General features: G+C 29.8%; 8 protein-coding genes across 9 annotated transcripts; 4 read left to right on the forward strand and 4 right to left on the reverse strand.

The window, feature by feature from the left end:
* The first annotated feature begins 3676 nt into the window (after positions 1 to 3676).
* On the forward strand, positions 3677 to 7030 carry LOC105792760 (chaperone protein dnaJ 72). Its single transcript, XM_012621528.2, has 3 exons — positions 3677 to 4199; positions 4757 to 4826; positions 6599 to 7030. The coding sequence occupies exons 1-3, from the start codon at positions 3784 to 3786 to the stop codon at positions 6656 to 6658; spliced, it is 546 nt and encodes a 181-aa protein (XP_012476982.1). The 5' UTR covers positions 3677 to 3783; the 3' UTR covers positions 6659 to 7030.
* A 2451-nt stretch (positions 7031 to 9481) lies between these two features.
* Positions 9482 to 10751, reverse strand: LOC105792759 (uncharacterized). The gene has a single exon (XM_012621525.2). It carries the CDS (start codon positions 10321 to 10323, stop codon positions 9631 to 9633), a length of 693 nt encoding a protein of 230 aa, XP_012476979.1. The 5' UTR covers positions 10324 to 10751; the 3' UTR covers positions 9482 to 9630.
* A 3826-nt stretch (positions 10752 to 14577) lies between these two features.
* LOC105792761 (uncharacterized) lies at positions 14578 to 15294 on the reverse strand. The gene has a single exon (XM_052634593.1). The coding sequence runs from the start codon at positions 15292 to 15294 to the stop codon at positions 14875 to 14877; it is 420 nt and encodes a 139-aa protein (XP_052490553.1). The 3' UTR covers positions 14578 to 14874.
* A 2577-nt stretch (positions 15295 to 17871) lies between these two features.
* LOC105792762 (uncharacterized) lies at positions 17872 to 19164 on the reverse strand. 2 transcript variants are annotated; one of them, XM_012621530.2, is made up of 2 exons: positions 19015 to 19164; positions 17872 to 18550 (listed from the first exon to the last, which is right to left on the reverse strand). In XM_012621530.2, the coding sequence occupies exon 2, from the start codon at positions 18547 to 18549 to the stop codon at positions 18190 to 18192; it is 360 nt and encodes a 119-aa protein (XP_012476984.1). In that variant the 5' UTR covers position 18550; positions 19015 to 19164; the 3' UTR covers positions 17872 to 18189. The 2 variants fall into 2 exon arrangements, with proteins under 2 accessions (XP_012476984.1, XP_052490554.1); XM_052634594.1 differs by having other exon boundaries at positions 17872 to 18589; positions 19015 to 19151.
* Positions 19165 to 22192: 3028 nt separating this feature from the next.
* On the forward strand, positions 22193 to 24815 carry LOC105792763 (uncharacterized). Its single transcript, XM_012621532.2, has 4 exons — positions 22193 to 22367; positions 22482 to 22535; positions 22641 to 22692; positions 24256 to 24815. Exons 1-4 carry the CDS (start codon positions 22303 to 22305, stop codon positions 24379 to 24381), a joined length of 297 nt encoding a protein of 98 aa, XP_012476986.1. The 5' UTR covers positions 22193 to 22302; the 3' UTR covers positions 24382 to 24815.
* A 1136-nt stretch (positions 24816 to 25951) lies between these two features.
* Positions 25952 to 37670, reverse strand: LOC105792764 (bifunctional aspartokinase/homoserine dehydrogenase 2, chloroplastic). Its single transcript, XM_012621533.2, has 18 exons — positions 37322 to 37670; positions 36282 to 36349; positions 35047 to 35421; positions 34688 to 34776; positions 34311 to 34614; positions 33626 to 33678; positions 33329 to 33540; positions 33139 to 33226; positions 32951 to 33064; positions 31779 to 31877; positions 31473 to 31667; positions 30773 to 30855; positions 29474 to 29699; positions 29003 to 29148; positions 28786 to 28921; positions 27534 to 27617; positions 27347 to 27439; positions 25952 to 26541 (listed from the first exon to the last, which is right to left on the reverse strand). Exons 1-18 carry the CDS (start codon positions 37450 to 37452, stop codon positions 26296 to 26298), a joined length of 2742 nt encoding a protein of 913 aa, XP_012476987.1. The 5' UTR covers positions 37453 to 37670; the 3' UTR covers positions 25952 to 26295.
* Positions 37671 to 49874: 12204 nt separating this feature from the next.
* LOC105793741 (protein BEARSKIN2) lies at positions 49875 to 54285 on the forward strand. The gene is made up of 3 exons (XM_012622587.2): positions 49875 to 50102; positions 52339 to 52616; positions 53477 to 54285. Exons 1-3 carry the CDS (start codon positions 49940 to 49942, stop codon positions 54203 to 54205), a joined length of 1170 nt encoding a protein of 389 aa, XP_012478041.1. The 5' UTR covers positions 49875 to 49939; the 3' UTR covers positions 54206 to 54285.
* A 5830-nt stretch (positions 54286 to 60115) lies between these two features.
* LOC105792765 (SUN domain-containing protein 3) lies at positions 60116 to 65906 on the forward strand. The gene is made up of 5 exons (XM_012621534.2): positions 60116 to 60303; positions 60934 to 61120; positions 62537 to 63810; positions 63900 to 63985; positions 65623 to 65906. Exons 2-5 carry the CDS (start codon positions 60961 to 60963, stop codon positions 65870 to 65872), a joined length of 1770 nt encoding a protein of 589 aa, XP_012476988.1. The 5' UTR covers positions 60116 to 60303; positions 60934 to 60960; the 3' UTR covers positions 65873 to 65906.
* Positions 65907 to 72089: the final 6183 nt, after the last annotated feature.

Genomic DNA, 72089 nt, shown 5'->3' on the forward strand with positions numbered 1-72089 from the left:
ATTTTTTAGAATTAAAACCAAATTGTTTGAATATGAAAATATTGAGAGATTAATTTATTTTATATCAATTAAAATTATGTATAATTAATCAAAATATTAACGATTAACTGAATTTCGAAATTTACAAAATTAAATTACTTCCGTTTCTAGTGGGAAGGACTAAGAATTTTAGAGGAAGCAATTAAAACTATCATAATGCAATCTTCAACAACGAATGTGGTGAGGTGATGAATGACAATGCTGGAATTATAGCATTTGCTAAACCAGTCACTATGGCAACAAAAAGAGAAATCAACAAAGTGAACCGGGAAGTTCTCGTATTTGTTGGTCTCAATCGGCCAGGGATTGGAGCAAATTGAACACGGATAGTTGAATGCATTTGATGACAGGCTGTGCCTCAGCTGGAGGTTTGTTTCGAGACCACTAAAGTATGTGGAGTACATGTTATAGTCGGAATATAGGTGTGTGTTTGGTTCTTGATGCGGAACTTTTAGCAATTATAGATGGTTGGACATAGCCTGAAGAGAGGCATTAAGTAGCTGTTGGTGGAAAGTGATTGCTTGGTTGTTATCAATATGTGGCTCTCTTGTCTCATTATATGTTGCAAATGGAAATTTAGTCTTTGTTTTTTTTTCTAATTTGATTTAAAAATATAAGTCCAAATTCTTAATATTATTAAAATTCTTCCATTAAATTTAAGTTCATTGTTTTGTTTTTTATACATAAATATTAAGTATGTTGAAATCGACCCAATTAAGCAATAAGTAAAAAAAAATAGCGGAATAAATTGAGAAATTGAATACACAAATTTAACGTGGAAAAATCCCTCCAAAGAGGATAAAAAAATCATGGGCAAAGATAATTTTATTATAATGGCAAAAGAACGAAGAGTACAAAAGATGGAGATAAAAACTAAACCCCAAAAACCCGAAAATAAAGAACCCTCAAAACGTAAACACAAAATTCTCTAAATGTATTATGATTTCTAATATCTAATGAGTGTATTTTTTTAAGATTATAAAAGAGTCTATTTATAGGCTAAATTCATAGGTCAAATAATAATAAAATAATCTAGATTAATCAAAGTTTGATTGAAACAAATAAACAGAGTTTAACTAAAAAATTATTTCTCAAATTTGACTGAAATAGTAGTCATACTCAACAAATCTTCACATTGACTCATATTTCCACAATGTCATCTTTGCCAAAGCCTACCATAGGCCTATCTTGAACTATGCAGAGAATTAATTGAGTCGAATTTGTGCTTAGAAACTGGAAAACTTCTAGCATTCGACTTGTACACTGCCGAATTAAAATTAACCTGAGTCTGATTTTCACGAACACAGTATCCTAACTTTTCAAAACCTGCATCCAAAAAAGAACATGTCTTCAACGAAACGGTCATATCTTTTTCCCTCCTATGACCAAGTTGCCTCCGCTCCAAATGAGTTGAATTCGACTCCGTAACGGACGAGGGACGTCCGATTTCATCGGTCACTGTAGAACCTTCCAGAATATAAAGATTGTCTGTTCTTTTACCTTTTAACAAAACAAGAGCTCTACGAGATATTTTAATGTCACTCGACTCGATGTTTTCAAGTCTAAAATACTCAAGGAAATGAGATTCTTTCGTAAATCAGGTACATACCTGACATTTGAGAGTGTTCTAATCGTCCCATCGAGTATTCTAATTTTAACAGTACCAATACCAATTACCTTACTAGATGAATCGTTTCTCATGCGCACAACTCTACCTTCAACCGAACTGTATGTGGAGAATCATTCTATTGGGACACATGTGGAAAGAACATCCCGAATCTAGGATCCACTCGGACGTGAGCTTGGAGCTATTGCTTGTTGACACTAATAAGAAATCATCACCGCTTTCATCGGCCAAAATAGCACCAACTACAACTTTATCGTTACTCTCAACAGCTCTTTTATTTCGCAATTTATAACAATCTGCTTTGACGTGACATAACTTTTTACAATAGCGACATATTTTGTCTCGTTTCTTTGATGCTACCAAAAGGGAAACTTGCCTATTTGTCTAGCTATCCAAACCAAACTCATTATCGAGTTTGTCTCTACTCAACAAATGACCATTCACATCTTCGAATAAGAGTTTCTCTCTGCCATAAATCAGGGTCTCCCTGAAAGACTTGTATGAATGGGGTAAAGAACACAATAATAGCATAGCCTGATCTTCATTGTCAATATGAACCTCAACGTTCTTTAAATCATTTAAAATAGTAATGAATTGACTGATATGATCTCTAAGAAGCTCATCTTCATTCATGCAAAACGTAAATAGACATTGTTTCAACACTAAACGGTTAGCCAAAGACTTAGTCGCATAAAGAGTTTCTAACCTTTTCCACAAGGCGAATGATGTCTTCTCCATCAATACCTCTTGCAATACCGTATTCGTGAGGCACAACTAGATTGCAGACAAGGTCTTTTCATCAAGCTCTTCCCATTCTGTTTGATTTAGATTCTCAAGCTTTTTCCCGGTGACAACCTTTTTCAAGTTGGTTTAAACTAGAATTGTCATAATCCGAACTTGCCACAAATTGAAACTTGTCTCACCATCGAACTTCTCAATTTCAAACCTTGTTGCTACCATCTCTGAATGGGTTGATTTATGGAAATTAAATCAGCTCTGATACCACTTGTTGAAATCGATCCGATTAAGCAACAAGTAAAAAAATAGCGGAATAAATTGAGAAATTGAACACACAAATTTAACGTAGAAAAACTCCTCCAAAGAAGATAAAAAAACCACGGGCAAAGATAATTTTATTATAATGACAAAAGAATAAAGAGTACAAAAGATGGATATAAAAACTAAACCCGAAAAACTCAAAAATAAAAAAACCCTCAAAACGTAAACACAAAATTCTCTAAATGTGTTATGAGTTCTAATATCTAATGAGGGTATTTTCTAAGGTTGTAAAAGAGCCTATTTATAGGCTAAATTCATAGGTCAAATAATAATAAAATAATCTAGATTAATCAAAGTTTGATTGAAACAAATAAACAAAGTTTAACGAAAGATTATTTCTCAAATTTGATGAAATAGAGTATACTCAACAAAGTGAATTTTTTTATTTCAAAATGTTAGACTAGCAAATTTGATAATATTAATAATTGGACTAAAATTTTGAAATTTGAAAAGAAGAGAGACTAAATGAGTAAATTCCTAAAATACAAGGGTTAAAGTACTTGAGAAGTCTCTATATTATAGGGATTGTATCAAATTAATCATGTTATTAAATGAATCAATTTAGTTCCTATACTATTAAAAAAATCAAATAAGTTCAACTTATAACAAAGTTAACATTTATTGTATAAAAAATATCTTGAAAATTATTTATTTTCAATTGCGTTCAATTCCAAATAAAATATTTCATTTACAAAATCATAAAAATTTTAAAAATATTAACTCGGTTAAACAATAAATACTATTTGGTCTTATTTGATTTTTTAATAGTAGAAGAATTAAATTAATCTATTTAATAGTAGAGGACTAATTTGATTAAGTACTTAATTATAGAGGGATCTCAGGTTCATTCACCAAAATAAAAGTAAAAGAACTAAATTCCAAGTACACGAAGAATATAGGGACTAAGACCATATTTTAACCAAAAATAAATGAAAGTTTTAAGAGGAAATCAAAGAAAGGACAGGGACGAGCCACGAAGGCGATGATGGCTTCGAACTTGGTAAAGACAATACACGAAACTGATAGAGAGGAAGGTGCAAATCGAAACCTAAGGAAAAATGGATCTGTACAAGGTACTGGGCGTGAATCGGAGCGCCACCAAAGATGAAATCAAGGAAGCGTTTCGGAAACTGGCAGTGAAATACCATCCCGATAAGCACTCCCATTCGGCGAAACCCGTTCGAGATTCCGCCACCCTCCGATTCAAGCAAGTATCCGAGGCTTACGAGGTCCTCAGCGACGATCGGAAACGCGCTCACTACAATCTTACTTCTTCCTCTTCCTCGGCTTCTTCTTCTTGTAATTATTATCAGCGATACGCAAACGCCAGCCGCCGCAGTGGCGGTGGCGGTTATGGTTTTTCTTCGGCCAATTCTTATAAAAATAATCGTCAAAATTACGCGAGTAATTTCTGGCATGTTTCGCTACGATTCTTCACTACGCGCGCCTTCCTTCTCAATCTTGCCTTTGCTGGGTAATCAATCTGTCTCTCCTTGCTTCTTTTCGTTGTGTCTCTTTAAAATTGATCTAATTATGGTTTTAGTCCCTCTATTATGCTGAAATTTTAGATTTAGTCCATCTAATTTAACATAATTTGATCCTTGTTTGCCCAAATTGATTACTGATTACATTGTTAACAGTTTCCGATAAAATAACGATGATGTAGCTTTTACTGTAGAAAAGTTATCCAGGCTACTGGGACTGACGAACCGCCCTTTTTTTTTATCAGCACTGTAAGAAGGTTATTAAAGCCAATCACGCCACTATTTCAGTGGCAAACTTTTGCGGGTTTGAAGTTGATTGCATGAGTTTCAGGGTTGGATTCATGTGTTTGTGAACCCATTCTCCCTTCCCCAACTGTAATTGCGTACTTGTATAAAGAAAAGTTATTAACAAAAAATTCGCAACAGCTAACAATGTTATCAACTTGTAGAGGGATTAAATCTTAGATTTCAGCATGGTGGAGGTATTAAAACCAATTTGATTAGGGATATTTAGCAGTGAATGACTTGTTTATGTCCTTCACTACAGTGCTTTGTATGGTGGAATCGTTGTAATTGATAACAGCAGAGAAGCACTGTGGAAAATGCATAATCCTGGGGTATGTATATATTTTGCTCTATCCTTTCTCTTTTACACTGCTGCTCATTTGAGTCTCTTCATTTCAGTTGTGGCTAAGGGTGCAATCAGGCCGAGCCGTGCCCAAATACTGGCAAGCTCGAGCTCGATACTCAGCTCAAGTTCAATCCAACATCTATTTTTAAACTTGAGCTCGGCTCAAGATATAATCAAGCTCGATTAAGCTCGGAAGTATTCAAGCTTGAGCTCAAGTTTAGGGTTACTAATATATATTAAGGACAATATCGTAATTTAATAATTGAAAAATATTTAACATATATATTAAAAATGAAAAGCTCGATAAGTGTTGTGAGCCATTCGAGCCAAGTATTACTAAGCATGAATTCAGCTCAATCAATAGCTTGAGCTGCTCAAGCTCTAGCTCGGCTCAATAATTACCAAATTGAGTTCGAATTTTTTTGAGTCAAACTTGAGTAGCTTGCAAGTACCAATATTTCATTTACATCTTTATTTGTGACAACTTTTGTCTTCCCGGGTTATTCACTATAATCTCTAATACTAGCTAGCTTCCTTTATCATTTTGTTTAAAACTAGAAACTTCTGGGCTGTTCTATACTATAGGGAGAAACTAGGCAAGCATTCTTTACTAAATACTGACGTAGGAAAGCTAGCCTAGGAGGGTAATTTTCATGGCATGTTTGTGATATGAATTCTTGAGGATTGAGGAACATAGGAAAATGTTATTGAGGTAAGAAAAGATAGCATAAAGCTTCTCGCCTAGAGTACCTTACGAGTTAACTTTAATCATATCAGGCAACTGCAAGTGTATCGATGATGAAAATGCATTGATAATATTCTATATCTCAATAGAGAGAGAACATTGAATTTTTAGATACAAGAAATTTTCTTCTCAATATGATCCTAACATATATGGCTAGACTTCGAACAGAGAACTGCAATCTTAAAACAAATCCCGTTTACATGAGCTAAATCTGAATTTAGATTCTAAACACAAAGTTTGGAACTTCCAGCAAACCAGAAAGGAAAATATTCTTTGACACTTGAAGCTCAAGAAAAAATAAATAAATAGGAACTTAGCTTTTCCTTGAAGAAATATAAACCTAAGACTCGAAAGCAATTTGATGAAGCCTATAAAATACATCAAAAGAAGAAAATTATAAGTAATTTCTTGCATTCACACATTACTTCCAATGTGTGTATAAAGTGAAACCATTTTTTTTAATAGTAGATGCTAGATCATTTTGCTTAAGCATTCTTAGTTCCTCATAAGAAAGTCTATATACTTTCTTTGTTGAATTTTATCCTTTTTGGCATCTTTGTCTTTTTATTTAAGTATGGTCAAGGCATTAGATTTCTTATTTTCTTTGACCCTACTCTTCTGAATGAGGGGATTATGCACCAATCACTGAAGCAAATGCTCAGGTGCTCTAAGGCGTAGACTTGTGTTAGATTGTAGAATTTCAAGTCTTTGGAACTATATTCATCCCTCTCCATTCCCATTTCTTATCTTTCTATTGGTTTATTTATTGAACTAGTTATAAATGATATATGTGCCGAAATTTCTAATATATTCTCTCTAATATTATCTATGTTTATGACATTGTCTTGCATGATAAAGCCTTGCCTTCGCATAAAAATACTTCATAAATCCAAAGTAACAAGAAATTACAGTTTGATTGATTCGACCTCTAATGTTGTGCTGGATTGAACTTTTAGTTAGATTAGATACTAGAGGATATTTACTCAATTAAGACTTGCTTCATATTTACTCAGAAATCATTTGAAGAAGCCATGGAGTCAATTGAGAAAGCCAAAGCACGTAGAGATAAATAAGAAGACTATTGCTCAAACTCTATTCGGTCTCTGCTAGTTTGATCAATGGTGCCTTTTTCCTCAGCTTTGGGGATCAAGAGTATTGCTGTATAGTTTCTCACTTCCTCTTATTTTTTGTTGATATTTTATTTTAAGGTTCTATAGTTATTTTATATTATAGTTCTCAGTCTGTGATAGTTATAGTTATTGTATTACAAGGTCTATTTGTCAAACCTGTAAACTTGTGGTTGTATATGTTAAAGCCACAACCATGCCTATGTTCTCTGTTCTAGAGAACAAGCTACTAGCATTTTTATTCTTGTGGAGATGAATAGTAGAAATAGAATAATTGGAGTTGGGATCGAACTTGAATTGAACCGATATTTTGCTGCATTTCTTCTTGTAGAATTTTGTGAAATGGCATAGCAAGCATATTTTTGTAGATTTTGCCAACTAGTTTTATGTGATTGTTTTGTTGGAACTTGACATTTTATCTATAGCTAATATAGTTGATTATAAATGTTGGAACCCCAGCATTGGACCCATTGGCGCAGAGTGTAATGTCATGAGATCAAATCGCAGGAATTGCCTGCTAATGGTGTTGGGGGGTAATGATTCAAGTTGTACCAATATATTTATACACTTGATAAGAAATGCTTTTCCTCTTCATCTTCTAAAAAGAAAATGGAGGTTATTGAGAATCAGTTTACCAAGCAGAGGTTTTTATTTTTACCTTAATCAAGATGATCGTATATGATATTTTGCTCTGTTAAGGCTACTATATACACACTAAATAGGCCCCCAGTGTGGTGGTTTCATTAACTTTAATTCCAGCTGCAGCTTTGGGAAATTGGCATTTGTAGTAAAGAAGTCAATTTTGTAAGGGTACCACCCCCTTTGCTCATTTCTCTTGAGGTATACTTGGTAAAAAAAAAAAAATTAATTTTCAATTTTGAAATCTATTTCATCTAATTTTATTATTGGTAAATTCAAAATGGTATATGTATTAATAAAAAGTAGTATGGGATGTCGGGTTCAAGAAATATAATTCTACTTTTAGTAATAATATTATAGGGTGATATATTGGACATGTATTAAATTATCTTTGTTATGATGTTTTTAATTAAAGTTTTCATAAAATTATGGCAATTTACGATAATTCTTTTTATTATAAATAATTATAATATATATAAAAGCATGGAGTTAGAGAAACTTTTAAACCAACTAATATACCATTTTATTATTCTTTTGTAATTTTATATATATTATTTATTATTATAAAGATTATTATATTTATAAATAAGAACTATAATTTTATTAAAATATTTCTTATATGGATTATGATGGTAAAAGTACAATAGAGACTTTTGTGCTAAGAGTCAAATAGTATTGTTCTTTTTATTCAAAATAGATAAGTTAATCTTATACGTAAATTAAATAGTAAATTAATCATTTTGTTAAAAATTTAATCTGTTTTTACCGATAAAATAATCAAATAGTAACATGTGGCATACCATGTATACCTTATTCGATGTACATAGATTATTTTTTACAATAAAGATGAATAAATCTTTAACAAAACGATCAATTTATTATTGATTTAACGTATACGAACTAATATTTCTATTATTTAAGTAAAATATATAAAACACAATTACTTTCAATACAAAAATTTCTATGACATGTTAACGTTAAATAAACTTATTTCATAACATTTTAAAGAGTTAACTTCTATAATACAAAATTTTATTTATATAATAATTTTATTTTTCATATGTATCTCAATAAAAATAATACAATAAATATTATATAATATAATTGTGATAAATTGTTAATTGTTAGAAAATAGATTGTACTAATTTAAGCTCTAATAATGATTAGAAATTATTTAAATATTGTACTAATTGTTTTAAATAATATTATTTTAATTAAAATTTTAAAGTAAACTACCTAATAGAATCTACATATTATTAGAAGAGAATAAATTAAATTAAGATCCCTAAAAGTATAGTTTTAAGTACTAATAAAATAGAGTCACGTAAAATATTATTATACTCATCTATATCGAATGTCTTATGGGAATAGTTTATATTAGGATTATCCTAAAATTAAGATTTTTAGACACCAATAAAATTTTCCCACATCATCAAATTTTAAAGACAATAAATTATTATTATACACTCATTCATAGATAAATTATTTTATGGACCCTTCCCACTACATTTGTCGTTGTCCCTTTTCAATTATTTAATTACATTCCATTTTTTCATACCCCTAACACATAAATTTGGTAAAATAAATTTACAGTGAACTTTGAATCTAGAATCTTGAACCCTAAAACCAAAACCCAAACCTTGATCCCGAACTCTTAACCCTGAACCCTAGACTCTGAACAACTTGAATATTGAACCCTGAACTCAAACACAAACCTTAAACCCTAAATCCCAAACCTAAACCTTAGGATTCAGAATTCAATGTTTAAGGTTTAAGGTTCGAGTTAAAAGTTTAGGGTTTTGAGTAAAATAATTACCAAAATTATATGTCAATGACATGGAAAATTACACATTTTTTTTAAATTGATTACACAAAAACAAAAAATATTAACTCAAATGATTAAAATTTATATAAAAAAAGAAAATATGTTTGTTTATAATTTTAAAAAATATTTTAAATAATTTAATTAAAGTTAAATTAAGTTGGAGAAGATATTAGATATAAATAAATGTATAATATATAATATTTTGTTATCTTTAAAATTTTAAAGACATGACACTATTTTATTGGTGCCTAAAACTAATATAATTTATTCTCCACAAGTTTAGTTATAAAACTTAAATACATAAATTTAGAAAAAATTATAAATCCTAAATTAAAAATTTGGAATACAATTACAGTTCGAAAATACTAACATATAATACAAACACAGAAAGAAGTGATTTTTTACGTAGACCACCTTCCAATACAGAAAAAAAAACTGATATATTTACATAAAATCAATTATGGAAGGTGACGAGAAACCTATTTCGTCTCTTAAACCTACATCCCAAAATTCGAGTCATCTCAGTTCCTTCACCAATAGGCAAAGTCACAGCTTCCACTCTCTTTTTCCTCAAAAGTTGACCAAATATCGACCCATCTTTTTTATGATGAACATTATGAACTATCACAGTCGACCCTGTTTTAATACCATCCTCCTCCTCCACCATTGTTTTAAACATTAATTTCAAGTACTCATCGTCAAACTTACAATCGATCACTGCAAAATCCACGTTCTTCAACCGCATTTTTATCTGTTTTATGATTGTCTCGCGTGGGCTAGTGTTGGTGGGTTCAGCGTGAACCAAATTTATGTATTGTTGAAGATGATCGGCGGTGTGGTGGTGGTGGTGGTGGTGGGATGGGAGGATGCAAGTGAGTTGACCGCCGGTGTGTTTTGCTGCGACAGCAAGTGCGATGGTTAATGGGGTAATGCCTTGGGTTGTGATTTCGACGATGTGTTTGGCTCCTTTGCCGGCTGCCATGGCTGATATCAGTTCCATGCAGTTGGGTTCTATTAGTCCTTGCTTGTCATCTTCTTCAACTGGGCTCTTTGCAGTTGGGTTCCATGCGGTAGGAAAAGATGAACTTACAAGATGAAGTGTGTCCAAATAAGCTTTCATGGCATCTTGAGGAGACCATTCCTTCATTTTTTTTGTTATAGAAATTATTGGATGGGAATAAGATGATGAAAAAACTTAGGGTTTATGACCAAATTTATAGCACTTTCTATGTCAGAACCTTGAAGATAATAAAACAAATACGTTGTTGGCCAATTATGGGTACAACCACATTAGATACTAGCTAGGTTGACAAGTGGCATACATATGGCTGTCAAATAAGGTGACGCGTGTATTTAAGAATGTTCAAAAACAAAAAAAGGTGCACCTAATTTTCATGCAATTTTATAAGTGGTGGCAAAATTTGAGGCATCCCATGTGATAAATTTGCTGACGTAACCAAAATAATTCAAGATAAAACATGTTGGTTTCTGACTATTGTCACATGGATGAACGTGGCGGTCATTTGGATAAGACACGTGGACATTAATAGTTACTCGAAAACGACCTGCTTACACCTATCACCTGTGCTAAGTGCATTGAATCTGTCGTTTTGATCGTTCTTCACTTTTGTTTGCGCATTATTTCTGAGATAAAAGGGTAAAACTAGCATGAAGTCCCTGAATTAGGAGTTAGATTTTATTTTTTTATTTAAAAAATAGGTAAAATATTTATCATATGTTAGACCAAAGAGTAAATTAATCTTTTTTATTAAAAATTTCAAAATCAGAATGTTAAATTATAAAATTGTGTGGATGAGTGGTTACTCACCTAGGCCCTTAATTATATGGCCAGGAGTTCAATCCTCGATTATAAGAATGGAACATATTTCATAGCCTATCATTTTAATTAATTATTTTAATTTTAAATACTTTTATTTAATTAAAAATAATGCAAGTTATAATTTCATTCGTTTAGAGGTTTTTTAATCAAAATTAAAATTAATATCTAAAGTAATAACGAAATAAAACTTTAAGTACTTAAATGAAAATTTTGCATAATTTGAATAATTATTTAATTCAAATGATGGACTTTTTGAATTTAACATAATTTAATTTTTACTTTTACGATGATATTAATTAATTCAAATAATTACCGTCTTTAATTATGATTAAAATGATTATGCGAATTTAAAAAAACACATTTATAAACATAAAAAAAAATCTAATTCGGCATCATCAATTGGAATATATATTTTAAGAAAATCTTTGTCTTCAATATTTTAATGGAAACAAGAGTATTATCTATTTGGAATATATATATTTAAAAAATATTTGACCTCGTTATTTTAACTGAAACATTTAAGAGTATTATTTATTTGGACTAATTAATAATATTATAAAATACAAAAATCAAAGATTGTCATATTAAAATACATCCCAAAGTTAAACATAGAAAAGATTCTTAATCATAATTTGACCTAAAGCCGTCTATGCTTAACGCAATCTTTTGACATTTGATTTAATAAAAATTCAATATTATTTTTAAAGAATATCATTTTTATTAAACTAATTCAAGTATTTATTTATTTACCCCAAATAAAGCAAGGATCAAGGGCAGAGTCGTGGGTGGTAGGACCTCGATCTCTCCTAAAATGAAAATTTTTTCATTTAGGTCTCTTTATGATTTATAAAATTTTAAATTAATAATAGTAAAATTACATTTTGATCCCAAAAATGATAAAAGAATATTTTAATTTAATTCTTTAAAAATATAAAGATATAGACTATTAAAATTGTAACACCCCTTACCCGTATTCGACGCTGGATTAGGGTACGAGGCATTACTGAAACATACACTTGTAAACATTTTAAATCGATTAATAAAATTTCATTAATTATTAAAAACTTTCAAATTATTAACATGCTTTTATAGTTCTTCACAATATAAATAATGCAACATTTCCTACCAACACAATCGAGATTCCGATAATCATTTCAATACATCTAATAATTGTCATATTACCAATAATAATTCAATTACAATAATAAATCACATATCTATATAATATTCATTACCAAATAGCATTCTCTCCAATTAAAATTATACAAAATATAGTTCATACGAACTTACTAAAGCTAAATTGTAGAAATACCAAAATTTAGGGACATTTTGGTAATTTTCTATTTTCTCGAATTTCCACCCAATCTTGATCTAAATTAATATTTCATTCAATTTACTAATTTAAATAATAAAATAATTCATGAACAATTTGGTCACTTTGACATTTTTACAAATTTACCCTTAAAGTTTCACATTTGTTCAATTTAGTCCTTGAGCCCAAATCATGCAAATTAACCATTTGAAATGCAAATCCATGCTAACATAATATTCATACATTTATTTTCCTCCTCCTCCTCTCCATTCCACATCCTTAATTTACATAACATGCTATAAATAACATTATCTATAATTTCACTATTTTCTTGTAAATTTATTCAAAGCTGTCCATTTGAGTCATAGTCACTAAATCATTTATATCTTGAGCTACAGAAATCCAAATTAAGATCCGTTAATTTTTCCTGAAACTAGACTCACATATCTTCTTGCCATAAAATTTTCATAATTTTTGGTTTAGCGAATAAATACAGTTTATTCTTTAAAGTCATCCCTGTTCTGCTGTCTGACAGTTCCGACCCTTCTTCACTAACAATTAATTATCTCTTTGTACAGAATTCGAATGATGTTACCGTTTGTTTCTATTGAAAATAGACTCATTAAGGATTTAAAAATATAAATTTAAGCCTCTAATTATTTTTCTCCAATTTTTTGATGATTTTCCAAATTCAGTACAGGGGAACCCGAAATCATTCTGACCTTAACTCACAAAACCTATAATATCTCATGATTTAAAATTCTATTGCTTCCACCGTTTCTTCTATGAGAAACTAGACTCAATAAGATTTAATTTCATAATTTATTCATCTTCTAATTCAATTCCCACAATTTTTGGTGATTTTTCAAAGTTGACCTTCTGCTGCTGTCCAAACTATTTTAGTGCAAAATATTGATTACTAAGTTTATAACACTCTTATTTTCTTTCTCTACACTATTTCTCATCACTTTCTCTTATTTTCTCTTCACTAACATACCAAGAACATAAAACCTTATATAATAAAACTCTACATTAACATCAATTTCATACCTTTTCAATAATATCAAACTCAAAAATATTTTGAAATCTTGATGTTCTTACCTTGCTCAATTGATTTCAATCTTTAACTTGATTTTCTCTCCTCCAGCTTCTATTTCTTGAATCTAACTTGATATTCTATCTCCCATAGTCTCCTTGTTATCTTTCTCTCTTGATGGCTATAGAAATTCTTTTGATTTCTAGGTGGAAATGGTAGATTTTTGGTGGAAGGACCAAATTGTAAAGAAAAGAAAGTTTCTTTCTTTTCTTCTCTTCATACGTTGGAATGCATGGGGAAGTTGATGATTCTTCATCTTTCCTTCCATATATATATATACTAAATAGAATAATACTAAAATAATAAAATATCATTTAAAAATTAAATTAAAATACTAATAAACTAATATTTATTTAATTAATATAAAATATCTCCAACATCATTATCTTCTAGATTTCTCTCTCTTCTAATTGACCATTTTGCCCTTCATGATCTTTTAAAATTCCATCCTTGAGTCATCACTTAATTTGGTAAAATTGCAATTTAGTCCCTCAAAATTCTTCACCTTTTTCAATTTGGTCCTAATCCATCCATTTTCCTTAGTTTCTAGATCATTCCACCCTTAAAATATTTACACCATTGGTCCTTCAACTTTTTCATATTTATACTTTAGCCCCTTAATTTTTGAGTATTTACTCTTAGGCAACAAAACTTTTCTCACTTTTACAATTTAATCCTTTCTTGAATTAATATGTCATAATATAATTTCCAATGTTGACATAACTCAATTACTCTTTTTATCACTTTATTTCCTTAATTTACCATATCAGGGATATTATCTTACTTTCTTACTATAGAAATTTTCGGGATATTACAATTTCATAGCTAGTTAACCCTTCTAGCTTCTAGAATTCAAATTCTACATTTTATACAAATAGGTCATTTCCTTAATTAATCACTAATTCGATAAAATTTTCATATCAATATTTTCATGCAACCTTCTTATCATAATGCAACCCATGTCATAATTTTAAAATAAAATTTCCTCGTCGGATTTGTGGTCCCGAACCACTGTTCCACCTAGACCCAAAATCGGGCTGTTACAAAAATGGTGAAATAATATTTTATTATCGTAAAAATATACAATTGAATTTCGACCCGCAACAAAAAAAAAAATCTGACTTCGCCCTGAAAAGGATAGAAAATTAGTATATATAAAGTAAAGCATAACATAGGGTTTATTCATAGCAAACTCCAATTACATCCAAACTTTTCATGGCTACAAACTTGGGAACAAAAGTTAGAAATTACATATATATGTATATATACATACACACATAGAGACACACAGGTACCATATATATAGCATCCAGTTCCATGATACCTCAATGCACAAGCAGTTTTAGACTATAACCTAATAAACTGCATTTCGAAAAGATAATCAAATTAATGCAATACTCTCTTGAGAGGAGCCATTGATAACCCCACCAGAGTTGGGGTATACTCCCAGCTACTGAGCGGAATGGATTTTGGATTGTAAAGCAATGCCGCTCCGATGGAAGAAGTCCTCCCAATTCTTGCCATCAGCATGCCGAATCTCGACATGGGAAAGTGTCCCAGGGTCTAAACACGCGAGTGTCACAGCAATGCCATCGGGGTTTGACCGTGGTGTATAGAATGAAGTTATTCCACAAACCTTACAGAATGTATGTTTTGCGGTGTGAGTTCCAAAAGTGTATGTAGTAATGAACTGATCCGAATCACCCAAAAGCTCGAACCTTTGACGCGGGACAACAAAGTGAACGTTCCCTCTCATGGAGCAGTCAGAACAGTTGCATTTCCAAGCAATAACACTAGCAGGTGCTTGGACTTTCCATCTTACATTCTTACAGTGGCAACCGCCATTGTGCAGTACTAACTCGGATTCCATGCCAACAACAACCAGGGGAAGTGAAAGTTTATTCTAAAGCTGATTCCGTAGTAGATAACTCAGCTCAAATGCAATAGGATATCCTAACAATGACCATGCAATGAAACCATTAATCCCACATCTTAATAACTCAGTTCAAATGCAACAGCAGTACCATATAGAAATAAAACCATTAATCCCAAATCTTTATAAATCAGCTCATAACTAAGCTCAAATGCAATAGCATCTAAGTACCATCATGCAATAAAACATCTTCATGACTCAGTTCAAATGCAATAGCTTCCTAAGAACCATCACTCAATAAACTATTTCCACTCCTCTTTTGACCCCACGATATGCATATATAAGCAATAAAAACTAAACATGGTACTCCTAATATTAGAACCTCCATGCTACTTTTACCAACTTAACACAGCACCACCCTCAATCTGCATCTTTAAGAAAAAAATCCCAAAAGCCAACAGCTTATAGCACATAAAAATATCAAATCAGAAACCTGTTTCATTTGAGGAAATTTTTTGTCCTAAAATTGGGAAATAAACTGGTGATGGACATACTAATTAGCATAAGCAAAATCAAAACAATAAGCAGGCTATAAGTTTTAGAAAATTAATTAAACCTTTATCAGTCTAAAATTTGTTAATTTCTAAATATCTAAAATGGACAACAAACAATGGAGCGAGTTTTAATTTCATCCAACCAAAGCGACGTAAGAATCTCACGTGGAAAGGAACTCTGTTAGCACCTCATACTATGAACCGGTCAAAGCAATCTATCTATGTTCGTAGGTGTCCCCGGTACCAATAAGTGGCTGCGAGAAATGACAGTGGGTTTCTTCCTCGAGCATTTGAACTGAGTTAGAATCCTAAAGCATTTGAATTGAATTTGAATCTTAAAACCATCAATGTTCGTCTCATGGTTATACAAGAAAATAAAAAGGAAAGTAAGTGCCCACCCATATATATGCTGGGTAAATCATAACCTGGAGTTTATCCATAGAAAACTCCAATTACAGCCAAACGTTTCATTGCAACCAACTTGGGAACAAAAGTTAGAAATCACATATACATTCATACAGTCACACAGGTACCATATACATATAGCATCCGGTTCCACGAAGCCCCAATATACAGCCACTGATAAACCTGAAGTGAGAGCTACAAGGTGGAATGAATTTTAGATTGTAAAGCAATGCCACTCTGATCATAGAAGTTTTACAAATTCTTGCCATCGAAATGCCGAATCTTAACATGGGAAAGTGTTCCAGAGTCTAACATGCAAGTGTTGCAGCAATGCCATTGGGATTCAACCGTTGGGTATAGAATGAAGTTATTCCACAAACCTTACAAAACGTATGCTTTGCAGTGTGAGTTCCGAAAGTGTAGGTAGTAATGAACACCTCCGAATCACCCAAAAGCTCGAACCTTTGACGTGGGACAACGAAGTGAATGGTTCCTCTCATGGAGCAGTTGGAACAGTTGCATTTCCAAGCAACAACACTAGTAGGTGCTTGGACATGCCATCTTACATTCTTACAGTGGCAACCGCCATAGTGCAGTACTAACTCAGAGTCTATGCCAACAACAACGATGGTGAGCACAAGTTTATCCTAAACTGATTCCGTAATCTGAAACTCAGTTCAAAGGCATTAGCAGCCTGACAACCATCATGCAATGAAACCATTAATCCCAGAACTCCATTACTCGGTTCATAACTCAGTTCAAATGCAATAGCATCTTAAGTACCATCACGATTCATGAAATGAAACCATTAATCCCAAATCTTCATAACTCAGTTCAAATGTAATAGCATCCTAACAACAATCAAGCAATGAACCATTTCCACTTCTCTTTTAACCCCACAAAACGCATAAATATAATCAATGAAAACTGAACACAACACCCTTAATCTTCATCTTAAGAAAAAAAAAGAAGGAAAACAATTGTCAACACCTTACATGGAAAGAAGAAAAAAAAATCCCAAAAATCAACAGCTTATAGAACAAAAGATAAAATCAAAAACCTGTTTATCTTCATCACAAAATGGGGAAATGAACTAGAGATGAACATACTAACTAGAATAAGCAAAATCAAAACAGTCAGCAGGCTAGAAGCTTTAGAAAATTAATTGAAACGCACACAAAATTTTCAATGTTATATATTAGTTCAGTTAATAAGAGGAGCTTTTGTTTTTATTGATTAAATTTTTATCAGTCTGAAAAATATTAATTTCTAAATATTTAAAATGAACAACAAACACTGGAGCGGCTAGCTTAACAACGTAAGAATCTCACATGGAAAGGAGCAACGTTAGCACTTCACACTATGAACCGGCTAAAGCAATATATCTATGCTTGTAAGTGTCTACCCATACCAACAAGTGCTTAGAGGAAGTGACAGTGGACTGCTTTCTTGGGCATTTGGACTGAGTTTGAATCCTAAAGTCGTAATTGTTGGGAGGACCTTACCTGAATACCACTCCCGACCTGAACAGGGTTCGTCTCATACCATAAAACGGATGAGGACAGCTCTGGTTATAGAAAAAAGAAGAAAGGGTCCACCCATATATATATATATATTGCGTAAATCATAACATAGAGTTTATTCATAGCAAACTCCAATTACAGCAAAACTTTTATGGCTACCAACAAGAGAACAAAAGTTAGAACACATATACATACAGACATACAGACAGACACACACACAAGTACCATACATATAGCATCCAGTTCCATGAAGCCCCAATACACATCGGATGTAAAGTAGAAGCTAAACGACTGCATTTTTAAAAGACAATCAAATTAAGGGTAATCCTCTTTGTGAAAGCCATTGATAAACCTGAAATGAGAGCTACTTGGTGGAATGAGTTTTGGATTGTAAAGCAATGCCACTCTGATCATTCCCAATTCTTGCCATCGAAATTCCGAATCTCAACATGGGAAAGCGTTCCAGGGTCTAAACATGCAAGTGTCACAGCAATGCCATCGGGGTTCGACCGTTGGGTATAAGTTATTCCACAAACCTTACAAAACGTATGCTTTGCAGTGTGAGTTCCGAAAGTGTAGGTAGTAATGAACTCCTCTGAATCACCCAAAAGCTCGAACCTTTGACGTGGGACAACGAAGTGAATGGTTCCTCTCATGGAGCAGTTGGAACAGTTGCATTTCCAAGCAACAACACTAGTAGGTGCTTGGACTTGCCATCTTACTTTCTTACAGTGGCAACCACCATTGTGCAGTACTAACTCGGATTCCATGCTGACAATAACCAGGACAAGTGCAAAGTTTATCCAAAAGCTGATTTGTAGTTAGTAATTCAGTTCAAATGCAATAGCATCCTAACAACCATCATGCAATGAAACCATTAATCCCAAATCTTCATAACTCAGTTCAAATGCAATAGCATCTTAAGAACCATCACACAATGAACCGTTTCCACTTTTCTTTTAACCCCACAAAAATGAATAAATATGAACCAACGAAAAAGTGAACACAACAACACCATCAATCTTTCATCTTTAATGGAAAAAAACAATTATCAAAACACCTTACATGGAAAGGAAAAAACCCAAAAATCAACAGCTTATAGCATTTAAAAGATAAAATCAAAAACCTGTTTCATTTGAGGAAAATCTTGATCCCAAAATAGGGAAATAAACTCGTGATTCGACATACTAATTAGCATAAGCAAAAATCAAAACAATCATCAGTTTTAGGGTTACCTGTGTTGCACAAGGTCCTTTGAAAATTACTTGCTTTCGGTTCAGGAAATCTGAATCAGTACTGAGAGATCGATTAGCAATTCTATGATCTGGTGTTTTTCAATTGAGTGGATTTTTCTGCTTGCTGAAAATTTTGCCCCAAATTGTGAAATTTCTATATCATTATCCAATGCCCTAAAGTTGCGTCTCCTAATTGCCCTGTTAGACGGCTGCCAAAGTAGAATCTAATTTTTTAAAGTCTAAGCATCATTTGACTTTTTATTTTTAATTGAATCCTTTGAATTTCTGAACTTGAATTTCTTTTAAGATGTAATTGAAGAGAACCGGTGGACTCTCTCACTTCTCTTAAGGTCCAAAAGGAGCTTTCCTTTGATTATTACTCATCTACCATCCAATCGTCATGAGTCTTCGATCAAACATTTCTATTGTCTATTCGATGAGTTTGACCATTTGGATCTCCAGTAGAAGATCTTGAACAGTGAAGTTGGGCAAAAAGCCTAGAGATTTTGGAAGTGATCATGGTGACTAGCTTTACGATCGTTGAACAATCGATTGCCATCCTCGATATCCTTGGTCATGTCCCTAATGCCAAACTCCAGCCATTTTCTTTTGTTGGAATAATAATTCTTGATCCATGAGTTGGACCGTGTTTTGGCTTCACATGGTGGTTGCTCTTGGTGACTTAAGTTTTCCAATCAGTTGATACTTTGTTTCTTGAATTTGCGAGAAATTATTTTGCTAGGATTTTATTACAAAAGCGGTTTCACGACCAGATCTGTTTTATCTGCTACAGCAACAACGATTTGAATAGAAACTCATCTCATCAAAGTTCTATTTATCTTGTTGGTTCAAGCAATAGAGATTCGCTGCACATCATAGAGTGCTATATTCACATGCCTTTGGAGTTTTGTCTTGTACGGAACTGACGTCATCAACAGCTTTAGAGTTCATGACCTTATTGGCCTTTATTTATATGAATTCATTCTATATGGATTGAGAAAAACCCATAATCCAGGCATAAAAGAGTTTGTTGTTAAAATAATTTTGAGTATTTTTCATATTTTTGTTATTCGTTGTTTCCTCAAATTTTGAATTTATGGTAATATAAATTTAAGTTTTTAAATTGAGTCTTTAAATATTTGGATCATTTCGAATGTGTTTTTTTTTTTGTGAATTACAAGAGAAAGGTATAGCTTTAATAGCAGCGCGACCAGCATGACTCGAACTCAAGTTAGCACACGGGATTTTCAAATTTGTGTTATTTAAATTGAATCAGATTGAATTTTCAAATTTAATATTGGGTGGAGAGTTATTAGCATGCGAATGAGACACTACGCTTACTAGCTACTTGAGTTTGATTAAAAAAATTTGAATTCAATTTAGTAATTATTGAGTTGAGCTATTGATTGAATCAAATTCTAGTTCAGTAATACTCAGATTCATATGACTGGTGAACCTTATCGAATTTTTTAATTTTACTATATATTTTAAATGTTTTATTATTAAATTATATTATTATTCTTAATATATATTTATTAACATTAAATTTAGGGTAAACTACAAAAATAGTCACTTTTGTTTACCTCAGGTTACATTTTAGTCATTTATGTTTGAAATGTTACGTTTTAGTCACTTATGTTATTATTTTGTTACGAAGTGATCACTCTTCCGTTAAGTTCCGTTATCTCCCTAACGGTAATCCTACGTGGCAGTCTAACTAGATTTTAAGTGCCAACTTGGATTTCCTAATGGGATGAGAATAGATTTTTTAATTAAATAAATTTAATTAATTAAAAATTTTAAACCCTAAATCTTAGTTAAAAAACCATTTATCTCCCCTTTTTTTAGTTTTCTTTTTCAGTTGACTAAGAAAGCTATTATCATCAGAATTTTTCATTCACCTACAAAAATAAAAGAGGATTCAATGAAGGGTCCAGGTATGTCTTTTTCACCGACAAATTTATGTTCTAAGACTTAAAATCAAGTGGTTGTCGACAAATTTATGTAATAAGATGAACTGCAATGACTGCAGCATGTTAAAAAATGATGTTCCCGTTAACATCTTAGAATGAAAAGCCAAAATAGTTTGTTTTAATGGCTGAACTAATTTTTGTTCAACTTGGGGCTTTTTCCATTTTTATTTGACATGGGATTGTTTATTCAGAGAAAACTCAAAATTCCTATGTTTTGTTAATTTCCTATTTGATCCGGTTTCGGGTAAAAAAGACGAAATGGCAAACCACTTGGAGTTCTTAATGCGTTGGATACGGAAAGACACAATGGTACCATTTCACCGCAATTGTGATTCTTGGAATGGGTTTCTTCACCGATGCTTATGACCTTTTAGCATCTCTTTTATCACAAAATTGCTCGGTCGTATTTACTACTTGATGCACTTTCGAAAAGCCCGGAACTTTGCCTCCTCGTATTGTAGCTGCTGTTAATGGTGTGGCCTTTTGCGTAACTTTAGTTGGACAACTTTTCTTTGGTTGGCTTGGTGATAAATTAGGTAAAAGCGAGTTTATGGACTCACCTTGATGCTCATGGTGATCTTTTCCATTGCCTCTGGACTTTCCTTCTGAAAGTCTCCGGATGGTGTAATGGCAACCCTTTGCTTCTTCGGGTTTTGGCTTGGTTTTCACATGCTACAATCATTGCAGTTCATCTTATTACATAACTTTATCGACAACCACTTGATTTTAAGTCTTAGAACATTAATTTGTCGGTGAAGAAGACATACCTGGACCCTCCATTGAATCCTCTTTTGTTTTTGTAGGTGAATAAAAAATTCTGATGATAGTAGCTTTCTTAGTCAACTGAAAAAAAAACTAAAAAAAGGGGAGATGAACGGTTTTTTAACTAAGATTTAGGGTTTAAAATTTTTAATTAATTAAATTTATTTAACTAAAAATCTATTATCATCCCATTAGGAAATCCAAGTTGGCACTTAAAATTTAGTTGGACTGCCACGTAGGATTACCATTAGGGAGATAACGGAACGTAACGGAAGAGTGATCACTTCATAACAAAATAATAACATAAGTGACTAAAACGTAACATTTTAAACACAAGTGACTAAAATGTAACCTGAGGCAAACAAAAGTGACTATTTTTGTAGTTTACCCTTAAATTTAATTATTAAACCGAGCTCGAGTTGTTGGACCTCGACTAGTATAAGAAAATTGGGAGTTAGCTGCTATACGGAGAAACAGAGTGGAAACAAAGCAGAAAGGAAGAGAAGAAGAGTTTAAACATATATATATATATATATATTTAAAAAAATCATCAATGGAGATAACGAACCCTAAACCATCTTCAAAACGCCTGCTATTCGACCGGCGTTATGGTTGGGTGTAAGACCCCTCAAATCTTCTCTCTTTATATCTTTTCTGTATGTAATTTTCTCTCTTTTTGGTTTTAAAATTTCCAAAGAATTTATATTTATATGCTTCAAAATTGAGTTGCAGGTTTGATGAATGGAAAGACCCATCGGAAGAAGCTCTTGCTGCTGGCCGAGGAATGTAGGTTTTCTTTCTTTTCTTCCCTAATTAAATCAAATATTAGCAATTGCTTTACTTAATCACTCTTCTTTTTTTGGTTTTTTTCTTGGGGTTCATTTTCGAAAGGTTTTGCATAGTTCCTCTAACAAAAGCTTTCTTGAAGACGGCTACAAATTCGGTATGGTGCTGTTAGAATTTTACAGATTTTTATCGTATGAAGCTTCTGCATGTTATGTTTGTTGTATTGTATTGTATCATATCCATTTGGGAAATGCTATGAATGTATCTACCAAAGGGATTTTATGTTTCAAGGTTAAGGCAATAACTTCAAGTAGGATAAGGTTTTTTTTATATAGGAAGGAGTAAAACCAACTATTTTAGAACATAAAATATTGGGAACTGCTTGAGAAGGCTGGTGTGAACCATGGGAGTTCCGAGAGCTGCTGAAATGATGGCCGGAGGATGTCAGGTTGTTATACGGGTAGAGTTTTTCTGCATATGTAAGCTTTGCTTATATTCCTCCTGAAAGGTGGGCTTTTATAGATGGATAAAGGGTTTAGAGTGGACGCACCTTTCCTGATGGTCTTTGTGTGGAGTCCGATCATAATGATTTGACCCCTTAGCATGAGAAATGAGCCCGATGGGACTACCATGAGAATTAGTGAGCCTAGGAAGTTGGGATCTTTAAATGAGACTGGACTCGATGTGATAGCTTTTTAATGATATTCCAGTGTTGTCTGCTAAGACATTTGTATTGGCATGGCATGGGCTCCCTGTCATGGCGTAAGGGTATAACAAACTATATAATCTATTGAGTTGTGAATTTAGTTTTTCATTAAAGACTTGCTTCTGATACTATCCTTAGTGTCTCTGAACTTGGCTGCCTTTTTCGTCGATTGTGCTCATACCTTTGGTATTTTCGTTCGTCACGTGTGCTGGGCACTAATTCTTTACACACAAGGAGTGGCAGGTGCAAAGGTGCACGAAACTAAGGATATTTCATATAAGCAAGATGCTGCAGAAGTGGAATTAGATCATTATTGCATTACTTGTTCTTTAGAATAATTGCCTTGCCTTGTAATATAGTTCTGATGCCGAGTAAAGAAATTTGCCCAGCTCTTAAGAAGCAAAGAATAAGGAAAAGTGGAATTATGGTTGGCCACGAACACGTGCACCCTTAAATATTCTCAGTTATTCCTTCAAAACAATCTAGTACAGGTCAACCTAGGCACTCAAAAATGATTTTTTGATGATACCTTATATCACTCCATTAGCTGAACCCACCTTGAAAGTTATTATTTGCTTAGAGGGTCAATAATCTACATTTTTAAGAGCACAATGAGGCCAGCCCTGTTGGATGCCTTTAACTTTGGCTTGTTTCGAAATTTAGTAACATTATAGCAAACTGATAAGCACAAGCTATATTGTGAATTACAGCCTACAATTGCACGTAAAAACCTTCCTTGTTTGAAGATAGGCACTTTCCTCTCTGACGGCTTCCACTTGTAGAGGTCAATGCCTAACACAGTTATGCATCTTTAAATTTTTGGTCACTCAACCATGCCCTTTTTATTTATGATTTTGCTGACACTCGGCTGCGTGATATCTTTAACAGAGTATGAAATGTTAGATATTTATTCTTTGAGCATCACCAATGATTGTTCCGAATCACTCATCCAGAATTATGATATCAAAATAGCCTGTTCTTTGTAGTTACCATTTTCTACTTTGTTTCTCGCAGATCGATTTTGTGGCAAGGTCTACTGTAAAAGTCTTAGAAAAGCCAGACTTGCTCGACCCCCGGCAGCTGCAAGCTAGCCTCAAAGATCAGTTCAGTAGAGTCACAAATATTATACAAAAACCATAACTCGAATGAGTCATCTCGATGGAAAATCCTTGTTCTGCCAGCAGCAGTTTTGATGATCTAGGCATTGAAAACAATGAACCAAAAAGTGCCTAATTGCTTAAAATATTTATATGTATATATATCTATTATTTTCCAAGTATCAGTACTACACATCAAAAAAAATATTCATGCACATGGACTTTGATATGCTGGAACAGATTATATGTTGATGTTGAAGAGCATGTGTTGTTCACTCGCATGAAATACAGATAACCGTTGGGGTTATGTTTATTCTATGTTATCTAGACTCGGGTAAGTTTCCGGTATAAGGATGTTTATTTTTTTTTCAAGTTTTTTGATATTTTATGAGAATCATACTCATATTTGTATCCCAATATGTGTTGGACCAAACAAGAATAATTTAAGAGTAAAATTCAAAGGATTCTTACCGTAAATGATTTGCAATCAAAATAATTGTTTGTATAGCATGTACGGGTTGTAGTTGAGATTTTGGTGCTTGGAAGCTACACAAGTTTAATTCGAAAAAGAATCTAAATTCGATTTAGTAATTATTGGATTGCGCTCAAGCTATCAATCCAATTGAATTCGAGCTTAGTAATACCCTACTCAAACAACTCATGAACTCTATCGGGTTTTTTATTTTTAATAATATTTTTATATTATTAAATTACATTATTGTCTTCATATATATTATTAATCTTGAGATTAATTATCAAACTAAACTCAAGTTTGAATACATACAAGCTTATTCGAGCTTTAGTATACTAACTTAATCAAGTTTGAGCTCAAATAGCTCAATTATATCTCAAGCTTAAAAATAGATATTCGATAAAGCTTAAGCCAAGTATTAAGCTCCAAATTTCAAGTCAAGCTCAAGCTTTGTCATTATTCTAGCTCTACTACACCCCTATTCCCTAACAGTATGTACAAAATTTTGGTTTTTATTCAATGTAAACTACACTCATGGTCACTAAACTAACTAAAAGTTTACGTTTTGACCACTCAGTTTCAAAAAGTAACGAAATGGTCATTGAACTATTTGAAATTTTCATTTAAGTTATTGAACTATTCGAAAGTGTTTATTTAAATAATTGGGTTGTTAAGTTTTGTCTTGAAAAAAGAATTCAACTAGTGAGCTCCAAGCGGCGATTCAATGATCAATACCCATCGAGTAGAAGAACATACTTTAGATCCAAATTGATTCGTAACGTTCAAAATTGTTTTATGAAAAAAACTGTAGAAGAAAAAGGGAAATGGCTTTTGATTGATACAAACGGTACGAACAAAAAAAGCTATTCGACAATAATTTTAATAACCTAATAACTTAAATAATAATCATTTTATAAATTTTTGAAATTGTAAGGACCAAAACATGAACTTATTACTAATAGTTTATTATTACCTTAAGCGTAACTTATTTGCAAGAAAGATTTCAATTCCTTAATAATTTTCTTAAAAATATCAACTATTTACAAAAATATAATTATTTGTTTGCAATAAGTAAACATAAAATAATATCAAGTAGGCATAAAAATTACAGTAAATCAAAATTTGATCAACACATTACATATTAAATCAAAATTATTATTTGATTGATCTGAAAAATTATTGTAATAAATACGTTGATGGAATCATAATCGAATCTGATATGATCCCTAACTTAATTGTATTTCCATTCCATCATTCGAAGGACCTGTTTCATTCTTTATAAACATGGGTGACTTCCTTTGATTAGAAGAAAAGCATCATTGCTTGGACTAATCTAATCACTATTTTAGTCCACAAATCCCTGAAATAAAAAAGAAAACTTAAAGCTTTTCAAGATATGTAAAACTAGAGTATAAACACTAATACAGCACTCGATTCGAGTCCGAAAGACCAAAGAGTGCCCAAAACCGGAGTGTTTGATGTTGCCTAAGATGGAGCCCCGAGGTATGAAGCAAGCCGCAAAATGTCACTGAATATTCCACCGGCTGTTACTTGAGCACCAGCACCTGGACCACGGACTATCAGTGGCTGCTCCTTGTACCTCGTAGTTGTGAAAGCTATGATGTTGTCAGATCCCGAGAGTTGAGCAAATGGGTGACTTTTGCTGTATCTTCGTAGCTTCACAACTCCCTTTTGGTTAATGGCATCCACTACACCGACATATCTTAGGACCTGCCAAAGAATGATTCGAATCAAAACCTACAGAGGTATTTCAACATTACACGCACGCAAGTAAACGCGACCATAACAGAAGTCAATATCAACCTTGAAGAAATTTCAAAACAAATTTTAAGAAAGGTGATCGTTGAAACATAAAATTAATTGCTTTTGTACCTCACTACATTCGCTTTCACCCCCGTTTTGCAGTAGAAGTACCATAGAGGCTCCCATAATAGGAGTCAAAATCACATTTTCTCCCCTCTACTTAAAAAATGCACAACTTAATCTCTATACATTAGATCAAAAAGCAATTTAATCCTTTCTATTAAAATTTTCATCTATTTGTAATGTTAAAAACTGGCATGACTGACAGAATAATCAGACAATGACACATGGCGTGTTACATGTACGCCATGCTACCATATAGAAGCCAATTTTTAACCGTAAAAAGAGATGAAATTTTTAATAGAATGACCACTTTGCTCTTTGATCTAACGTACAGAGATTAATTTGCTTATTTTTTTGAGTAGAGGGGACAATATGCAATCTGACTCAAAGAAGCAATTCTTTCGTACACATGCAATATTTGATTAACTTTGAAAATAAAAAAAGATATTACCCTCAAGGCAATGGCACGGCAGCACCTATTTAGAATACAAATTCCTTGTCACCTTGCATTAAGGCACATCTCAAAGCATGCCTTACTATTGTTTTTTGAGTTTTATCCGCAATTATGGGTACAGTTTTAGAGTTTGTTTTAGTTTTAATATACAAGTAGAAATAAGGAAAAAAGAAGGAACAAAAACCGAATACTCACTTCCCCTGATTCCTCAGCATCCTGTCTCTCCTTAGCCAAGTCTTTGTCAAACTCAGGTAATTGCTTCATAAACTCTTCAGCAGATGCAGTCGCCTGCAAAGGCAAATAAAAGTGTCACGTCTTTTCGAAAACGAAATTGTTTCCTTTCCCAAGCATAGTAATTCCATAACACAAAAATAACCCTTACACGTAGTGGTTCCGGAACCAGAGTCTGAACAGGTATATCAGAAAGTTCCAACTTCAAGCCAGATTCTCTGGCAAGAATTATGACCTACAAAATGCAAATAGATATATGACCTGAATCTCATCTGATTGCAGGGAGCATAAAGCAGGAGCAACTAGAAAATGAAAAAAAGAAATGATACTATTATTAGTCTGTTAATAATTTTTTTTATAAATCTTTTGTCACTCTTGTATTACAATAATTATGTATTTTTTTGTACACAAAAAGCATAGTTTTAATTTAATTTATAACGAACAATTTTTATACCTATATTCAAGTGGCATTTTTTAAAAAACTCTCGAAAGAATACTAGCATTCGAGAAGTTAATTAACAACACCACTTCTAACATTCCCTAAGTCATGATGAATCTAGCTATTAAGTGGTAAATTATAGAAGGTTAAAATATAACATTAGTCCTTGTACTCTTCATAAATTTAGAATTTAGTTCATGTACTTTTATTTCTAGAAATTCAATCCTCTACTTCTCAGATTTCAAAACTCAAGTCCAATTATTAATACTGCTAAAATTATTTTGTTAAATTCAGGTACATTACAACATTATTTTTTTAGTTACATGGCCCACCAAGTGAGAATTTTTATTTCAAAATGTCACATCAACAAATTTAACGATAAATTTTAACAGTGTTAACAATTGGACTTGAATTTTGAAAATTGAAAAGTAGGACTAAATTCCTAAAAATAAATGTATAGGGACTAAATTTCAAATGTAAGAGAAGTACAGGGACTGATGACATATTTTAACCATTATATAATTAGCAACTAGTGTAATAAAGATTGATATCAATTACCCAATCAATCAACGAAAATTCATAAATGACTTTTTCAGTCATTTTATATAATCCAATGATTCTTTTTTCTGGATTATCTCTATGATATCGAAACTGGAAGCATACCACCAATTAACATTTGTCCGTAACTTAATTTGGGATGATAAAACCAGACAAGATCTGAATGACCCCCCACATCTAACCTGACTGGACTTTAAAAGTCAACAATCTGAACCTGAACCGAAATGACCAGAGTGTAAAGTGATTGAAACTCAAAATAACCCCAATTTTACTTGACCCCATATAGTCCTACCCTTCCAATTGCCACCTCTACGACACAATTTGGTAAGTGCCAACATGCAGAAAAATAATACAGCCTTAACTTACTTATTTAACTAAAGGAACAAAAGAAAAAGTGACCACTTACCTTTCTTGCAACATCAGTTCCAGAAAGATCATCCCTAGGATCTGGTTCAGTAAAACCTGCTACTTTTGCCTCTGCCACCACCTCACTAAAGGTTCTAGTACCGGTGAAGTTGTTGAAAATATAGCTCAAAGTGCCACTGCAGTTAATAATATTAAAGCATGTCAAACAATGTACATTAGGAGACTAAATTTTAATTTTAACAGAAAACATGACTCGCCTAAAAATGCCCTCAATGCGCAATATTCTGTCCCCGGTTTCAAGGAGGCCCCGTAAAGTGCTAATAATCGGAAGACCTGCTCCTACAGTTGCTTCATAGAAGTAATGTGTGTAGGATTGCCGTTGAAGAGCTCTCAACTTTAGGTACTGCGTTTCACACAAAGAGCATATCAACAAAGCAGAGAGACAAATCCAGTAAAACAAAATGTAAATAGAGAAGTAATCAGAGATGCAATCACAAAGTTTCAGCAAAAACAAATTGCACAAAGCTAAATCACTAAGATAACCGTTTTTAGTGTAACATTAGAAACGAAATTCAATACCAACACATAAATGTCATCCAAATAACCTTTCAGTGAGGATAAGCCACTAATGAATTAATGGAAGATAGCAGTGATCTATATATTTAAGATAACAATGAAAAAATCAAGATTGAACTCTTACAAGTTCTAGTAGCCAAAATTGATATTACCTTATCAAGTGGTCCTGAATTGGCCTTTTTGTTTGGAGTGATCACATGAATCCCTTTACGCAACCAGTCATGGTAACAGCTTGCAACATTAGAGTCCGCCGTACAATCTACCAAAACAGTATTTGGAATAAAATGATTTCCATGCACGTGTTGAGTAAATTTTTCTAAATCAGCAACTTGTCCTTTCTGCTTCAGAAGTTCTCTCCATCTTGACAAGTCGAGACCACTATAACAGATGGATGAGTCAATCATAGGAACATAATTCAGAACAAAAAAACATGCAATCAAAGGCAAGATAAGATAAAACAAATACTTCTAAATTATAAAAAAAGTTCATCAACACATGCCAACAGTCAAATTGAAGGAGAAAACACAGTGGAAATACATCTAAATTACAATTACAATGATGGGAGATTATTGCTGTAAAACACAAGATTGAAAGAAAAGAAAAAAGAAAGTATAAATGAGAAATCACAAAAACAGAAAATCAACACAAGGGCCATTAACTATGACACGGTAAATTCATAATTTTGCATACATGTAAAAGGAGGTATAATATGGTTTGTGATACAAATGACAGAATTAAAAAATTCAAAAAAAAAAAGATGCAACAGAAAGAGGGAAGGCAAGAAGACAGAAAGGTGAAATGTATTAATTAAACTAATAAAATTAATAAGGCAAGAAGAAAGAAATAGATCACCTTGAAAGTCACACTAAAGCAATAGAAACTTTAAACAATAGAGCACACACATGTCAAATTAAATGCTTAATTTTAGGCTTTCTCTAAGCTTCCAAGAACTCTCTCCATATTCACAAGAAATACTTAAAGGCAAACCCAATTATATCCTTCACAAGCCAAACCAGCAATTATAGGTCAAAGGTGGCATACAGGCTCATCATAGTGCAAATTAATAAGACATGGGCTCTTTAAAATTTAGCATTTGATCTGAAGAAATTATTTCTACTTCAATGCAATACCCAAATCACACCAAAGAATGTTTTTCAAAAAACAAATGAAAACCATATTTTTGTTGAATTTATTTCCATCAATAATTTGATATTCTTCAAATCAATGGAAAAGAGACAATTCCAGAACGTTTAGTGGAATTAGTTTATTTCAAACAGAAACTAAGAACAGAAAGAACACAGTACCCATAAGCTTTATACAATGGTTATAGCAGTTCTAAATATTTTTAAATTTTATCCCATAACAAGAGCAAACAAGATGATTTCTTCTTAAATAAGATTTTAAAAACATATCTGAACATAGGACTATTTCTGTGAATGCTCAAGACTTACACTTCACTTAAAAGCATTGTCCTCGAACCAGTAATCCCCATAACACGCAAATCAATGTTAAATTCTTCCTTGAGGACTGCTGCCTGCAAAAAGCAATTCAACCATTCATTCAGGTTCAATTAGATCAGAAATGAGCAACATTTCATCCTTAATCAATACGGCTGTCACCAGAGCAGACCCACGGCTGCCTAGGTAAAAAATGACTGAATTTTGCTGTTCAAGGAATGCCCACTTTTACATGGATGTATATGAAAATAGACAAACTACAAACTTGCCTAAGGCTTGATTGCATTTCATTTCTCATACTCAAGCTACACTTTATATGCAAGCTGCTCCAGTAACTCACTGCTGATAGAAAGCCAACTCAAGTAAGAGTAACTGGCAAGTGAGTTGAGTAACTTGTGACTGACTCAACTCAATTACATCCCTATTTTACAAAATGTAAGATCAATCACAATAATATTTGCAGAGGTTAAACACAAAGATTAACCTCTATAGAAAAAATGTGAAATAATATGGTTATCAAGTAGAATAAATGAGTTGCACATCTTACTGCAACTTTTAATTTACGCATGCAATGTGTTTATAGAAGAGAAAAAAGTAATAAAATAAATTATTCCATGTCCAAATAAATAATAAATTATTTGTTAGCAACAGAGGAAAAAACAATAAACAAATAATACTTCCTCTGATACTACACCTGATCCCTCAACTGGTCGAGTAATGTCGCACCAATCAATCCAGGTCCAATGATTCCCATTGCTATGGTCGTCCTTGAAAGATAAAACCTTGAATGCACAGCTCTTAAAGCCCGTATACAATCTTCACGCTTGAGAACCACTGTGATATTGTACTCAGAACAACCTTGAGCTATAGCACGAATGTTAATATTAGCCTGTATTATGAGATGGAAAAAAGGGGAAATAGTAAGTGCCAACACGAATGTCATATAAACATAGCAAAAAGCAAAATATTTGTCTGAAAGAGCATATATGGAACCTTCTACCTTTGCCAGAGCATTGAAAAGAGTAGCACTGACTCCAGGAGTGCTAGCCATTTTCTGGCCAACTGCTGCTAATATGCTACAGTTAGGAATGACCGCAACCTGAGAAAACAAATAGGACCATGCTAATGTAGCATAAATGTAACTGAATATGAACACCATAACCACAAAATAAATATTAAGATTCTCCTCCATATAAAAAAAAGCAGCCGATAACAGATTTTGAATTGAGATAGTAAATAGAATTTAACCCATGAGGACAATATTGATACACAGGTTAACAACGTATAATTGATCCTGATGCTGCAACATGCTAGATAATGTCCAGAATAGCAAACACGGAGATAGCTTATATTAGTTAAGATTTCAAATACACTTATTGGTATGTATGCTCTGAATTCAACCTACAAAGTGAGCTTTAAACTAGTATAAATTTAGTTTCCAATATTCAAATTATAGCACCAGAGTCCCAAGACGAAGATAGCTTATATTAGTAGTATTAAGATGTCAAATACACTTATTGGTATGCATGCTATGCATGCTCTGAATTCAACCTACAAAGTGAGGTTTGAACTAGTATAAATTTAGTTTCCATTATTCAAATTATAATGCCAGAGTCCCAAGACCTAGATAAACCCAAATGAAAGCTAGGAAATCAGAGTTTTCTTGAATCATTAAAAGTGTAACAGCTCAAACAAACCAAAATAACAATGGTCTGCTATAGACGGTAGATGTAGATATGCTAGTTGAGAGAACAAATTTTCTAAGACTTTATTTCTTATTATATTTTATGGGTTTAATTGTAACTTTTATCAATATTTTAGAACATTTGGTATTTAATATATATTAGTATTTCACGGTATCACCCAAGTCTTTAAGGTTTTGGAGTCATATCTGATATTTGCATTTTATCAGGGTTCCGAATTTAGTTATAAATACCTATGTTACTTTAGTTTTAACTAGAATTTGGATGACTAATATTCGAGATATTGTGATATTGAATATTGAGATTTCTCTCCGTTGATATTTGCCAGTTTTCTGCCCTAGTTCTTTGTCAAAATCTCCCTTTTGCTTCTGTCTTCTCATTTCCCCTCTAGATTTATTGCATTTCCACAGCATCAATTATGCTTTTCTGATAAGCAAGTCCATATGCATGTTTAAACCGACAAAAGCACCTGTGAAAGACGTCCAGCATCCAAAGCTTGGCGGAATCTAGACTGCAAAGCGTCAGCAACAGCTTTTACCTCCTTCTCAGGCACAGCAAAGCAGACAGAATGCTCACTACTAGCCTGTACCAATATCAAGAAATAAGCATCCCATGCATATCAAGAATAGCTGGGATAAGAGAATGTAGTGTAGGCACCTGGGAAATCATAATAACATTAGCTCCCACATCCTTCACGGCACTAAAAATGGCACTAGCTGTACCAGGAACACCAGCCATTCCAGTTCTACCAAAAGAAAATCACAGGTGCAGCATAAATATGATGAAGATGAAATAGTACAGCAAAACATAACCAAATATATGCAGAAAATCATATGAGAGAACATACCCTTCAACATTTACTAGTGCCAGATTATCAATAGTTGCAAACCCCTTGACTGGAGAATCTAGGTTCTGACCATCTACATCTGCACTTGCCGAACGGCAGATTGTTGTTCCAGGAGCAGAAAGATTGAAAATATTCCTTATTACAATTGGAATATCATATCGCATCACAGGTATAATGGTGCGAGGATGCAAAACATTTGCCCCAAAATATGACTGCATGATTACATTATCTTATCTTAGAAATATATCTAGAAAGTTGAGAAACTTCAACAGGTATAGAAGGAGCCATGGAGCCTACCATTTCCCATGCCTCTTGATAAGACAATTTTGTTAATATCACAGCTTCACTAACTGCAAAAGAAAAGTTATTCATTATCATTAAAGTCAAACCTCACAACGATATCATCATTAAAGGGAAAATTAAATATAAGGAATCGTTGACAGCATTAATTTGGGAACACATCTAACCTCTTTCCTTAAAGTCTAAATCAATATTTTATAAAATTTTAGATGAAAGAAATACAGGTGCTGTGGTTTGTCTTGCGGACAGGACCCAAAATTTTAGGGGACTTTAGCAGAGAAAATAAGGAAATAGAAGCTGTGGTTGGAACCTCGGAAATTATGAAAGGGAAAAGAAATGAAGAAAGTATTGTTGCTTGAGACAAGTGTACAAGCAGGGTTACAAGAACTGATGCGAATGTGTTCTGAATATTGAGGTGTTTTATATTTTTTAAGGGAAAAAAATGAAACAAAATTACCAAAAAAACTAAAAAGAAAAGTGTTACTGACACAACAATGCTTGGCACCTCAAGCACCTTCTATTATAGATTTTAGATTTAAAGTTTTTTTTTTGAGTAGGAAATAAAAGAAATCACAGACAGCAAACCATATCAAAACAAATAAGCACTAAACCATTCTCTATAGACAATGCCAAAAGATGAGTGTTAATGAGACTGAATGCAGATGAAGGGCCAAGAGCCAACCTTTTCGAGGGTCTGCGCTATACACACCATCAACATCTGTCCATATTGTAACTTGGCGAGCTCTAAATAGAGCGCCCATTATGGCAGCAGAGAAGTCACTTCCATCCCTCTTTAAAGTCGTAGGAATATTCTGAGGTGTACTGGCAATGAAACCAGTGGCAATTATTATCTCAGATGGATTCTGTGAAAACCATTTTTCAAGTCTTTTTTCTGATTCCAAGAAATCAGGATCGACCTGATTTGAGCTAGTGGGGTTTACAATAAGGATCTCCCTTGTATCCATCCATTTGCAATCTAGCCCATTCTGCACCAAAATTCATTTCATAATTCATCAGATAATGTCACCAAAAGGTATAATTAGCAAAAAAACCACATACCTTTCTAACAACATAAGATAACATTTGAGCAGACCATAACTCCCCATGCCCAACAACAAAGTCTGAGAAAGATTCCGTGACATGACCAGCTGAAAAGAATGAAAAGATAAGCATGTAAGTTTACATAGCATGAAATACCCCTTTAGAAGTATTAATCATACTATAAAAGGAGAAGCAAACAAAATACCACAAGCCTGTCAAAAGGCCAAACTATAGTAATGGAAAACTTGAATAAAAGTAATTAAACAACAATGAAGATCCAGAACCCAAACTTGAAAATGAACTTAACACAATTATTTGACTAATTAAACTCAGGAATGTTGCTAGTTGAGATCAGGAGAGAGAAAGAGCTCTACTACCTATATATATTGCACGTAGCATCGCTTTGAGGTTACTAACATCATGATGCAGTTGAGATAAGAAACTAGCAAGATCATCTCCTTCAAGCAAATCAAGTGCTGTGGAATTATGTTTTTCTAAGACAGCGTCCAATGCAGAGATGTAGGAATCATCTCGAGATTGTGCCTTGTTGATAAGATCATACATCATATCTGTCACCTTAGACATGGCCGAAACCACTACCAACTTTCTTTCTGAATCATCACTAATAATTATATCTGCAACATTCTTGATCCTCTGGGAGGTCCCAACACAAGTGCCACCAAACTTATGGACGGCCCACATGTCTCCCTTGGGAAGATGCACTTTATCCATCGATTTCTCCACTGAGATATCTGTAAGTGAGAGGGAAAATAAGATGTAACTTTTAAATGTCAATAACCAGAACTAAATAACCTACAAACTATTTGATTAAGCTAATATATAATGCACCTAATCATGTATATCAGGCCAATATAAATTACAATGTTAATTCGTTGCAGATATTTTCTATTGGTTGAAATCAAGAAGTAGCCATTGTGCTAGCTCAAAGAATATATTAAAATCAGTCCATGTAGCTTCATTTCTGAAATGTAGTCTCAAAACATTTAATTGCAGATGAATTGAAAAAAATTGCATACAGTGTCAATCTAAAACCACAGATTCAGCTTATGTGTTTTAATTATTAAGGTGTTGATGAGAGAAAATTTGAGCTGATATGGCAACAATATTACAAAAATTAATTAAAAAACTAATCAAACCATCATCATTTCCTTCTTTTTCTTTTATCTTCTTTGTACTCTTTACATTTTGTAACCAAAATTAGATCCAGGTCTCTCTCTAAAGGAAATTATACCTAGTAAATGTAAATGCATTACCAAGGTTGATCAAGGTAAAAAAAAAAAAGTGCAATGGTCAACACTGTAAAATCATGTCTGTGGTACTAATTAACTAATTACCATTGAGATTATTTTAGTAAAGCCTAGCTCCTAAATCAATGAAAGAGGAGATTCAATAACCATTTACATATACATAAAAATAAATTACATTACACAACAAATACAATCCATAGATGATCATCTTATATAAATTGCATAACCATCGACGAGAGGTACAAGAGAGAACAATGAAACAAACTTCAAGAGTAAAGATGTGAAGATAAATCCCAAATTTGTTATTAAAAACATGAAAGAGGACTATAACATGTAAAACAAACCTGATACTGAAGCCTGGACAAAGATATTCAGTGACTTCCTTCCTCCCAACTGAGAACCGATATTTGATCTGGAACATAGATAACAAGAGAAACCCTTTAGTGCTTTATTAAAACGAAATACCAGAAAAGCCAACTAGAATATCAAAGGACAGGTTATTTGATGACAACCCCACAAAAATTACCCAGACCCTTCATCTATTGAGCTACTTAAGAGTTTAAATTGATATCTTCGTGAGAAAGACAACAAGGGTCCAAATTTCCAAAAAGCCATTAGCCTAGGCCTATGTTGTTTGAATTGGTTGTAAGGAGACATATTTGAGCATTCAGCTCACCAATATCCTAGGCCTATATCACCAGGACTTCCACCAAAGTTGTCCAAAGCATAAGGTAGACTCTAAACCAAGGCAATAGGCACAAAAATTAGTCACGAATCAAGGTAGAATTTGCTCAAACACTAAAGCATTGCTAATTTAAATAATCAACGAGTCAAGGTGGAATTTTCTCTAACACTAACGCATTAACAAATAACAAACCAATGTTACATATACAAGAAGCTTTAAGACATTAAGACTTGCTCAGAAACAAGAGCAAAATCTTATGAACTAAAGCATTTTTGTTATACATAAAAATTAGACAAAAAACCTACAATCAACACTTCTTTTTTCCCTTTGCCTTTTGGCTCTAAAATAATAAACAAATTAAGTCAAAATTTAGGAGCACAGCAATCTAAGCACTAGTACACAACCGCAATCCAATTCCAATCTCCTCGAAATCTAAGCTAGCACATCTCTCTAAGCATAATCGAAACAAAAACCAATTTGGTTCTACCTCCACGAAACAAAAAAAACACTGAAAAAACAAAATAAAACACTTCAAACGAGCTTAAAAATGGCAGAAAAACAATAAACAAGCAAATAACGCGTTAGATCTATTCATTTATCCAAATATTAACCATCATTCCCTCAGAATCAAACAGAAATTAAACAGAGATTACCGCAACAACTAAATACAAAAACAAAGCCGATAAAAACGATAATAACCGGGAAAGTGGAAAAGGCTTTGAAAGCGAAAAGGAACGACATTGAGAAGGAGCAGAGATCTTCCGTTTAGGCAATGAGGTAGATGAAAGAAAGCGTGAAGAATCAGAGATCGTGGCTGAGAAAGCCGCCATTAGTATCAGTCCTCAATAGTTACCACAAATAATCACCACTTCAAGCAAAAACCAGAGAGTAGAGGTTTTCTTTTTTTTTTCTTTTTGCTTTTTCAATGGCTGCTGCTGCTTTGTATAATTTGTAATTTTTTTTTCAATTAGGGATGACAAAAGTGACAAAACTCCATTCAATTTCAGTGAGTACTGCTAAACCTACTAAAAACCTCTGGTTTTTGAATAGGATGATAATTTTTTATATTCTTTTATTATTAAATTGAAAATGGTGGGTAAATATTTGTTGCTTTGTACTTTGTTTGTATGTTGTTACTTTTCAAATGGGCCCTTTGGTTGCAGGATAATCCCAACACTAATTTAATTTCAAAGATTAAAATTCTTTTCTATAAAATAATAAATATTTTTTATATTTTATATAAAATCCATAACATTTTATTTAAACCTGAAAAAATCAACACATATTCAAATCGTATTTATTTTTATGAATATTTTATTCATTCATCCATGTGTCATAAATTATTTTTGGTTAAAATATGTCATAGATCCATGTATTCTTCAGAATTTAAATTCTAATATTCAACATATTTTAACTATTTTTTTAATAATTTCGTTATAAATTCTGATCATATTTATTCTTTTTAGCATACCAAAGTCACTCTCCAACCTATTTATAAGAGGATAATACCCTTCATCGCACTCGAACTCACATCTTCCTATGTTGGAAATAGTGTTCATGCTAATCGAATTAATACTCCATCAATAACTATTCTTTTAATTTTTCAATATAATGTACAAATATATGAAAAAATTTAATTTCATTTGTGATTTTTGTAAATGGTATAAATACAATTATTCTAACTACGTTATGCTATATCTATACTGTGGATGCAAATTTTATGTAACATATTTATAAGAAAAAAATTTAATGACCAAACGTAGTTTTTGTTAAAATAGTAAAGTTAAAACGTGATATTTGTAATTTAAATTTTACTATATGTAATTATTTTTCTAAATTTTATACGAAGAAATTAAAATATCCCTAAATAATATATGTTCGGAGTTTTTGATAAAAGAAAAACTATAGATTTTAGATTTTTTATCTAGAAATTTTTGTTTGCTTGTTTTCTAAATGATGTAATGCATAAATAAGGGAAAAAACAAGCAGTTGGCAAAAAGACAAGAATATTATATGCCTAGCAACCAAAAAACAAATATTAAATTTTACGTGAGTTTTAAAACACACTAAAAATTTGGGAGAACTCATGAATTAAGAAAATTATAGAATATTATATTTTACTAAGTTTAATAAACATTAAAATCGTCTTGATTTGTATGAAAATGGTAATCAAACACTAATTTAATATGAGTTCAAACTGTGTAACTTTTATTCCTACTCTCATATAAAAGAAAAACAAAAATAAAAAAATCAATTTGTATTATTTAAAAATTTATAAATTTGCAAATTTCTCACCAAATAAAATTAAAATTTCGAAAATCTAAAATTGTGAATTTTAAACTATTTTAATTATAAAAATATTTAAAAATTATATCTGGAAAGAGTTTAGATAAATATATGTTTATATTTAAATAAATTTAGATGTTGATTTGTTTGGACTTATAATTTTTTATATAATTTTAAATTTTTAAATATATGTTATTATGGCATGTATTAACTTTTTATTGATTTTGTTAGTATCATTAATGTCCATTAATGTCCATTAATAATCAAATTGATCAACGATAAATTTCGTTAACTTAATTTTTCTCAATAAAGGTTGAATTGCATGAAACTTTCAGTGAAATATTTTTTACCCTAAAGTCAAAAAAAATTACCAAGAAAAATTATAACTTTTACCGATATAAATATTCTGTTAATTAAGTTCAATGCTTTGAGTCATAAAATACGAAATCATTAGGCTCGTTCCTGTTTTTTTTTTCTTTTTACAAAAGAAATCATGTATTTTTAATTTAATATTTAATAATTTAATTTATTTTTATTAAAATTTGAATATAAACAATTTATTTTTTAATGTTACATTCTAATATTACACATTTAGTATTCATGCAATATAAATGACGTACTATATAAATATAAAATAATATAACACGTAATTAAAAAAACATATTAAGTGAGGTCTAATGTAGACTTTAAATGTTAAAACCCGACGTCAAATTAGGTTTTAAACACTTTTATTTTTTAATCTCATTTTGTTTTTCAAACATAATATTTTATTTAAATCCTTAAAAATCAAATAAATTTCAATTAGAGCATGTAATTTAGTTAAATTAATCAAACATATTGAAAAAAATATTAATTGGTAAAATAGGCCAACTTTTTTTTAAATTTAAGAAAATAGATCATTTTTTGAGAGAGTCTGTGAAAGTGCGTCTAGCTGGACAAACTTTTCTACTGACATGTTAGAAGAACCATGCCTAATTGAATGCGTTTTTCAATAATTACAAAAAAAGAAGCACGTCTACACTCTCTGAAAAAACAATCTATTTCCTTAAATTTTTAAAAAAATACACTTTAACTTTTTTTTTCAACCTATTCAACTGATTTAGCCATGTAATTTGACTTAAAAGGTCATTCCTAAAAAGAAAATATACTTTTTTGGTTTTTTTTCCTTTTTTGTCACTCGTTAAAATAGTCGAATCTTTCCTATTTTGATTTTTCAACATTCTTTTAACCATTTATATAGGATCTATTAAAAGCCTAAAACATTATTGATGTATAGAATTTTACAATGCTAAAAGAAATAGTGATGTGGGTTTAAGCTTTAAATGTTAGGTAATTTTGGAAATTTAGTATTCTTTAATTAAAATTAAATCATTTTATTTTTAATTTTAAATTCAATTATTGAGGCTATTAGTATTGTTGGTACAATGTTTAATGATGGAATTTGCAAGTGATTTACACAGTTGTATTAAAAGTCACAGAGTTACATAAGGATAAGGTATCGAAAGACTAGCAGGGACCCTGACCTCTTAAAATGGAAAATTACATTTTGCCTCTATAAATTTTATAAAATTATAAGTCAACATATGTTAAATTTACACATTAACCTACTAAAATTTTAAATTTTAATTTTAATCCTTTAAAGAAATATAGAAAACTATAAGCTAATAGAATGGTAAAATTATATTTAAACTATCATAAAAACATGTAAACTAATTTCGATCCCACAAAAAAATTTCTAACTTCGTCACTATATAAAAATACCAATGAATGTTTGGTATCTTGATCTTGGAATCTCTTTTTTATGATTGTCAAAACCTATTTATGAAATTTTGGAAATTGAGTTTAGCAACTAATAAATAATGTATAAAGGTAAAAAAGGCACTAATAAATAATGTATAAAGGTAAAAAAGGCAAGGTTGTGTAGAGGTGGCAATGTTCAAGTTTGAGCGAGCTTCATTTAGCATAATGAATTTGATCTCGATGTCTTATATACCGTAAGGACTAAATTGTTGAGTAGGTATAACATTTTTTCTTTTAAATTGCTTACAACCACACATGATTATATAGGTGTATTGATGTCAATTTTAAACATAAATGGAAAAAAAAAGTGAGAAATTTTAATTTTAAATATCTTTTCTTAAATTTCATTGAAATATAAAAAAAATCGATCCAATACTTAGAATTACGTATAATTCCTCACAACCCTTAAATAGGAGGATTAGCGCGTTTTAGCGCACTCAAATTTACATCATCCCACATTGGCATCAATGTTGCTACCAACTGAACTAAATAAAAATAGGTAGAACCATGTAAACCGTTTGATGCATATAAAAATTTTGGTTAAGCTACACCCAAGATCACTAAATTATTAGTAAGTTTACATATTGGCCACTCAACTTCAAAAGCTATAATTTAGTCATTGAACTAATTTAAGTTATTGAACTATTCAAAAGTTTTTATTTAAGTCATTGGACTTTTAATTTTGAAAAAAAAGTATGACTAGCGAGTTACAGGAGATGATTTGATGATTGATACTGTAGATCAATACTATTGACAAGCAGAAAAACATACTTTAAATTCAAATCGATCTAATGATCAGTGTTGGAGATTGGAGAAAAAAGTTGTTTAAATTTTGGTTTGTAAATTCGTGATATCTAAAGTTATTTTATGAAAAAACTTAACTGTAGAAGAGAAAAAAAAGAGCTTTCGATTGGTGTAAGTAATATTACTATCGATTTTAACAACTCAATAACTTAAATAAATTTTTTGAATAATTTAATGACTAAAGTGTAACTTTTTAATTAAGTATCCAAAATAAAATTTATTCATAATTTAATAATTAATGGCGTTGTTTTTAAATCAATCCCAATAATTATATTCAACAGTACGAAAATATTGAATAGTGGTGATGGATGGTAAAATAACAGTAAAAAGGGAAAAAAAATGTTGTGTAGTGGCGGTGTCAGTGATGAAAAGGAAATCAAATCATCCTTTAAAAAAATAGTAGTAATTTCATGAAGAAGAAAAAATTATCAAAAAGGTCAACATGGTGCAGACGAGACACAGAAACGTGTTTGGAATCACTAGTAAAACAATGACACGTAGAAAATATATTTTAATAAAAAATTTGTGTGGCTTTTAAGATCCGTGACAGTGGCAGTGCCCCTTCTGACTCACAAGCGCCCGTTTCAACGTTAGTCCAAAAAATTGTACACATTTCCTTTTTTTTTTTTTTTTCCGGCTAAGGTCAATTCTTCGTTACTTATAAAAAACCACTTAATTACTTTTTCAAACTATTTAAAAAAAAGCTATACAGAACAATTATTTTTGACTAAAATTTTTATTTTCAAAGGAGAAATTAAAATTTTAACTTTTCTCACCTAAAACATTTTTGGTACTTAATTACTTTTTCACCCTACAATAACATAGTACTTTTCTTTTTTTTCTTGGTACTTAATTACAAATGTATTAAAATGATTAATTAAAATAGAAAATATTTTTAAAATTTATATGTCATATATTAAAATATTAACAAGTTATAATAAATTTTTATATTCTTATTAAAATATAATAATATTAACTAATTTAAATATTATTTAAATGCATATTTGTTACTTGATAATAACATGTCTAAAATGAACATTTTATTTCTCAAAAGTATATTTTGACAACAATGCTAAACACTCAAATTGTACACATTTCTTTTTTTTTCGGCTAAGGGTCAATTCTTCATTACTTAAAAAAAAACACTTTTAATTTTAAAAGTACTTTTAAAAAAAAAAGCTATACAGAACAATCTACTTTTGGCTAAAATTTTTTGTTTTTCAAAGGAGAAACTAAAAATTTTAACTTTTTCTCACCTAAAAGCATTTTTGGTGCTTAATTACTTTTTCACCCCTACAATAACATAGTACTTTTCTTTTTTTTTCTTGGTACTTAATTACAAATGTATTTAAATGATTAATTAAAATAGAAAATATTTTTAAAATTTATATTTCATATATTAAAATATTAACAACAAATTATAATAAATTTTTATATTCTTACTAAAATATAATAATATTAACTAATTTAAATATTATTTAAATGTATATTTGTTACTTGATAATAACATGTCTAAAATAAACATTTTATTTCTCAAAAGTACATTTTGACAACAATGTTAAACACCCAAATTGTACACATTTCTTTTTTTTTTTGGCTAAGGGTCAATTCTTCATTACTTACAAAAAACACTTTTAATTTTAAAAGTACTTTTAAAAAAAAGCTATACTGAATTTGAAAAACTAAAATTTTAACTTTTTCTCGCTTAAAAGTATTTTTGGTGCTTAATTACTTTTCACCCCTACAATAACATAGTACTTTTCTTTTTTTTCTTGGTACTTAATTACAAATGTATTAAAATGATTAATTAAAATAGAAAATATTTTTAAAATTTATATTTCATATATTAAAATATTAACAACAAATTATAATAAATTTTTATATTCTTACTAAAATATAATAATATTAACTAATTTAAATATTATTTAAATGTATATTTGTTACTTGATAATAACATGTCTAAAATGAACATTTTATTTCTCAAAAGTACATTTTGACAACAATGCTAAACACCCAAATTGTACACATTTCTTTTTTTTTCGCTAAGGGTCAATTCTTCATTACTTACAAAAAAACACTTTTAATTTTAAAAGTACTTTAAAAAAAAAAGCTATACGTAACAATCTATTTTTGGCTAAAATTTTTGTTTTCAAAAGAGAAACTAAAATTTTAATTTTTCTCACCTAAAAGCATTTTTGGTGCTTAATTACTTTTCACCCCTACAATAACATAGTACTTTTCTTTTTTTTCTTGGTACTTAATTACAAATGTATTAAAATGATTAATTAAAATAGAAAATATTTTTAAAATTTATATTTCATATATTAAAATATTAACAACAAGTTATAATAAATTTTTATATTCTTACTAAAATATAATAATATTAACTAATTTAAATATTATTTAAATGCATATTTGTTACTTGATAATAACATATCTAAAATGAATATTTTATTTCTCAAAAGCACATTTTGACAACAATGCTAAACACCCAAATTTTAAACCAAACTTTTCGAAAGCACTTTTCCATAGCACTTTTTAAAATCACTTTTCAAAAGCAATGAAGAACTGGCCCTAAATACATCTGTCCTAGTTCACCGGGCTCGACTTGAGTCGGATTAGATAATATCTTTTTATTTTAGATTAACACGCTTGAATTTAGTTAAACAATAAAATATATTTATAAATTTAATCATAAAATATTTATTTTTAAATAATATAATAGCTTTTGATATCTTTATTATATCATTTCAACTAAATATATATATTTTTATAAATACATTTATTATATAATTTTATTTTAAAAATTCTATTATTGCATAAATGGCGTGATGGACTTGAACAGAAATCTCATTAAATTTTGAAATTTTCATTAATTTCACAAAAATTTAAAAGTATTACTTAGAATAACATTGTTATGGCAAGATGAGTAAAAATTTAGATCCGGTGGGAATTTAAATCTTCCCTCGAAAATATATTAGTATCTGATCTCTTCTTCTTCTTCTTTTTATATTTAATTTTTAAAATATTTTTACAATTTAACATAATAAATCGTAATACTATATATAATAAACTATTATAACAAGTACATTTTATTATACAATCAACTAGTTAATGAATATATTTTATTTTTATAAATAAAGTAATAAATGAATCAATTTCTTAGAATTGAATTTCTATATAGGTTCTATAAAAGAACGGGATGTATATAAAATGAATAAATATCAAAATTATATACTAACATTAATTTAATGTGTAATGTCATATATAAACTCTGATTTTATGCGATCTTATATATAAAATTTTGATTTGATTCAATTTTCACAATTTACTAACAACATTATTGAATTAGCATTATTTTATATCGATATATTGTATACACAAATAATTATATTAATCTAATATAAAAATAAAAGTATGTATTAATTCTTTAAATGTATACAATTAAATCAAAATCAAAATTTTTTGTATACATACGAATCACGAATCAAATTTCATGTGTATAATTGCGAAAAATCAAAATTTATGTATCAAATCGCATATTGAAATAAAATTCATATATAAATTTTATATTTATCCCTGTATTAAAAAAAGAGTTTTTACATTAATTTTAAATTTTAGATTTTATACTTATTTAACAAAACAGACTTTGCTTTATAGTTTTAGAAATTATTTGATAAAGTTTTAAAGGTTTTCGTAAACATTTCTTAAAATTTGTTTTTTTTCAAGTAAAAGAAAAATCAATAACTCATACGTAGTATTTTTAAAATTTAAAATTTTATATGAAATTTTTACATTAATTTATTTTTTCCGGCTGATTTAACCATAAAATAATTATTTTACATCATCAAAACTAATATTAATTATAAATAAATTAAAATAGAATTTTATTTGAATGATCGTGATTTTTTTTTCGCTTGTATTCAAAAATCGTTGAAATCCAATAGCTCAAATCAGTTTTCAATTCCGCGTTTCGTTTTACTAAGTGTCATTTATAAGTAAGATTAGATGGTTAATATTTTTATAAAATTGATAGAAGGAAAACGCACTTAAAATGTACTCAAACTTATGTCCTTGTTAATATAATAGTAATTGTACCAATTGAGTTGAGAATCAATCTTCAATACTACTCTTTACCAAAAGAACTGGAATATTGATAAGATGGTTAAAGCCCATGACTATAAATCAAGTTTATTGAGAGCCAACCCAAGTTTTGATGTTTAGTTTTTAATATTGGTAATTTTGTTTTTAGTTGTCATCTTATATTGCTTATTTTTAGAATTTTCATTATCGAACCTAGCTTAAATAAAATATTGGTAAGATTGAGTTCGAATTTGAGGTTCAATATTCGGTTCAAGTTTGATAGAATAATAAATTTTAAGTTTGAGTTCTAATTGAAACATAATTGAGTTACTCGAGTTTGATTAAACTTGTTTTTAATTTTCATACTTAGACTCAAGCTCAATTAAACTCATTCATACTTAAACTCTTTCTATAAATGAGGGTAAAATGTAATTTTAAAATATAAAATACATGTAAACGAAAATCTCGATAAACCTCGTAAATTGTTCGAGTCAACTATTACAATACTTGAACGTTGTTATCGAATTGAATTAATGTTATGTTTTTCTAAGTTAAACTTAAATAGCTTCATAATACAAATTTATCATATACACCCTATTCTTGTGAAAGGATATTACTTGGTTTAAAGTATGCCACCTAATTTACAAAGGACTGAAATTTATACTTATAGATTACTTATTCAACGAGACTGTTGATGAAACTCAATTTTAACATTTATCAAAATATTATTAAATACTCAACCAATTGAACCAACTCGTATTAACATAATATCATCATTTAAAAATCATTAAATTCTAGCTTCTTTTTCTAAGTCAATCCTGAGACTGTTCCATATACTTTAATGTTACTTTACCTTTTACATTTTTAGAAATACTCTAAAATGAAAACTATTGTTTTCTGTTATTATTTTAAAATTTGGATATATATTTATGTTAAAGTCAAAACTATGTAAAATATAATCTTAGAATTATTACTAATATTTTAAAAATCGAATTAGTAGTTAAACCAATTAGATTAATTCTCGATTTGGTTATCGCCCAACAATAATTAAAATAATAATAAAACCTAATAAAAATTTAAAAATTCTATTAACAAGTTTAATTTTGATTTCTTGTCCTAGCTTTTGGTGTCGAGTGGTTCGCTCAAAGACAAATTCAATTTCTTTGTTCGGATTAGTATACTTGCCGATTTAATCAAGTTCCAATTATTGTAAGGTATATTATAATAAACTTAAAAAATTCCACTAGCAAACTTTTAAAAAAACCTGTAATATACTTTTTAATTAATTATTATTTTAAAAAACTGTAATATATTTTTAATTAATTATTATTTTTAACTTATTTTGAAAATACTTGTCAACTTCTTAATCTCGCTTGTTAGGATATAGAAAATTTATCCATACACTTATCATCAAAATAATCCAAATGGTTTTATCTGTAACTAATTTATAATTAATTAATTAATTAATATTGTTAAAACCGATAATTTAACCAATCAAAATAATTGAACTGGAATTTGATAACCTGACCGGTCCATTGATAAACCCACCGAAATTAATATTCAAATGGTAGCCTATATATGTTTAAAAAACACAGTTGTAAACTAAAGGAAAATGCTATATACATGCATGGAAACAACTAAGACTATATGCATGCAAGTGTTGATTCTAAAATATGAACTTTTATTTTTTGCAATAAAAATATATATCCACTAACCATGATATTCAGCCCTATTGAAACATATTACATCATCTATAAAGGATTAAATTTAATAAAATATCTTTAAAAAAATAAAATAAGTTAAATTAATCAATATATATATATATATATAGAAAGGGAATTAACGTGTAATTAAATCAAGCTAAGTAAAAATACTCAAAAATCTCTCATCAAGTCATATACCAGCATGTGCCCTCTTGTGCTGTACTGGCGACTGCGTCTCCAAACTGTTGTTATTTTGGACCATACATACATACATACATTATCAAAGTTCATATATATAGATGATATTAATGTGGCATTCATATAGATAATATAAATTTAGACTTAAACTAGAATAAATTTAGATAAAATTTACATATGATAAGACTTAAACCTAAAATAATCTTGAAGAGAGATTTGCACATGACCTTTATATATAGTGAGATTCAAACCTGAGAACTCAAAGTCTCAAAAACCTAGAATATATACACATGTGTATACAGTAAAGGCTTAGGAATTTTTGAGACTTTGAGGTTCCAAATTTGAATCTTATCGTATACAAACGTCATGTGTGAATCTTTCACAGATTATTTTAGATTTAATGCGTAGGTCTTGGGATCTTGAGCTCTTGGGTTTGAGTCTCAATATGTGAAAATATTATGCGTGAATTCTCTCTCAGATTATTCTAGGTTTAAATCTCAACACGCATGAACCATATCTAGATTTATTCTAGTCTAAGTCTTAATATATTACAGTTTTCAATTCTGGGTGATTGTACTTGCAAACTCTTTATACACACATACCAAAACGAGGCATTGGAAGTGTTAGCAAAAGTTTCAGTCTTAAGACCTTGAGCTCCCAATTTTGAGTTTTACCATGTAAAAATATCATGTAAAAAAGGTTTAAGTCTCACTATGGCTGAGCCCTATCATATGCGGATATATTTCGTTTTTCACTCCTGTGTGATCGTACTTGCAAATTCTTTATATGTACACATATGTACCAGGCCTTATAGCATTGGCAATAATTTAGGTATCGAGACCTTGAACTATCAGATTTCAATCTTATCATGTGAAAATATCATCTGCTCTAATATAAATTTCGTGACACATAATCTCCATCTAAATTTATTCTAATTTGAATTTGGATATATTTTAATTTTTAAACCCTTATAATTGTAATTGTAAACATGTATGTATATCAATACATATATGTATATATTATGGCCGTCCAAGTCGAATAAGATGCGAAAATCCCAAGAAGTAATAGCAGCTGTTTTTCTCCAAGCCTTGCTTTAGGAACAATCAAAATGAAACTCTCTTTATTTTCTCGGGATTGTTTGCTGTCATTTTTATTTATGATTTTTGAATGAATTAATTTGCTTCTTTGAACGGAGCGCTTGTCCCAAGTTTCTCTGCAGCGCGTGCAAACTTGTAATATTCAACGTAACAAGTTATAATAAACCTAATTTCTTCCTGATCAGTTTTATCTCGATTGTTATGGGTATTATTATTAATGTAGGAGGACATAGGTTTGAGTGCATTGAAGCGTATTATCTCCTCTTAATTTATAGGCTAAGAGGGGCTATGAATAATTTTAGATATTGTGTAAAAAAAACATATATAATCAGAACCTAAATATGTATAATTGAATTAAAATAAAAAAAAATTGTGTATATACTTAATCCATAATCAAAGTTTTATGTTTACACCAAATAGAATTCATATGTAGTTTTGATATTTATCCCCAAATTAAACCATTTTACATTTTTTTTTACTTTTAAAGTACTTTGCTTTGTATCAAGTATGATCGTAAGCAAAACATTATGAACTTAGTAAGCAGACATAAAAAAATAAAATTTGACAGAATATACTATTGACATTAACGATTAGACTATAAAATATTTAAACAAAAGTAAAATTAATATAATTTTTAATAGAAAGATTAAATTTCAAATTTTATTCAACTACATGAAATAACAATATATTTTAACCAATATTAAACATTTACACAAAAGATTAAGTATTTTGATAATTAAAACTCATTTTCTGCTATGAGAGCATAATATGTTTTAACATGTCTTTTTTTAATTAATGTATCTTTTGTATCCATTTTATGATTTATAGATGTTAATTTTTCAAAGTTCATGACTGACTCTCTTATAAATATCATTTTTAGGGTTTAAACTCAAATTCTCTCTTCGAAAGTACAATATGTATTGCAAATTATTTTGTATTTCTATAAAAAAATAAAAGCCAAGTATTAGGAACAAAGTTAAGCCACACGCTCCTCTAAGGCATGTAGAGCAAAGAAGGTCCAAGAGGTTAAACCATTGAATAAAAAAATACTAATCATGGTCTCATTCATTTTCCTTAAACTTCATTTTTACGCCAGCTTTAACCCTCTCCGACGGCGTAGTGACCGGCCGTCAACTTCCTCACACAATTCCCCTCACATCCCCATCCCACCCACACCCGTTGACATACTTATTTCCATATTTATTCCCCCATTCTTCCTATAAAATATGATTGCTTCAATCTTTCTCCATATATACATATATATGCACGTACACTTTAATCCTATAGAGAGTTTTAGAGAAAAAAAATAGTGGAAAGCTAGTTAGCATTGAGATATTGGGAGGTGAATGGGTTCGACGAACGGCGGAGTCCCACCGGGGTTTAGGTTCCATCCGACGGACGAGGAGCTGCTCCATTACTACTTGACCAAAAAGGTGTCGTTTCAAAAGTTTGATATGGAGGTCATTAGAGAAGTGGACTTGAACAAGATGGAACCTTGGGAGTTGCAAGGTAATATAGCTTCTTCTTCATTTTATATATATATATTTGCTTGAGTTTCTTTTTGTGAAGAATGGTTTACTCAATTACGGTGGTAAGGGTTTTTATTGAGAGTAGGGTTTCAAAAAAGTTTTACAAGTATAGTTTATATAAAGTTGATAGATACTTCAATAGATCAGTATTGTTTCTAGATTGAGTTAGGATTTTGTCTTCCTATTTGTTGAGAGCCCCAATTTTCTGAAAGTTCCTTGAAGAGGTATGGGGTTTGGCAAATGGTCACTATTCTTTTGGTAGGTGACCGTGCACCATGCACAGCTGACCCAACGAAGAGCTCTTGTTCTATGAACCCATGCTTCAAGTTGTTTCTTTAGGCACTTGAGCTCTTCGTAAAGTTAAAAGACAATTTTAATTTGACCCAAAGACAATATTAACTCATTGAGAAGTTCATTAACTTTAAACTAATGACACTTCACAGATTTTTTTGAAAAGAACTAATCTCCCCTCAACAAATTCAAATATTAATCATAATTTGGTATTATCATTTTCATTATTTAATAATTTTAATTCTTATTTTTCAGCAAAAATTATATGTTATTAAAAGTATATTTTCGATAGCAATTTAAATCTAATCTTAATCAATTATTAATGACAATGTCCTGTTTACATAAAAAAGTTTAAAAAAATGGTTTGTAAGAGAAGCTTGAGTTAACATTCTGGTTTTCTTCTCTATTAGTTAAACAACCAAACAATTATTTGTTCTCAACTATAGTTTTCATAATCTCATAGTAAAATATATATATACGGGGAGAAAGCTAGAAAATATTTTTAGGGTCGGAATTAACTTATAATTTTAATATAATAAAAATATAATTTTAAAAAATTAAATCAAAATTTTATCATTTTTAAGAGGGGTCAAAGTGTAATTTTATCATTATTAATTTAAAATTTTAAAATTTAAAAGAACTAAAATAGAAAATTTTCCATTTTAGGGGGATCCGGAGCCCCTGCAATCCCTCTAGATTCGCCCCTATATATATATATACATACACCAAAAGTTACCCTACAATTTTCTTTAAAAATAATTTTGATATTTGAATGCAATAATTTTTTTTAGGAAAATCGAATAATATTTAATAATTATAAATTTCATATATCTTTCATAAAATTTGATTTGAAATCTTTTTTTTTTTCTATAATTTGCCATTTTGTTCCAATTTGCCTTCACTGAAATTTGCATACTAATGTGGACTTAAGTCATAAATACTGATAAATTGTAGACTAATGCTGTTTGACTTTGACCAGATAGATTCTAATCATGTCAATTAATATCAGATCAATGGCTTAAAACAAAGACTAATCAGATTCACTTCTCAAAACTACATCACACACACATTTTTATTTTTTAATTTTGTGGATAAATATAAAATAAAATTCTTAGAAATCCACCCCTGAAAAAATGGAAATATATTAATTGAACCCATTATTGCACCGTTTTGTGCACGGTGTTGAAACTGAGTCACCGAATATTCTCAACAATTAATGAAATGATTCTAAATAATGCTGTAGAGTTGGTACAATAATTAAAGTAATTAAATAATTTCAGATTTAATAAAATATTGCGAACATGTGAAAAATAGTTATGATTAAAAATTATATTAAAACGTATTAGTTTAAATTTACAATTTAAGTAATAAAGAATATGAATTTTAGGTTCAAATTTGGTGTATCTAATTTTTAGAGTTTATATAAAAATATATATTCTCAAAATTTTTCAAAAATAATTTTGTTGCATTATAAAAATAGTGAGTTTTTGGTAATTTTCAAAAAATTTTAAAAACGATACTTTTCTGGTTTTTAAAAGTTGGGTTTTCTAAACATAAGTTTCATTTACTTTTCAGATTTCAAAATTTAGTTTAAATTGTTAATGCTATTAATTTTTTTGTTAAATTTATTGATGTAATATTTTAAAATAAAAAAGCCTCGCTTGATAGCCATATAACTAAAAAATGACATTGTATGAATTTGAATTTAACAAAATAATTTTAATAATGTTAATAGTTGAATCTGAATTTTGAAATCTAAAAGTAGAACTAAATTCCTAAAAATAAAAGTATAATGACTAATTTTCAAATTTTTGAAAAGTATAAGGACTTATGTCATATTTTGACAGGTATGTATATAATTATGATGAACTGATGGGTGATTAAGCTTGATAATAATTTGCAATATTGTCTCTATGTTTATATAGAAAGATGCAGAATTGGATCAAGTCCACAAAACGAGTGGTATTTTTTCAGTCACAAGGACAGGAAATACCCAACAGGGTCAAGGACTAATAGGGCTACCAATGCTGGATTTTGGAAAGCTACGGGGAGGGACAAATGCATTAGGAACAGCTACAAGAAGATTGGTATGAGGAAAACCCTTGTTTTCTACCGTGGAAGAGCTCCCCATGGCCAAAAAACTGACTGGATCATGCATGAATATCGGCTCGAGGACGGGGATGATCCTCAAGGAAACCCCACTGTGAGTACTCGCTCGTTATATTCTCATGCAACATTAGGAATTAGTATATATATCGATGATTTTAACGTATAAGGTATAAAAATATGCATGCATGTGTAAGAAGATTGATAAGAAAACCTTATTGTTAATGCTCAGATCTCGCGCAACTAGTATATATATATAAGAATTTGCATGCATGTGTACGAAGATTGACAAGGAAACCCTATTGTTGGCACTTATTTACTGATCTCATGTAATATTAAAAGTTAATATATATTTGGGTGAAGGTAAAAGAAAATTAGAGGCTAAAATTGAATCATAAATTCATGAGGGTCCAAAAAGAAAATTTTACCATTATACTATTTTATAATTATCGAAAGGACTTACGGAATAATTTTACCATTTTTGGAGTCAATGCCCTTGCTTGCGCCTTTTAGATATTAATTTCCGGAGGGATTTATAACAAAATTTACCATTTTTTGAGACAAATTAAGGTTCCTGCCTACCTCTTGAATTCATATATATAAATATCAACGGTTTTTATCATATACATGTATAATAGATAATATGCATGCAAGTGTAGGAAAAACCCCAAGTGTGGCATGGAAGCAGGAATGGCCTTAGCCCCTTTTTTGGAAAAATAACTTTTTAACCCCTTAAAATTTGTAAAATTATAGTTAAAGCATAGAAAATTTTGTGTTGCAACTCTCAAAAAGTTTACAATTCAATTCCAGTCACAATATAATTTCTAGATTTACCCCTAAAGATCCCTAAGGAAGCCTTGTTGATAGTATACTTACTCAATGATCTCATGCAACATTAGACATTAGTGTATATCAATGGTTTTATATATATAAGAATTTGCTTCCATGTGTGTGCAGGAAGATGGATGGGTGGTATGCAGGGTGTTCAAGAAGAAAAACCTCTTCAAAGTTAGCAACACCATCAATGGAGGTTCAAGCCTTAACTCCTCAGATCAACACCACCATCTCAATATGAACCACACCAACACCACTTCAAGCAGCAGCCAAACTCAACCACCACCACCACTATCTTTCATGCATAGATCAAATGACCAATACAACCTCAACACCACCACCACCACCACCTTAGAGCTAAACAAAGCTGAATTAGCCCTTCACTACCCTCCCCACATTCCAACACCAACCCATCAATACTCCCTTTTCCATCCCCAAACCCTACTTCCAACCCACAAAAGCATGACCGCCTACGAGTACGCCCCGCCACTGCCGGTCGGTCTCCCATCGGAATCTTCCCACCCTATAATGATCAAACAACTTATGTCATCCAACCCTAGGGATTGTGATAGTGGGAGTGAAAGTGTGAGGTACCAATGTGAAACCGGTCTAGAAGGTGTTGCCGCGGGTGGTGGTGGTGGTAGTGGAAGAGATGATGAAAATGAAGGGATGAATGAATGGGGCATGTTGGACCGGTTGGTGACATCTCATATGGGAATAGGTCAAGATTCATCATCTAAAGGGGTAAGGTTTGAAGATAGTAATAATAATGGTACAAATGCCACATCGGTCCACCCAATTAATCAACTTTCACTTAGAGGAGAGATGGATTTTTGGGGCTATGGGAAATAATACTTTTTTAAATTTCAACTGGATTGGATCAAAAAAAAACCCCTACTCTATTGTTGGTAATTATATATATGATTTTTTATTGGGAGTTTTCACTTTTGTTACCTTGATGTGAAAAAAAAAATTGTTTCAAACAATTACTTCATACTTTATTTTAAGAAAAATTAACTGTTTACTACAAGAATCATTAATAATTAGCTTAAATTTTATTATTATTTAATATAGTTAATTTATTACGTGATATGATCTAAATGAATGTGATATATGCTAACATTGTTTCTGAATTCAAACATTTCATACAATTTGTATTTTGTATGAAGGCTTAATGATTAATTGACGGGATTCTCTAAATGTAATACCTCTATATTTATCTTTTACACTTGTATTAAGTATAGTATAAGGACTTGTAGAGTAATTATACCAATAAGTCATTTAATCCAAAAAAAAAGCAAATTAAAATTTCGCATTTGTATTTAACGAAAATTTTATGGAATGGCTTATTTTTTCTTTTTCTTTTTTATCATATAAGGATATTTTTCTCAATTTTCAAACCGATATATATGGAGAAAAATGAATTGGATATTAAATTTTAAAATCCCCCCAAAAAACTCGAATACGACAAAGGATGGGTACTGGGCTACTGGCCCAAAAATCTTTGGGTTTACACGACAAATTTTCTTTTTTGACCCAAAGCTTTGCATAACAATTTAGCAAAACGATGAGAACAAAAAAATTCATGTTTCGATTTAATTAATTCTAACTGGTTTACTTAAAAGTCGATTCATAATAAGTTTATTTTTTTGTTCGAACTATCATATCGGCTGATCTAATCTAATTCCAACAACCATAATTTTTTTTTAGTTTTGACTTTTAATTTCTATTTTATTCCGATTCTAAGATATCGATTATATCAATGATGTTAAACCACCAACATATCGATTCCGATTGAATTGGTCTATGCAATAAAATGTAATCTATCATAACTCAAAATTTTCAACAATATAAAACTATTAAATTTTGAGCAATTAATTCAATTAAAACAAAAATTATCATTTCCATGAGGATAATAAATCTCCAATTTATTCAAATCAATGTTATTTTGGTCGAACTAGGAATAGACAAGAATATCAGTCCGTAAAAAGTTACTAAAGTAGTTGATTCAGGAACCAATACATAGTAGTTAAATTGAGCAAAAATCGATTGAACATGTTGAATCCGATTTTCTTATGATTTATTTAATCGAAATAAACGGACGGACGAACACCCTTCTTTTCTCCTTTTATTTCTATTTGTCTTATTCTTCTAATATGAAAAACATAATTATATTAACAATAGTTATGAACTTAACGCATCCATTCTATTTTACGTGATATAATCTCTACTTTTTAATTTTTAAATTTCCGTTCTGATATAAAAAATATGCTAGTACCATTAATAATATCATGATATGACATTTTTTTATGATTCTCGATTCCATTAGATTAATTATCGATAAAAATAATTAAATAAACAATTAAAAATTAATAAAATATTAAAATTTATAATCACATGATACAGAGATGATTAACAGTCAGTTTCATAACCGAGATTTTTAAAAAATAGAACTACATTCGAGCAAATTAAAATAAAAAATTAAATTTGCAATTATCACATATTACAGGGACTTACATTATTTGACTTTTTTTTAAATATGGCCAGCTATTTATTAATTAATTTATTCATCGTATGTCCGTTGCTTTGTCAATAATTATGCTAAAGTTTGAACGCATTAAAACTATATAATTGTTTATTATTAATTATTGCAAACATTTTCGACCGACTTCCAGAATTTCTTATGATTCAATATAATTAATACTTTAAGGAATGTGCAAGTTGTGTACCATTGAAGAAAGGCTTGATGTAAGTTAAATCTTTGCTAAAGCTTAATGTCTGACTTTTAATTCACAGATATTGTTTTTAAATTGAGATAAATATTAAATTTATATATAAACATCGATTAAATATGGAATTTGATACATGAATTTTAATTTGATGTAATTATATGTATGAGACTTAAATTATGATTCATACGTATACATGAAGCTTTAGTTTCGATTCAATTATGTATATTTTAAATATATATATATATATATACATTTATTTTCATACCGAATTAATATATTTATTTGCATATGAAATATATTAATGTCACATTATGCTACTTGATAATATTTTTAGTGATTTCTGAAAATTAAACAAAATCAAAATTTAATATATAATGATGTTAATTATTAATAAAAATTTAATGATTGTTGATAAATATAAAAATGTAAATTAAAAGATGAGTGTGAAAAGTATAATTTTTACAAATATTAAATTACTCATAAAACTCTCTTAATATACATATTTGTAAATTTATTTTGTGTTATTTTGAGCTCATGTTCAATTAATTCGTGATATAAACTCAATTAATAACTTTAATGCACGGATTACATGAGTAGGGAAGATAGTGCCTTTTAGTCCATTTGAAATGTATGAAAATATAATTATAAAATTATACTTCATCCCTTAAATTTATGATTATCTTTGTCTTGATGTAATTTTTGACTTCACCCTACAAATTAGTAACCCAACTCAAACTAACTTACTAATCATAACAATTAAAAAAAAAACCCATATATAAATTACATGTAATAAAACTTGAATTTGAACATTGAGGGTGGGTTTGGATGGGCGGTGCGTTTACCTGTGGTTAGTATAAAAACGGTGGTGAAAGTGAGATTAGATAGTGTAGTGATACTGTAGCGTGAGACAAAAAATAAGCTAAACGCACCGCACCATATCCAGCCGCCCATCCAAACCCACCCTGAGTCTTGAACTTCAATTTTACTAACAATCAAGGTGGAGTAAGAATTAAGGTGAAGTAAGGGTAATTTTTTTGGACAAACTATCTTAAAGTCACTAAACTATTAATAAATTTACATTTTAGTCACATAATTTTAAAAAAGTTACAAAATAGTCACTAAACTATTAAAAAATTTTCATTTAGATCACTAGGCTGCTAAACTTGTTGTGTGAGCTTCTCTGTTCACATTACTTGCATCAATCCAAAGCCTTTCTTTTCTTTTCTACAATTAAGACATTTTCCATGAAATAATTTTAAATATTACGAATTTTTGAATCAAAATCCAAATAAATTTCTTTTTCAAATTTCGACACTAACTGTCAAACCGACTTGGATATAATATATGTTTTTTTTACTCGTTGATGGGTATTGATCCACCTATCGATTGTCGCTTGGAGATCGCTAATTGGACTTTGAAAGAAAACTTTAACAATCCAGTAAGTTAAATAAATTTTTTTAAATAATTCAGTGACTTAAATAAAAATTTTTAAATAATTTAACTACTGTATTATAATTTTTTAAAATTAAATATTTAAAACTTTACGTTGTTTTTTTTTTTATTCCTTTAACAAACAAATGATTTTTTTTATAGTGTAGGTGGTGGTGATGATAGCTTACACCACCTCCATTTTGGTAATTCTTTTAAGGAAAGAATGAGTTGAAATACGTGTATATTTGTCATCTTCAATTCCATATCACAAATATTGGTAATCCCCACGATATGGTTGATTGCTCTTCCTACTTTTTCAACTAAACCCAACTCAACTCACCAACTCAATCCAATTTTTTTTATTGAAACTACAAATAAATTTTTTATATAATATGCCGGGGCGAAATTCAATGGGAAATCTCGAAAATCCAACATTAAAATTAAATTATAATTTTTATGATAGTAAAAATGTAATTTAACTATTTTAATAATTTACATTTTATAAATTTTAAAGCATTAAATTTCATCAATAGAATCTTAAAAATATTTTAAAATATAACTTTGTTGAACATTAAATAGCATTGAAATTTGGACTTATTTGATTTTTTGTAATAGTACAATGGTTAAACTGATCCATTTAATAGTAGAGGACTCGTTTGATCTGATCCTAGTAGAGAATCTACTAGGTACATTCACCTCTAAAATAAATTACCTTTTTTTAAAGCCAATTTTACTATCAGTCATTGTATTTATACATAAGTTACTGATTTAGTCTTTATACTTTAATTTGGTCAAATTTAGTCGTTGTATTTTTCAAATTGGTGAATTTTAGTCCATATACATTTTCATGTTTTAAATTTTCAATCTTGACCCAAATTATAGCAGTTAAACCCATTTTGGTTAAATTCGCTATTAGTCCTGCATTATATGTAAAGTTGTATATTTAGTCTACATTTTCTAATTTGATCATTCTTAGTCTCTATGCTTTGAATTTTAAATTTTAATATTGATGCAAATGATAGAAATTAAACCCAATAATTGGTTTTTTAGTAATATGTGAAAATAGTAAACTAATATGATATTCAACGCGTGCTAATATGTTTACCGATATGACTTTCAAATAACAAAACTTAATTTAACAAATTTACCAGTTACCATTTGATTAAGATTGAATTTATAAAATTTAAAAAGTATAAGGATTAAAAATGCAATTATTAAATCTAACCATATAAGTCTAAAAGCAGATTTTTTTTAAAGAAAAACAAGCCAACGTTAAAAAAATGCCCGTTATTACTCAAATTTCAAGTAACAATTTTTATTGGATAATATTCATATATGTTTTAATTCTAGAATCTTCAAAACTACAGAAAAGCACTTTTCATTTAAAAAAGAGCTATCAGTTTTAATATTTATTTTTCAAAAATATTATCACACGTTTTCAAATTCCATTATTTTTAAACACAAATTTCTATAAAAAATTTACCAAAAATTTAAATTGTATAACTTAAATTATAAAATATCAAAGTTTATATAAATTTATAAAATATTTTAAAATTATATCTACATATATTAATATAAATTTTACTTAGTTTAACAGCACGAGTTAAAAAAGAAAATATAAATATTATAAAAGAAAGTTCAATCAAAATTATAATTATTAACCTAATTATTAAAATTTCAGAGTTCTAAATTTTAGCAAATAACTAACCCTAATATAACCATCCATATAAAATTTGTATTTTAATTTAATTTTTAAATATAAATAGTTTTTAGAAAATAATTCTGGATATTATAATATATGTTTTAATCGATTATACACTTAACTATAAAATTAACCCTCAAATTATATAGTTTTTCTTATTTAAGTTCTTAAAGAATTTTTAAATAAAAATAGTACTTAAACTATCAATTTCGTCTTATTTTACCATAAAATACAATATCGACTAATAAAAAATGACAGATGGCATGATTTTCCTAGATGCCGTACACTTTTTGGGTAAAATGAAACGAAATTGATAGTTTATATATTACTTTAAAAACCAATATGATTGAGACTAGTTTCACATTTAAACCTAGATTATAATATGCTTAAAAATGCAACAAGGCCGTTATATTTTTCACGTATTTGAAATTTAGTCATTTACTTCTTAAATTTTAAAATTTAGGTTTAATTCTCAATATTATAAAAATTATTCGTTAAATCCAAGAATGTAACACTTTGAAATTAAAAGAAAAAAAAGAAAAACTCACTTGATAGATATGTAAAAAATTTGACATTGTAATTAAAATTGAATTTAGTAGAAAGAATTTAAATATTTTTCACAATTAGACCTGAATTTTAAAATCTAAAATATAAAAATTAAATTCCTTAAAATAAAAAGGACTAAATCCCAAATATTTGAATAATACATGGACTTGAAGCGCATTTTAACCTTATGATATATCTAAAGGAAATAGAAATCGTTTGATTTTTGAAAAAAAAAAGTCTAAGCTGTAAGGCCGTTACCAAAGTGGACATAATAATAAAAAATAAATTAAAAACGGCGATGGGACAAGAGAAAACGCGGACCATTGCCATAACTACGCCGTTTCGTTTCTCTCTTTTGTTTACTTCCCCACGATACTTTCCTTCATGCTTTTATAGTCTCTATACATTCTCTTTTATTTCAATTTTCAATTTCGACAAATGATTTCTTTATTTTTTATTTTATTTTCATTTTTTAACTTCCCAGTAACCGAATATTATTATTAATCTTATGGTTCTCTTCACCCTGTAAACATTTTCAGGTGATTTGATTTGCATTTTTTTGGCTTATGATTTTATTTTTTATTAATTAATATTTATGCTCTGTTATTTGTTTGATCTTTGATGATTGTAAGATTGGATCTACACTGTGCAATTCAAGTTTCTAAGATTTTTTTTCAACTAAATTCGTTTGGATTTTCTCTGGTTATTGAATGATTTATGGTGTTTGGTTATCGCTGAGAAAATTGCTGAAGTGAAAATTAAAAAAAGAAAAAAGAAAAAAATAATGTTTTGATTTGTAGATGGAAATCCAAATTCAAATCAAGTCGGTATTGCTCTACTTGTCCCTTTTTTTTTTCTTTTACTATAGTATAATTTTATTTTGGGATGTGAATATGATTGCCTTATGGAAGAATCATTGATGTCGTTTGCGATTATTGATAAATTTCGTGGTTGCTGATGTGAAAAATGGATGTCCATTTTTAGATTCGGTTTTCTTTTTTTTTTTGTAAATATCGGGTCGGTGATTGAAATTTGAATTTGAAGCAATCATTTTCTTCCCCCTTATTTGGTTTCTGTTGACTTGTTTAAGTCCTTTTGCTCAATCTACAAGTTGTAGTATCTGATTGCCTATTGGTTTTCATCCACACTTTTTGCTTTTTATATTGCAGTCTGCGGGCATACTGGATTGATGTGCTATGCAGATATCACGTACAGCTCTTCTGAGAAGAAGAGCTTTGGATGGAGTTATGTCTGTAAGGAGTCGCTTCTACAAGGTTTCTCTGTCTTTGGTTTTTGTTTTGTGGGTGCTTCTCTTTCTCTTTAGCTTGTGGCTTTGTCATGGTGATGGTTACACAGGTAATCTTTTCGGTTATTGTCCTCGTCAACTTAATTGTCATCTTCTCCGAACCAGAATTGTTATTGTTCTGTTTGCTTGTGTGCTTGTGTGGGTGTCAGTCTCTATTAGATCTCTTGTTCATATATGATTATTGTGCATGCATCGAGTTACTCTTTAATGTTTTTGGTTCATCATGGTGGATTAAATAGATATGCAGATATTACTCTTAGATTAATCTTTACTTGATTTTAAAGTGGAGTCTGTCCTCGCTACTCTCCTCTCTCTACACTATTTTAAGCTTGTAATTGTTCTTTGAATCAGCGGGGGCATTTCTTATGCTATACTTTTGTTTCCTTTTTTTTGTGTATGTGATTATGGCAATAATCTGCTTGAGTAGTTGGGTGCAAGTCATCCGGATTCTGGAAGGCTAATGATTACATTAGGAGAATGAAGGAGTGGATTTGAAAAAGTTTTAAACTAGAATGGTTTTACATCTTTGCTGAATTGCAATTAAACAGATAAATTGAAGAAGTGCAAGAAACTGAGGATAATATCATGCTACAGTTTCACTAGTAATAATTCAATTAAGTTGCTTCAAATATGTGAGATATCCAATCAATATGAATAAGAGCATAAATCTCAAACTTGTTTCATTCAGGACGTGAAGTAACATAATACTTAGAAGGGGAAAAATAAGAAGTGTTGGCACGGTTCCTTTCTATTTTTCAGTTACCCCATACTTGCCACTGCAGAGCATTTTAGCTCCAGTGCTGCTCTTCCTGTTTATGCTGAATGTTGTTGTCATCGCTGGTTCTCTTTGCCTTTAGACTTAACTTTGTTTATAAATTTAGTTGAACTTCAGAACATCAAGTTAATATATCTATGCTAGTTCTTCTGTTTTTGTTCAAGTGTCTCTTTATCTTTCCTTTTTTAATCTGTCTGTAGTTAGTTAGTGGCTCATTTTAGAAAAAAATTATGGGCAAATGTTGAAGGTAATTCTTATTTCAAATGACTTGTCTAGAATAGGAAAGAAGTTGTAAGCCATTACCCTTTCCTTGAGTTTTCTTAATCTGTATCTCAATTCAGTTTTATACTTTTTCTTTGCGTAGGAGCTTAAATACTTATTCTAGTTGTCCTTGTCATGGAACTTTGCTAATTTTTCAAGGTTTCATCGCTCTGATTCGATAAATGTCCTATCATTTTGTTTGACTGTAGTGCTGAGAATTTAGGTATCTTTCATATTTCTAGTATTTGTCTCCTGGAGTGCATTTGTTACTGTTGTTTTCCCCTTAGTAGTACATGTGTTTACTTGGAGCATATTTTAACCAATTAGAAAGATGTAGGTCTTCTTCCCTATGTACTGTTTGGATAATCTTTAATTGCTGGAGAGCATTTGCATGTCCTCTTACTAGTAGTAATCCTGTTATTTTATATAGGTGGATCTGTAGCATTTGGCTTATCAACAGGCGATGAAGCTAGGGTGGGAGACAATGAACATTCTGATTCTCCTGGTCAATGTTTGGCGGACAAATCTGGTTCTTTTTCTTCTCATGATGGTTTTTGTACAAATGGTGCTGAGATCACAGCTCTTCATGTTGATTCACCTGCAAGTGAAGAAGTTTGCAAAAATGATGTCTCTACTCATGAGCAACTTTATGCTGATAACTCGGTTGTTGATATAAAATCTGAAAACGGCTCTCCAAAGTCTGATAGACTGTCCCATTCCGTGCCTGTTGGTCTTGACGAATTCAAGAGCCGAGCATTCATTTCTAAAAGTAAATCTGGTACTGGTCAGGCAGGAATAACACATAGGTTGGAGCCTGGGGGTAAAGAATACAACTATGCCTCAGCTTCAAAAGGAGCAAAGGTCCTGGCATATAACAAGGAAGCAAAGGGTGCCTCTAATATCTTAGGCAGAGACGAGGACAAGTACCTCCGGAATCCTTGTTCTGCAGAAGAGAAATTTGTTGTTATAGAACTTTCAGAAGAAACTTTAGTAGACACCATTGTAATAGCAAATTTTGAACATTACTCCTCTAATTTGAAAGCATTTGAGTTGCTTGGGAGTTTGGTTTTTCCGACAGATGCTTGGATTAATCTGGGGAACTTTACTGCCACCAATGTGAAGCTTGATCAGAGATTTGTTCTTCAGGAACCGAAATGGGTTAGGTATTTGAAGTTAAACCTTCTGAGCCATTATGGTTCCGAGTTTTATTGTACGCTAAGTGTTATTGAAGTGTATGGAGTGGATGCAGTGGAGAAAATGCTGGAGGATTTGATCTCTGTTCAGGATAATCCGTTTGGACCTGAGGATGGAGTACGTGATCAGAAACAACCGGCTTCACAAATGGAGTCCACTCAACGCGATGATATTAATCAAAATTCACACAAGGAAATGGGATCTGAGCCACCAGTGGATCAATTAAATGTGCAATTTGATATTACTAGTAATGTTGTTCCCAATCCAATTGAAGAAATTCGGCATCAACAAGTTGGTAGAGTGCCTGGAGACAGTGTTCTAAAAATTTTGATGCAGAAAGTTCGAGCTTTAGACTTAAATTTATCTGTTTTGGAGCGGTATTTAGAAGATTTGAATTACAAGTATGGCAATATCTTTAAAGAATTCGACAAAGATATCGGAGAAAAAGATAAAGTTCTAGAGAAAATTAAATCAAACGTAAAAGATCTCACTGAAAGCCAGAATATCATTGTATGTGAAACTCTTAGTTGATTCAATAGTAGTTTTATTTATTTGAATCAGGTGCATTTGACTCTAATCATTTTGGTTTTCATTTTCAGGCTAAACATGTTGCTGATATTGCTTCCTGGAAATCTCTGGTTTCTGTGCAGCTGGATACTTTAGTCAGAGACAATGCTGATCTCAGGTCAGTTCTATCTCTTAATGCTAAATTTGCTCAAAATTCATTAGTTTGTTTGGTATGATTTTACTATTTTAATTCACCAATAAGGTGCTGCACCTTGGTTGCTTCTGTACTAGTTTTGGGACAACATATAGTTAAAAAATGATCTTTTTTTCTTTGAATAACAGACAATTATAGCTGAACTAAAATGAAAGGAAACTTAAAACCAACAAAACCTTTAATAGGCAATTTCATCAATTTGGTTATGTTCGATCTCCTTTTGTAGCATTTGAAGTTTTTTTAAAAATATATTTGAAATAGTAAAACCTTTTTCTTGAATTCATATAAAACAGTTTCGTTTTATACTTTTAAGTAGTTATGATATAGAAAAACCAAAGTCAAACCGAATTTGTAATATCATGTATGATAACCAAGTATGATGGTTTTCTTGTTGTCTCTTCATTCTTTTGGGAATGAAACATTTATACTATGTTTGCTGGAAAGGAAAAATGGGGGGGAGGGAGGAAGGGAAGTTATTTTTCCTTCATTGTATTTGGAAATAAAATAGAGGCAAAAGGAGGAGATTTGGGGTAAAGTTGTGATTAAAATTGTGGTGAATATACCTAGCAGGCCCCTCTATTATAGGGATCAAATCAAATTAATCCCTCTACTATTAAATGGATCATTTTAATCCCTATACTATAAAAAAGAATCAAATAAGGTTAAATTTCAACAAAGTTAGCATTTACTGTTTAACTCAGTTAATATTTTGAAAAAATTTATGATTCTGTAAATGAAATCTTTTGTTTGTAGTAATATTTCATGTCATTTTTAAACCGTAATTGTTAATGCAGTTACAATTTGGCTTTATTTTGATTATTTTTAGTAGTACAAAGATTAAATTGATCCATTTAATAATAGAGAGGCTAATTTGATCCAATCTCTATAATAGTAAAACTAAGTAGGTACTTTCACCTTAAAATTGCATTTATGCTCATGATTTGCGTATGCATTCTTATGCATTCTTGTGCATCCAAACTCATGTATATCATGTTAAAAAAGGAGGCACCATGGTTAGAATGTAAAACCCTGAATCAAGTCAACATCCATATTAAACCATGTCCATAGGGCTATTTGCCTAAAATCTGTTCCATGCTGGTAAAAGTACCATGGAGGCCCCTGTACTTGGAGTCGGATTGCATTTTGCCCCCTATAACTAAAAAAAGCGGCAAATTTGTCCCTATATGTTAGATCAAAGAGCACCTTTTGTTAAAAATTTCATTCATTTTTGCTGTTAAAATTGGTCCCTTTACATCAACATGAGGTACACATGACATGCCACGTGTCATTGTTTGGTTATTCTGTCAGTTATGTCAATTTTTAATGGTACTAATAGATGAAAATTTTTAACAGAAATGATGAATTTGCTCTTTGATTACAGGGTCTAATTTGCCCATTTTTTTAGTTGAGGGGGAAAAATGCAATCCAACTCTTAATATAGGGGCCTCCATGATATTTTTACCATTATATATATATTTTTTATTGCTAACTAAAAGTTGCATAGTTTTGAAAAATTGTTGGTCCATAAAATCTTTTTTGTGGGATTTTGGTGGGGGTTTTTATTTATGTCTAGACTGAATATAATGGCCATTAAATTTCAGATGGGAAATCGAAAAAGTTTGGAAGAGGCAAACATCAATGGAGAACAAGTTCATAGCAGTATTTGTTGTAACGTTAGTATTCGGATTATTTGCATTTGTGAGGCTATTGGTAGATATGTTGTTGAGCATTTTCAAGTCTTTTATTAGTGTTGAAACGTTGGAGAAGCCATGGAAATTTTGTTCCTCTAGTTATTCCTGGCTTCTTTTGCTCTGCAGTTGTAGCATAATTCTTTTTATATTATCTATTTAAGATATAATTTTGTGGGGGCATTTTACATTTCCAATTTGGATTTTTTTTTTTTTACTAAGTGCATGCATGTGCTTTGCAATTGATTTATAATTTAAACTTTTTGAGAATTGAATATGTTAATTTTATTTCATTTTTAACTTTAGGGATAAATGTAGATTATCTTTGGTCCAATGTGAATTTAATTATATAAATTTTAATTTGGTGCGATTGTATACATGAAATTTGAATTGTGGTTCATATGTATGTATGAAATTTTAATTTTGATTCAATTATACACATTTAAAAATAAAATGTTTATTTTATATTTGATCAATGTAATTATTTGTGTATATAATATATCAAGATAAAATGGTGTTAATTCGACAATATTATTAGTGATTTGTGAAAATTGAATCAAATTAAAATTTCATGTATAACCTTGCATAAGATCAAAGTTCATATATGATATTATATATTGAATCAAAATTTATGTATACTAAATAAATTCATTCCTTTGGAGTCCCAAAGCCTTTACTTCTTTGTATTAATTTGATTATCTATTTATCTATATTTTGTACTAATTTATCTATGTTTGCTGTCGTCAGTTGACCTACAAAATTATAAGGAAATTTTTTAACATATTGTAATGTAATATTTTCTATGAAATAAAACTTTTTTATAATGTTTTATCAATAATTATTTATATCTTTATAATTTATCAATTAAAAGAATTGTTAATTAAGTAATATTCTAACATATCTTTTTACATGAGTGCCAAACTATTGTTTAGATATTAATTTTTTTGTTACATTTTAAAATGTTTTAATTTAATCTAGATATTAGATTCTTTTATATTTCAAAATATTTTAATTGAATCCTTAATTTCAATATTGTATTATCCAAATCCTTTCATCAATCAATCATTAATTTAAACGTTAAATATCATATTGTAAATATGTATATTTATTACGTGAATAGCTTAGATTTGATATATTAACAAAGAAAATTTGTTATCAATATTTGGAAAATAATATGTTATTTCTTGTTTTCCTTTAACATGTAAAATTCAAGCGGTTTATATAATAGATATGCATATGTTTACAATTTAATTTATGTATTTAAATATGTTTCATGCCAATTTTGGGCTGACATGTGCAAAATAATAACAAATTTGATGGAAATATATTATTAATATAATAGAGATACTTTTGGAATCCAATTGAAATATTTTATAATTTAATGACCAATTTAAAATTAACCCAATTCTTTAATGTGATAACTATACTTTAAAAATATCAATTTCCTTAATACCAAAAATTTATAGCATAAACTACGCCTTAAGCTATTAGTAAGTTTATGTTCTAATCACTAAATTTAAAATGTATAAAATGATCATTGAACTATTCGAGCCTTTTATTTAAGTCATTAGATTGTGAAAATCGCTATTATAGAGTCTCCTCTGTTTGTATCTCTACACCAATTGAAAACTCCATTTCCTTTTTTTTTTTTCTATAGATCAGCTTTTCTATGAAACAACTTTGAATATTATAATTCTATGAACCAAAATCCAAACAACTTTATTCTTTGATTTTCGACACTAATCATCAGATCGATTTGGATCTAAAATATATTATTTTACTCGTCGATGACTATTGATCCACCATACTGATCATTAAGTTGTTACTTGAATCTCATTAGCCGGACTTTAAAAAGAAACTTAACAACTCAATTACTTAAATAAAAACTTTAGAATAATTCAGTTATTTAATTGAAAAATTTTAAATAATCCAATAATCGTATTATAACCTTTTTAAATAAAATGACAAAATTTAATAATAGCTTAGTGACTTTAAATATAATTTACCCAAATTTACATGATCCGTTACCCCACCATTAAGAAAAATTCCATTTCTCTTGTGGTAACAAGATTAAGGTTGAAGTAAAGATTACGTGGCATAATATAATAAACCAATGTATAATGATTTAGATGACTCTTAAACTTTATAGGAAATGTGATTTTAGCAGCACATTAAATGAAATGTAAAATACACGAATTATTTAAATATTATTTTCTTCTACTAATTTATGGATTAACATAGAGTTTAAAGTAAATATTTGGGATAATTGCAAGTTTTACCCCTGCATTTTAATGAATTTGTTAATGTAGTACCTGTGCTTTCAATTTGTTCGTTTTGACACCCATATATATATTTTCTTCACTTTGGTATTTCAACTTAACGGTGTTAATTTTTGACATAAATTGACACATGACTGAATATTATAATGAGATGTGGCATAGTGAGCCACACCCAAAACTTTGAACGACTAATAAGAGGGACTTGTTAAAAAAATTCCCCTTTTTATTTATCAAAATAAAAATGAATTAAAAATAAATAACCCAAATATTTTTTAACCCCCAAAAAAAACTAATTATTCACTCTTCCTTTCTCCCATCCTCCTTCATAACTCTTCCATTGCAAATAGCCATGCAAAACCGCTACCTATAATCTCTTTTGAACTTGTTCCATTACCATGGTTGTTTGAATCAAATCGAAATGATCGATAGACTAATTAGATTGAGAATCGATCATGGTATTGATTTGGAGAATGTCATTAAATTGGTTGAACTAAAATTTTAAAATATATAATTTTATTTTTTAATAAATTTTTAATAATTTATTTAATCAAACCGAATAAACCGATTAAATTAATCAAATTAATTAAACTGATAAATTAATAACGCCACTAAAATGGAAAGTATGCAATCAAATTACTGTTAAAATTTGGACGCGTGCAAATTTTTGACTTATCAATAGGTTCCTACTTACGTAGAGCCATGACCCCATCCCTTTTTTTCTAGAATTTTATTTCCTTACCTATTAAGTATATTATTTTATTAATAATTTATCATGTGAACAATATATTTAAAAATACACGCATTTTATTTTATGAACAAATTTAAAATAAAATTAAAACAACTTTTTTTATGAATAAGCATTAATTCAAATTTGATTACATTGATTTAAGTATAGGTACCGGTACAATTAATTTTCCAATCAAGCATTACAAAATCCAATTTAACTAAATATAAAATATATATTTGTAGCTAAATTTAAATTGATTCGAAAACGACATAAAGTTAAAAATTTTATTTAGAAGAGTCGAGATAAGATTATAAAATTTAGGGACTAAAAATATTGTGTTAAAAATTCTTAAATTAATTTATTAAATTTTCAAAAGTGCTAAAATTATAATTTTCTATTTAACCAAATGTTAAAAGGGATTAAATTTAATATTTAAACTTTGAGGAGGGGTTATAAAACAATCTTTTCATTGAGCCAAGAGGAGCTAAGGCTCCTACTTGCCTCCTTTTGGCCTGCTTGGAAAGAACCCACATTACAAAGCACAATTAAATTATATACTGAAATATATTCAGAGCTAAATCAAAATAATTTTGAAAAAAGGTCTAGATACGATAGGATTTACACTATAATAAATATGAAAAAGTTCCATAATTAATCTATATATAACGAGACTCAATTTAAGCTTTAATATCTCGAGTCTTCTGTTTTTACAACAATGACAAGCTCTCATTGGCTTGTGAATTTTATCTTGTGACGATAATGATATCGACAATTATAATAAGAAACAATCATTATAGGTACTAAATATGATGAATTTTGAATTTCTTATTGCCATTAAAGCAAGTCTTCATAACTAATTCGATCTAATTATAAGTTTAAACTAAATATTAAATTAGTGAATAATTATTTAATACACTGATATATGATTTTTAAATTTTATAAACAAGAGTTAAGAAATCATTGCATGTTTTTAATTAATATTTTTTAAAACAGACATGTTTTAATGTTTTCGTGCAATTAAAACTCCACCACTAATGCATCAGGTAATAATAATTTTGAAAAACAATCTAATAATTTATGGTGTGCGAAACGATTTCTATTGTTTGATAATTTTTTTAAAAGGTTTTTTAGTGAAATAAACATAATATTAATTATATTTGCTACGAAATATTATTGAAGCATTTTACCTTTTACAGACTAATAATAACCAATACTTAATTAAAACTTAAATTAAATATTACCGAAACAATATCTTTTGACATTGAAAATTATAATATAATAAAATTATCATATAATAACTATATTATATTATAATTTAAATTTAAAGTTACGTATGAGATTAAATAATGACATGTAGAAGTTGTAAATAATAAATAAAACTGAACATGAATACTCTGTATTTGTATTATTAGAATTTTCAAATTTTATATTATAAAAATGTTTTTCTAATAATTTATAAATTATAATCTATGTATTTATCATTAAAATATTAAGAACACTATTTAAAATTAGTATTAATGGTAAAAATATTATTAAAATAAATGTATTTAAATCAATTAACTTAATTATATTGTTAACAAAATGAAGCAACAACTGGTTAAAATTTTGTGTTGGCAATTCAATATTTAAGATTTGAGTCTTCATTATTAAATCCCTCCTTAATTTTTCTTTTTTTTTAAAAGAAGAAGTTTTAATATGAAAAATATATTTTGTAAAATGAATACACGTTTTACTAAATTAAGTTACATTAAAGTGTTAAGTATAGCGATAAATCACGTTGCACTTTTAAGTAGAGAATGCTAATTTGAACCTTAGAAATGGCATTATCAGAAGGCACTCACAAATTCGAACATGAAAGATAAAAATGTAAAAGGACCACTTCAACCCCTTAAACTTTGATATCAAGCAAATTAGTCCCCCATCAAAAATCGAAACAATTTAGTCATTGTCAATTTAAAAAATAAGCATATAAGGACGATTAATTACATAATTTTTTTTCAATTTTACATAATTTTGTTTGGTTTAATAATAAATTTAGCTCCCAATTTTTATATGTGTTGTCTATTTATACATATTTGAAGTAAAGTTTTTTACATGTTCTTTTGAATATTTTAGATTTTTAAAAGTTTATACATTTTCAAGATTCTTTTAGAATCAATACCAGATCCATAGAATATGTTAATATTGAGGACTTAATTTGTTATTATATCAATCAAAATGATGTACAGTTGAAGAAAAACATTAACTATTGTGATTAATTGTCATTAATTGCTCATTTTTAAATTAATAATGATTAATTTGCTCCAAAAATTTTGAGAGAGACCAATTTACTTAATATTGAGATTGAAAGAGACTAAAGATGTATTTTTACTAAAAAAGTTACATCAAAGGGATAAAACAACATTAGTCCTCAAATTTGACAAAATTCTCAAGTCCTAGAAAATTTTTCTTCCACGTTAATCTTGGAACTCGCCAAATTTCTAAATTTGATCATTAAGTTTGGGTTTATTATAACATCTCAGTCTTATATTATCACATGAAATTTTAAATAATATATATATATATATTCTAGAAAACGATGATTATTAAAAACATAAACAATTTTAATTTTTAAAGTTATGTTATGAAACAATTTAAAATCTGTGGTGTCCATATAATTCAACACAATTCAATTTAAAAAAGTTACTAAATTTTGAAACTAATATAAAGACAAATGATTAGGTACTAACCCTATAAGTTAACTTTTTTGACAATCATATTTCAAAAAATCACATTCCATTAAAGTTATATATATTTTTTCCTTTCCTTTTTACCACTTAACCAAACAAAAATGGTTAAGGCCTTGTTTGGCAGTAGAAAAACACTTTTCTACCCCGAAACAACGTCAAACATTTGGAGCACGTTTGGTTCGCTGTAATGGAGTAGATGCATAATGGAATAGAGGCGTAATAGATAATTCTTTTGTTTGGTTGAATGGAATGGAATACATGCTAATGGTATTCTTGTGTTTGGTTGAATGAAATAGAGGTGTAATAGCATAAGGAAAAAAATTAAAATGACTAGAATACCCTTAGCAGAATTTTTTTAGGTAGATGATTATTGTTATTGTTATTAAATTTTAATAAGATTATTAATATAAATAATAAATAATTTAATCATATTTTAAAATAATTATTGTTAAATATAATTTAATCATGTGGAAAATGTCTAATTTCTAAATGGTTAATTGCATACCACATTTCCAGCATCAGTTTTCAATACAAAGCATTCATCCTTGTTCAAAATTTTATGCAACTCCATAATCATAAACTAAAAACAACTAAAGCATTCAATGTAATAACACCCCTCGAGAGTAATGTTCTAGTAAAAGTTTT

The sequence above is a fragment of the Gossypium raimondii genome, chromosome 8, assembly GCF_025698545.1.
Source record: "Gossypium raimondii isolate GPD5lz chromosome 8, ASM2569854v1, whole genome shotgun sequence".
NCBI classification, from domain to species: domain Eukaryota; kingdom Viridiplantae; phylum Streptophyta; class Magnoliopsida; order Malvales; family Malvaceae; genus Gossypium; species Gossypium raimondii.

Coding starts and splice junctions, on each gene's coding strand:
- LOC105792760 (XM_012621528.2), top strand. CDS start 3,784: ATGGATCTGTACAAGGTACTGGGCGTGAATCGGAGCGCCACCAAAGAT. Junction 4,200..4,756: donor CTCAATCTTGCCTTTGCTGG/GTAATCAATCTG, acceptor CCTTCACTACAG/TGCTTTGTATGGTGGAATCG. Junction 4,827..6,598: donor GGAAAATGCATAATCCTGGG/GTATGTATATAT, acceptor ATATTTACTCAG/AAATCATTTGAAGAAGCCAT.
- LOC105792759 (XM_012621525.2), bottom strand. CDS start 10,323: ATGAAGGAATGGTCTCCTCAAGATGCCATGAAAGCTTATTTGGACACA.
- LOC105792761 (XM_052634593.1), bottom strand. CDS start 15,294: ATGGAATCCGAGTTAGTACTGCACAATGGCGGTTGCCACTGTAAGAAT.
- LOC105792762 (XM_012621530.2), bottom strand. CDS start 18,549: ATGGAATCCGAGTTAGTACTGCACAATGGTGGTTGCCACTGTAAGAAA.
- LOC105792763 (XM_012621532.2), top strand. CDS start 22,303: ATGGAGATAACGAACCCTAAACCATCTTCAAAACGCCTGCTATTCGAC. Junction 22,536..22,640: donor CTTGCTGCTGGCCGAGGAAT/GTAGGTTTTCTT, acceptor CATTTTCGAAAG/GTTTTGCATAGTTCCTCTAA. Junction 22,693..24,255: donor TGAAGACGGCTACAAATTCG/GTATGGTGCTGT, acceptor TGTTTCTCGCAG/ATCGATTTTGTGGCAAGGTC.
- LOC105792764 (XM_012621533.2), bottom strand. CDS start 37,452: ATGGCGGCTTTCTCAGCCACGATCTCTGATTCTTCACGCTTTCTTTCA. Junction 34,777..35,046: donor GCTACGTGCAATATATATAG/GTAGTAGAGCTC, acceptor CATTCTTTTCAG/CTGGTCATGTCACGGAATCT. Junction 34,615..34,687: donor TATCTTATGTTGTTAGAAAG/GTATGTGGTTTT, acceptor ATTTTGGTGCAG/AATGGGCTAGATTGCAAATG.
- LOC105793741 (XM_012622587.2), top strand. CDS start 49,940: ATGGGTTCGACGAACGGCGGAGTCCCACCGGGGTTTAGGTTCCATCCG. Junction 50,103..52,338: donor GGAACCTTGGGAGTTGCAAG/GTAATATAGCTT, acceptor ATGTTTATATAG/AAAGATGCAGAATTGGATCA. Junction 52,617..53,476: donor ATCCTCAAGGAAACCCCACT/GTGAGTACTCGC, acceptor ATGTGTGTGCAG/GAAGATGGATGGGTGGTATG.
- LOC105792765 (XM_012621534.2), top strand. CDS start 60,961: ATGCAGATATCACGTACAGCTCTTCTGAGAAGAAGAGCTTTGGATGGA. Junction 63,811..63,899: donor CTGAAAGCCAGAATATCATT/GTATGTGAAACT, acceptor TTTCATTTTCAG/GCTAAACATGTTGCTGATAT. Junction 63,986..65,622: donor AGAGACAATGCTGATCTCAG/GTCAGTTCTATC, acceptor ATTAAATTTCAG/ATGGGAAATCGAAAAAGTTT.